This window comes from Cetorhinus maximus, chromosome 34 (assembly GCF_964194155.1).
Source record: "Cetorhinus maximus chromosome 34, sCetMax3.hap1.1, whole genome shotgun sequence".
NCBI classification, from domain to species: domain Eukaryota; kingdom Metazoa; phylum Chordata; class Chondrichthyes; order Lamniformes; family Cetorhinidae; genus Cetorhinus; species Cetorhinus maximus.
The window spans coordinates 4,528,609-4,588,208 of record NC_135912.1 but is presented as its reverse complement, the minus strand read 5'-3'; the positions used below and the strand labels follow the sequence as shown (position 1 = coordinate 4,588,208).

The 59,600-nt window shown below is 48.2% G+C and overlaps 1 protein-coding gene across 1 annotated transcript; it reads right to left on the bottom strand.

Annotated features, from left to right (window-relative positions):
* Window positions 1-27,253: 27,253 nt before the first annotated feature.
* Window positions 27,254-50,624, bottom strand: LOC144671711 (serine protease 1-like). The gene is made up of 6 exons (XM_078533725.1): window positions 50,474-50,624; window positions 48,356-48,439; window positions 37,459-37,645; window positions 34,065-34,321; window positions 32,664-32,797; window positions 27,254-27,634 (listed from the first exon to the last, which is right to left on the bottom strand). The coding sequence occupies exons 1-6, from the start codon at window positions 50,622-50,624 to the stop codon at window positions 27,254-27,256; spliced, it is 1,194 nt and encodes a 397-aa protein (XP_078389851.1).
* Between the last annotated feature and the right edge of the window lie 8,976 nt (window positions 50,625-59,600).

Genomic DNA, 59,600 nt, shown 5'->3' with positions numbered 1-59,600 from the left:
TTCTGGCCTACATGTGACTCCAGACAGCAATGTGGTTGACTCTTAAATACCTTCTGCAATAGATGCTGGCCTAGCCAATGAATAATTAAAACATTGGAAGATGAGCTAGTGGCAGTAATGTCACTGGGCTACTAATACCCTGGGGACATGGGTTCAAACCCTTTCGTTGCTGCTGGTGGAATTTAAATTCAATTAGTAAATCTGGGGTTGAAAGCTAGCTCTCAGTGATGGTGACCATGACAGTTATTGTTGATTGATGTAAAAAGCCATCTAGTTGACTAATGCCCCTTTAGGGATAGGAAATCTGCCCCCTTGACCTGGCCTGGCCGACATGTAACTCCAGATCCCCAGTCACCTGGTTGATTCTCAACTGCCCGCTGAAATGGACTTGCCCGCCACAGAGAGTTGAACCAGGTGGACTGCAGCGGCTCAAGAAGGCGGCTCACCACCGCCACCTTCTCGAGGGGGCGTTGAGAGATGGGCAACAAATGCTGGCCTTGCCCGTGATGCCCAAATCCTATTCAAGAATTAGAAAAAAACAAAACAAAGGATGGGCCTAGAGGAGGTGTGAATGGCAAACATCACCAGCATCTGAGAGAATGGGAGTGGCGGAAAGTTGCTGAATTCGATTATAGCGACGTGGTGGGAATTGCACTGATGCATCACGCTGCTCCCAGCCGGAGTGTGGAAAAACCCCCCTGGCTCTCTCGTAGGCATGAATACCACGCAAAGAAATGCAAGGCGGACTCGTAATACAGCAGGTTGGGACGATCCGGAACACGTCCACCAGAACAGTAACTTGCGAAAAGGAACTGGACAAACACTTGAAAGGGGGAGAATTTGCAGGGCTGTGGAGGAGGAGCAGGGTGGGAGTAGGGCTAACCAGATGGCTCCTTCAAAGGGCCGGCACAGGCGCGATGGGCCGAACAGCCTCCTTCTGCGTCCTATGATTCAAACGGCACAACAACCGGGGCCGGTTGGGTGCTGTGCATCGCGTCTTCTGTGGGTCAGCCGCAGAGCAGTGGTAAAATGAGGTGTCCCATCTCAGCAGTTTGAGTGCGGAACCCACCACCACAGGGATTAGCTGAGGCATAGATGCATTGAAGGGGAAGCACATGAGGGAGAAAGGAATAGGAGGAGATGCTGATTGGGTACGAGATGCATGTAAAATCGTGATCATACCTGTAAGTTTTTTTTACATTTCTGGTAACAACAATGCAGGCGAACAAATTAATGGTCATCAATTGTTTGAAGAATGGACTCACATCAAAGGACAAAGGCAAGATTCCTTTGGCGAAATTTGACCAGGATGAAAAACCTGTGACAAGGAGAAGGATTAAAATATTGAACTGATAGCGATTTATGATTCGGGAGCTTGCCCGCTGTGTCATATTTCACTTTCCGTCCCTTGGCCTTCCTTTAATAATCCTGCGTCACTAAGCGAAACAGTAAATGATCACTCGGGGCACAAACTGGGAAGAAAATCGGCTGAGTTGAAATAAAAATAAGCAGGAAAATGATAAATCGGCACATAAAGAATTTAAGTGGTTGCTTAAAGGAATAAATAGACTGAGAGGGGATTTTATATCAACAACAGCACGTTCCGTTTATATAGTGCCTTTAACATAATAAATTTCCCAAGGCACCGCACAGGGCCATTTTAAAGCAAAAATTTGACACCAAGCCATGTGAGATATCGGGTGACCAAAAGAGGAGTCTCTAAAGGAGGAGGAGAGACAGAGAGAGAGAGAGAGAGACAGAGGTGGAGAGGTTTAGAGAGGGGATTCCAGAGCTTAGGTCCCAGGAATGGCTGCCAATAGTGGAGCGATTAAAATCCGGGGAATGTGCAAAAGGATCGAATTGGTTGCCTGGCAGCACAGAACCTGAGCCTTGCTGAAGAAAGAGACTTGCTGTTGAAGCTTTTCGTCTTGCACTCATCAGGACAGATGCAAGAATGCCAAACTTCAGAGGGAGCAACAATTTCTATTGCATTCGAGAAAAGGCTGCTGGCTGGTTGGCAGGTCAGTTCTGATTGGGTGAGGCGTTGCCATGGAGAATGCACCAGGGAGCTATTGCTCCCCCATGCTTTGGTTTAATTCAAAAAAAGGCGCAATGCCTGGACGTGTTCCTTTTGCCTGCAGAGGACAAGTTCCTGTGTATGAACATGTATAGCTTCTAGCATGCGTAAGTGAGCCACATTGCCAGCCAGAATGATATCTTCAATTGGTTGTTAGTGTAACTATTAGCACACTTGGGATTGTTCAGCAAGTGCTGTCCAATTGCGGAATAACGACCAATGTTATGTCCAGTTCCATAATGTTCCCCATTACTTCACCGGTCAGTATACCTGTTGGGATTTGTATAGCTCCCCACGCTATAAGATTGTCCTTGTCAGCAATCTGATAAATAGGGCTGTATTGTTATTGAAAAGAAGATGGCCTGAAACTGCTTAAAATCCTATTGGAAAAGGGCAGGTCAGGTGCAGTCAATGGTTACCCCCTGCACGGAGCTAAAAATAGAGACTAATGCAGGAGAAAGTAGAAGCGCAGGAAGAGGAAATTAGTCAATTTGCAAGATTGTAGGCATCAATGGCTCATACGGAAGCATTTAAGGTTTTTGTAAAAAGGAACAGTCTCAAAACTAAGAGTTGGGTGGGGGGGCTGGTGGGGAGAGTGGTTGGGGGGAGAGGTGGTGTAATGTTACAGGAGTTGCAATAATTCAGAAAGGTAGAAGTTTTACTGGGATTTGTAATGAGAATCTTAGTATGTGCTTCTTTGTATACTTAAGTTGTAAGAATGTGGGTGGTGGGGAAGGGAGAAGTTATCCATTGGTAGGAAAAATAGAAAAGCAGAATGTTTTATATGTGGTGAGAAAGTGGGAAACGCTGGTGTTCAGAGGGACCTGGACATCCTCGTACACAAATCACAGAAAGGTAACAACATGCAGCCATAGCAAGCAATTAGGTAAGGCTGTGTAAGCCATTATTACAAATGTGGCTCATTTATACTTGCTAGAAGTGACATACATTCATATGCAGGGACCTGTTCTCTTCAAACAAAAGGAGCATTTTCAAGCTTTGCACCTTTTATCAATGACCCGGGAGCTTGGGGAGCCTATAGTTCCCATTGCTTTCTCCATGCCTCGGCCAATCAGAGTTGACTTGCCAACCAATCAGCACCCTTTTCTCCTGTAGCATAAATTGTCGTGCTCATTTGAAATTTGGCATTCTTGCGTTTGTCCTGATGAGAAAATGCTTCGGCAACATGTCTCTCTTTTCAGCACTATTCAAAGGGATTGGAGTATGAGAGTAAAGAAGCCTTGCTTTCGGTTGAAGGAGCGGGCACACTGAAGTCCACTTTCCGGGGAAAGTTTTGCTCTCCTTACATTAGAAAGTGTTTAGCGATTTCTGGGATGAGAGGAAAATTTGAGTAAACAGGCCCAGAATTTAGAAGAAAGGAGATGATTGAAACATAATCATTCAGGAGAGAGGGTGGCGTAGAGGTCATGTCACTGGACTAGTAATTCAGAGACCTCGGTTAATATTCTGGGGACATGGGTCCAAATCCCATCACAGCAGCTGCTGGAATTTAAAATCAGTTAACAAATCTAGAATTGAAAGCTAGTCTCAGTAACGGTAACCTTGAAACTCTCATCGATCGATTGATGTGAAAAAACCCATCTGGTTCACTAATGCCCTTTAGGGGAGGAAATCTGCCATCCTTTCCTGGTCTGGCCTACATGTGACTCCAGACCCACAGCAATGTGGTCGACTCTTAACTGTCCTTTAAAATGGCCTAGCAAGCCACTCAGTTCAAGGACAATTAGGGATGGGCAACAAATGCTGGGTTCTTCATGAAAGAATAAAAAAAAACCCGAAGAAGGTTAAGCGGGGTAAATACTGAGAAAATGTTTCCCCTCGCAGGAGAATCTAGAACATGGAGCTACAACCTCAGAATAAGGGGTCGACCATTGAGGACTGAGACGAGAAGAGATTCCTTCACTCAAAAGATTATGAGTCTTTGGAATTCTCCATCGCAGAGAGCTCAGTTGTTGAGCATATTCAAGGCCGAAGTGTGTAGATTGTGGGTGCCATGGGATTCAAGGGAGGAAGGATCAGTAACTAGAGGGCACAGATTTAAATTGATTGGCCAAACAATCAGGAAGAGCTGGTACAAACTTGGTAGGCCAAATAGCCTCCTCCTGTGCTATCTGGTATATTGGTTCGTGCAGGAAAATGGAATTGAGATAGAAGGACTTACTGAATGACAGAGCAGGCTCAAGGGGCCGAATGGCCCACTCCTGCTACTATATCTTATGTTCTTATGCCATTGCACTACTTTCCTTTGTCAAACAGAGAGGGAGTGGAGAGGAGGAATTCTAAAACTCCTGAATCCTGTGTACACATATATGTGTAGGATTAGGATTTGGTTTAATCTCACATGATTAAGTCTAGCTTTGTTTTAACTTGTGGGTCTGTACTGTAGCTAGAAATAATGAAATGGTTAAATTGTTCTGGTCCAGCAACTTAGCGACTAGTGCTGTTTGTTTTCTGCTGAGGTGCAGGATATAACTGGTCTATGCCTGTTGACTTGACTAAGCTGTGTCTGTACATTGATAAACAGGTACCAATAGAAATGGACCAATGGGCCTTAGCTGATAAACAAGTTAATATCTTCTGTTTTGTAGGGACTACCTCATTTGTAGGGAGCCTTGTTCACAATAACACTTCTGATGTCACAATGAATCATCTAGGACATCATGTATGGCTAGAGACTTATAAGGATCTTGAGCTGACTTTCATAATTTGTAGAGTGATGGTTATGTCTCTAACCCCAGAGGGGAAAACTAGATAATTGTGTTTGTTTCTCTGCATGACTGCTACTTAGACACTGAGTGCGTCAAGGCTTGGTCAAATACAATAAAATTGAGACCTTATTTGGTGTCAGATTCAAATTCTCTTACACAATTGCAAAGTCTTCATCACAGAACGCCTAAGATCAACGGTAACTTCATCTGAAGGGAAGTGAAATATAAATTGATGCATTTTTTGAAGCCAGGGACAGGGCAGGTTGGACGAATAACATTAAGTAGGCACCAAAAAGTGCTCACTCAACAGCACTAACAGCCCACATCGATACAGTGCCAAGTCCCAAGGCACTTCATAACAGTGTTTCCAAACAAAATTTGATATTGAATCAGATATGGAGATCTTAGGCGAGGCAAACAAAAGTTTTGTCCAAGAGGAATGCTTCTTAAAGAAGGACGGAGAGGTTTATGGAGGGGAGTTCCAGAGCTTAGGGCCCAGGCAACTGAAGGCAAGTCTGTCCGCCGATGGTGGATTAAGGAAGTGGGCATATGAATTGGCGGAATGCAGAACGATTGCCGGGCTGTGGGAAGCTGCAGGGATGAGAAGGGGTGAGATCATAGACGGCCTTGAACATGAAGTGCAAACTTTAAAACCAAGGTGTTTGTGGGCTGGGAACCAATGTCCTGACCTTAACCTTCAGTTGAAGATCTAGGATGTGGTAGATGAAGAGTCCAAATATAAACATTGGCTTGATGATAATGTGATACAATATACATTGCTTTGTTTCTTTATTGTATTCTTGATAATTTAAAGTTAAACAAAATTCTTCAAGTGATTTATCCTGTGTGAAATGTCTCCTACAATGCAAATAAATAAATTATGCTGTTATCCACAGTCAAGTGACGAATACAAGTTTATTTCTTCTAACAGATGGCAAGAGTTGCAAGGCATGTCAGAATTTAGCTCCAAAGCGCCACCTAATGACCAGAGCCTGCAGCTGCACTGTGACAGTTGACATAGCAAAATTCTATGGGAAACATTGACATAGCAATTTATAGCAGGAAATGGTGACCGAACAGCATGACCAAATATCATCACACTAGGAAATGGGCTTTGTCGGGCAGGGAGTGCAGGCCTCATACCAGATTTGTAATTATATAGAGGTACCACGCATACAAATAGTCGTTTGGTACTATACAACTTGAGTATTGCTGACAAAGACATTTTGTTGAGTGTAAAATGGAAACCTTGGACAAAATTTTTTTTTTTTCATCAATACTATGCATACTTTGTAAAACAATGTCATTTGCCAATAGGTGATGCATCTTACAATTAGTTTGAAAGGAGATATCAGACTTCCAAATACAAATGCACCACCCAGTGCTCCACTGACCCCTACAGACTCAGATGGAGGCCGTCAGATCCAATCTAAGTAGTCTGATTTCAGATGAAGGGCAATATGATGGATCGAGACACCTTGAAAACCAAAGTGGGGAAATATCCTAGCATTTCCAGTGCTGATTAGATGCCCGCACATGACTGTGATTGGCTGTGGTGCTTGTACAGTCAAATAGCCAGGTTTCAGTTGCCAGGCACAAAGAAAGGCTGTTTGGGCATGGGGGCTGAATGGGCAACTGGTGGTTGTCACACTGCAGCTCAGAAAAAGGCAGGAGAGGAAGAGGTCAGTGTTGGGGGTGTGTGAGGGAAACATTGGAAGGAATTCAGAGCTGAAGGTGTAGTAGGAGGGTCTGGTACTTAAAGGGTTAATGTGGGACAGAGCACAGTACCGCCCACACAGTGATGTTAGAAGGCACATGACACAGAACCAAGGTCAGTCTAGAGATGAACAGAGATGTGTAAAGACCTAGCTCCATACTGACACCCTCTAGTGTATATGACGATATAGTTATGAGTTGTTAACAAGGACTTGCTGTTAATATATTCAAGACTTTGAAGCCTACTTCATGGTGTTTGAAAAAGGGTTCTTCAGAAAGCATAGCTGCCAGTGGTACAGCAATGAAAATTGGGGATAAGCAAGGGGGCTAGAATTGGAGGAGTGCAGAGATTTGGAGGGTTGTAGGGCTGGAGGATTTTAGACCCAGAGCCCCTGAATAGGAACCTCCATCACCAGATTGACCAGGCACCACCCTTACTGGTCAGAATGAGGACGGAGACCAGGTCAAAAAACTCTAAATGGGGGAGTGCGCATCAAGGTGCTCTTCGGTGATAGGCAGCCTACCAACTCTTCCTCATCCAGCAAGTGTCTCGCTCATGGGATCTCCATCTGATCTCCTTGCTGCCTTGGCACCTACAGTTTCAATAGAGGCCTTTCCCCCACCGCTCGGAATGCTGGGATAGGACACCGTCCATTGTCACTGGTCGGCACATGAGCAAGCAGCTCAGTCCTGATGGGATGGGAAGGGAGAAAAATCAATGGATGGGGAAAAAAAGAAGCAAAAAGTGACAGGGAGCGATCAGGACAATAGGGAAACGGGGAATTTGTTAATGTCACCCAACCATTCCCTCTGCTTCTGGGTAGTGGGTGTCGCTTGGTAATGCAATGCTTCTGATTTCAGTATAACATCAAATTAGGTCAGCATTGTTTAGAGTAGGCACAGTGGTGTTAACACGGTTTGTCCACTATATACAATGGCATGGATCAAAAAGCAATATATTTCATAGAAGCAGGAAATCTTCCCATGGTAATTGCCCTTGTCAATTATTTGTCATTCCATCCAGGATCACATGGGCAATTTTACCTGAGCTGATTGAAGCTGCTCAAAAAAAACCACCCCCCCTCCCCCGCAAAACCTTGTTGGAAATCAGCACAGCTTTTCAAATTGCTCAGTAAGTGGGAGGCGAATGCTTGCTGAACTCACCAAAATAGCTGGCCTGCTTATTACGGGTTAAGTGGTGCCTTTGTAATTGCCGCCTGTGATGACGATGAATGGTTCAATTCATCTGCTATCCAATGATGAGTGGGTTGGTTTGAGTGGTAGCGACTGGGTGTGGCTTATGGCTGACAATCCCACGCCTGGGATACGGGCATGCATACATACGAGCATACGAATTCGGAGCAGGAGTAGGCCACTCCGTCCCTCGAGGCTGCTTCGCCATTCAATGAGATCGTGGCTGGTCTGATTGTAACCTCCACTCCACATTCCCGCCTACCCCCCCAATAACTTTCACCCCCTTGCTTATCAAGAATCTATCTAGCTCTGCCTTAAATATATTCAAAGACTCTGCTTCCACCGCCTTTTGAGGAAGAGAGTTCCAAAGGCTCACGACCCTCTGAGAGAAAAAGAACTTCTCCTCATCTCTGTCCAAAATGGGCAGCCCCCTTATTTTTGAACAGTGACCCCTAGTTCTAGATTCTCCCACAAGAGGAAACATCCTCTCCACATCTACCCTGTCAAGACATAGAAACATAAAAAATAGGAGCTGGAGTAGGTCATTCAGCCCTTCGAGCCTGCTCCATCATTCAATATGATCATAACTGATCCTCTAACCCCACATCATACTCCTGCTCTCTCCCCATACCCCTTGATACCTTTAGAGCCTAGAAATGTATCTATTTCCTTCTTAAATATATTCAGTAACTTGGCCTCCACAGCCCTCTGTGGTAGAGAATTCCACAGGTTCACCATCCTCTGAGTGAAGAAGTTTCCCCTCATCTCAGCCCAAATTGGTCTACCCAGTATCCTGAGGCTGTGACCCCTTGTTCTAGACCCCTCAGCCAGAGGAAACATCATCCCTGCATCCAGCCTGACCATTCCTGTCAGAATTTTATATGTTTTAATGAGATCCCCTCTCATTCTTCTAAACTCCAGTGAATACAGGCTTAGTCGGCCCAATCTCTCCTCATACCACAATCCTGTCATCCCAGGAATCAGTCTGGTGAACCTTTGCTACACTCCCTCTATGGCAAGTATATCCTTTCTTAGGTAAGGGGTCCAAAACTACACACAATACTCCAGGTGTGGTCTCTCCAAGGCCCTGTACAGCTGCAGTAAGACATCCTTGCTCCTGCACTCAAGTTCTCTCGCAATGAAGGCCAACATACCATTTGCCTTCTTAACTGCTTGCTGCACCTGCATGCTTGCTTTCAGTTTTTGGTGTACAAGGACACCCAGGTCCCTTTGCAAGTCAACATTTTCCAATCTATCACCATTTAAATAATACTCTGCGATTCTATTTTTCCTACCAAAGTGGATAACTTTACACTTATCCACGTTATATTGCATTTGCCATGTATTTGCCCACTCATTCAACTTGTCTAAATTGCCTTGAAGCCTCTTAAGACCTCCCTCACCACTTATATTCCTACCAAGTTTTGTGTCGTTAACAAACTTGGAAATATTACATTTGGTTCTCTCATCCAAATCATTGATATATATTATGAATAGCTGGGGTCTAAGCATTGATCCCTGCAGTACCCCACTAGCCACTGCCAGCCAATCTGAAAAAGACCCGTTTATTCCTACTCTCTGTTTCCTGTCTGCTAACCAATTCTCAATCCATGCCAATATATTACCCCAATCCCATGTGCTTTAATTTTACACACTAACCTCTGATGTGGGACTTTATCAACAGCTTTCTGAAAATCCAAATACAGCACATCCACTGGTTCACCCTTATCCATTCTGCTAGTTACATCCTCAAAAAACTCCAGTATGTTTATCAAACTTGATTTCCCTTTCATAAATCCATGTTGACGTTGACTAACCCCATTGATATTTTCTAAGTGTCCTGTTATCACATCCTTTATAATAAGCTGTAGCATTTTGCCTACTACTAATGTTAGGCAAACTGGTCTGTCGTTTGCTGTTTTCTCCCTCCCTCCTTTTTTAAACAGTGGGGTTACATTTTCCACCTTCCAATCTGCTGGGTCTGTTTCAGAATCTACAGAATTTTGGAAGATGACAACCAACACATCCACTATTTCCATGGTCACCTCCTGTAGATCATCAGGCCCTGGGGATTTATCGGCTTTCATTCCCATTAATTTCTCCAGCACTATTGTTTTAGTAATACCAATTTCCTTCAATTACCCCTTCTCAAATCACCTTCCCGTGGTTCCCTAGTATTTCTGGGAAGTTATTTGTATCTTCCTCCGTGAAGACAGAACTAAAGTAGTTGCTTAATAGCTCTGCCATTTGCTTGTTCTCTATTATAGATTCCCCTTGGACTGTAAGGGACCTACATTTGTCTTCACTAATCTTTTCCTTTTTATATACTCATAGAAGCTTTTACAGTCCGTTTTTATGTTCCTTGCAAGCTTACTCTCATACTCTATTTTTCCCCTCTTAATCAATCTCTTGGTCCTCCTTTGCTGAATTCTAAACTGTTCCCAATCCTTAGGCTTACTACTTTTTCTAGCAACTTTATATGACACCTCTTTGGATCTAATACTATCCTTAATTTCTTTTGTTCACCATGGTTGGGCCGCTTTTCCTGTTGTGCTTTTGCACCAGAAAGGAATGTATAACTGTTGCAATGCATACATTCATTCCTTAAATATTAGCCATTGCCTATCCACCTTTTAACGAAGTTCCCCAATCTACCATAGCCAACTTATGCCTCACACCTTCGTAGTTTCCTTTGTTTAGAGTTAGGACCCTAGTTTCAGATTGGACTACTTCACTTTCCATCCTAATGATCAATTCTATCACGTTATGATCACTGTTTCCTAAAGGACCACGTACAACATTATTAATTAACCCCTTCTCATTGCACAACACCAAACAATACCAAACCTAGGATAGCCTGTTTCTTAGTCGTTTCCTCGACTTACTGGTATAAAAAAAAACCCATCTTGTACACACTCCAGGGGCTGAAATTTTCGCTTGGCGGGCGGGCGCATGCCTGACACGCTTCAACGTGAAATGATGCGCGTTGGTGTTGGCCGAGCATGCCAACATCAATGCGCAGTTGCGCGATAGTTCGGTTGGCGGGCGCGTGCCGGAGTTGGCAGCACGCCCGCCGACAATTAAGAGGCCGGTTAAGGCCATTAAATAATCAATTAAATTAAAGTTTTCGCTGCCCATCCAACCTAGCGAAAAGGCCAAGCGGCCTTTGCATTTTTTTTGGAAACCTCATCCATGGGCGGGATGAGGTTTCCAAAAGCAAATAATAATGAACTAAAAGTTTTGAAATTGAATTAATAGCACGTCCCTGCTCATGTGACAGAGTCACACGAGGGGACGTGTTTCATTACATTTTTATTTTCTTAATTTCTTTTGTATCTCTTCATCTCCCCGAGGTAGCTCCGTGCCTCAGGTAGATTACGCAACGCTCACTTGCGCACATGCGTGAAGCGCGCTCTCGGCCCGCTCGCCCTCCCACCCACCCCCACCCCCACCCCGCCTCCCCCACACAGGCAGCGCTGCCGCTCACGTTTCAGAAATAGCGGTCTGATGCCGATCGCGGGCGGCGGGCAGATTCCCGATAGCCCCCACTCGCCTCTGCCGAGGACAAAATTCTGCCCCCAGGAATTCATCCACCACAGGATTGTTGCTAATTTGGTTTGCCCAGTCTATATGCAGATTAAAGTCGCCCTCAGGATCTCAAGGGTTTCAATCAAATCACCTCTTGCTCTTCCAAACTCCAGCGGATACAAGCCTAACCTGTCCAACCTCTCCTCATAAGACAACCGGCCCATTCCTGGTATTTAGTCTAGTAAACCTTCCCTGAACTGCTTCTAATGCATTTCCATCGTTCCTTAAATAAGGAGACCAATACAGTACAAACACTCCAGAGCTGTTGGTTCATTGTTGTCCCTATCTCTCAGGCTCAGGATAGGGGTTAATCTTGCTGTTAGAAAGCATTTAAAAAAAATTCGTGGGTTGTGGGCATCGCTGGCTAGGCCAGCATTTATTGCACATCCCTAATTGCCCTTGTTCAGAGGGCATTTAAGACTCAACCACATTGCTGTGGGTCTGGGGTCACATCCAGGCCAGGTAAGGATGGCAAATTTTCTTTTACAGCAATCAACAATGGTTTCATGGTCATCATTAGACTTTTAATTCCAAATTTTTATTGAATTCAAACTCCACCATCTTCTGTGGTGGGTTTTGAACCCAGGTCCCAAGAGAATTACCCTGGCTCTCTGGAAAATTAGCCCAGTGTCAATACCACTACACCATTGCCTCCCATAAACTATCCAGCAGTTTATGTGCAGGGAGAATGTGCAAGGCTTTTGGGAGAAGGTGGGAAATGAGCATCGCTCATTTAGAGGGCCAGTACAGACATGACGCAATGAAGGGCCTCCTTCTGTGCTCTAACTGTTCTGTGATTCTGTGAAATGCTGCTTCTTTATTTGTTTACCCATAAACTATCCAACAGTTTATGGGTAGACAAGGGGAGGTTGGTGGAAGGTCAAACCTAGGTTCTGTTATGGGATAAAACACATTCCTGAATGACGGGACAAATCTCAATTTTGCTGCCACTTTTTGATCTTCCTGGTTGCCTGAGTTAATCTCTATTCACCCTGCTCAAAATAAATAAAGAAGCAGCATTTCACAGAATCACAGAATGGTTACAGCAGAGAAGGAGGCTATTCATTCCATCATGTCTGTACTGGTTCTGAATGAGTGCCAGTGTCCTGCCTTCCCCTCCGTGGCCCTGCACATACTTCGTCTTCAGGTAATTATCTAATTCCCTCTTGAATGCCTCGATTGAATCTGCCTCCCCCACACTCTCAGGCAGCACATTCCAGATCCTAACCACTCGCTGAGTGAAAAAGTTTCTCCTCGTGTCTTCGTTGCTTCTTTTGCCCAATTCCCTTAAATCTGTGCCCTCTCTTCTCAATCCTTCCACCAATGGGAACAGTTTCTCCCTATCTACTCTGCCCAGACCTCTCATGATTTTGAACACTTCTATCAAATCTCCTCCCAGTCTTCTCTTTGCCAAGAGAAACAGTCCCAACTGTTTCTCCAATCTATCCATGTAACTGAAGTTCCTTATCACTGGAACCATTCTCATGAATAATTTCTGCACCCTGTCAAATGCCTTACATCTTTCCTAAAGTGTGGCACCCAGAACTGGACGCAATACTCTAGTTGGGGCCGAACCAGTGTTTTATACAGGTTTAACATAACTTCCTTGCTCTTGTACTTAGGCCCCTATGAATAATGCCTGGGATACTGTATGCTTTATTAACTCAAAGATAAAAACAGCTCCTCACACCCCGCTTCTTGTAAAGACTCCATCCCATTCTCTCAGTTCCTTCGCCTCCGTCGCATCTGTTCTGATGACGCTACCTTCAAAAACAGCTCCTCTGACATGTCCTCCTTCTTCCTTAACCGAGGTTTTCCATCCACGGTCGTTGACAGGGCCCTCAACCGTGTCCAGCCCATATCCCGCGCATCCTACCTCACGCCTTCTCCTCCTTCCCAGAAACATGATAGGGTCCCCCTTGTCCTTACTTATCACCCCACCAGCCTCCGCATTCAAAGGATCATCCTCCGCCATTTCCGCCAACTCCAGCATGATGCCACCACCAAACACATCTTCCCTTCACCCCCCCTGACGGCATTCCGTAGGGATCGTTCCCTCCGGGACACCCTGGTCCACTCCTCCATCACCCCCTACTCCTCAACCCCCACTTATGGCACCTCCCCATGCTCACGCAGAAGATGCAACACCTGCCCCTTCACTTCCTCTCTCCTCACCGTCCAAGGGCCCAAACACTCCTTTCAAGTGAAGCAGCATTTCACTTGCATTTCCCCTAACTTAGTTTACTGCATTCGTTGCTCCCAATGCGGTCTCCTCTACATTGGAGAGACCAAACGCAAACTGGGCGACCGTTTTGCGGAACACCTGCGGTCTGTCCGCAAGAAAGACCCAAACCTCCCTGTCGCTTGCCATTTTTAACACTCCACCCTGTTCTCTTGCCCACATGTCTGTCCTTGGCTTGCTGCATTGTTCCAGTGAAGCCCAACGCAAACTGGAGGAACAGCACCTCATCTTCCGACTAGGCACTTTACAGCCTTCCGGGCTGAATATTGAATTCAACAACTTTAGATCTTAAACTCCCCCTCCCCCCATCCCCACCCCGTTTCTTCCCCCCCCACCACCCCTGCTTTTTTTTCAATAATTTATATAGATTCTTCTTTCCCCACCTATTTCCATTATTTTTAAATCTAAAACTAAAACCTTGTTAGCCTTTCCACCCCACCCCCACTAGAGCTGTACTTTGAATATCCTGTCTTCCATTCTTAATTAGCACTTTTCTCAGACAAAACACCTCTTTGACCCTTTTGTCTGTGACATCTTTTGATTATCTGCTCATCTCCACAATCACCACACCCTCAATGTCTCTCTCTCCCCCCACCACCCCCCCCACCCACCTTAAACCAATTTATATTTCTCCCTTCTTCTAACTATGCTTCAGTTCTGCCGAAGGGCCATGAAGGCTTGAAACGTTAACTGATTTCTTCTCCGCCGATGCTGCCAGACCTGCTGAGTTTTTCCAGGTAATTCTGTTTTTGTTTTATGCTTTATTAACTGTTCTCTCAACCTTATATAGCGTGTTCCACAACCTCAGATGTTCCAAAGCACTTTAACACCAATGAGGTACTTCTGAGGTATAGTCAAGGTTGTAATGTGGGAAATCAATTTGCAGACAGCGAGCTCCTGGCCAGATATTCTTTCGCAATGTTGGTTGAGGGGACAATCTTGGTCAGGACACTGGGGGAAACTTCCCAGCTCTCCTTCGGAATGGGTCCATGGGATCTTTCACACCCGTGTGAGAGGTACATGAGCTCCTTTTGTGCTGTAAGCTTCTACAGACAGAAAGGAACGGGTTAAAAAAAATGACATCCTGCACTGAAACATGGTGAGATTGAGAAGCCTTCGCGTATGGGGCTAGTTGGTTATGGAGAGGTGAGTCTGCCTCTTTGTTACTATGGCAATAACTGAATCAAAGCTCCTTTGCTCTAGGTTTTATCTCAAGTGTTTAAGTGAACGAGGAGCAGAGAGCAACCTCCATTAGAGCCCATTGTCAGATACACTGAGAGCAGGGCATTGGATCAGCCATCCCATTGTCCAAGGTGGATTGACAACACCTGAGGCAGCCGTGTCACAGGACAAGGGCACGAACTAGGGCTTCTGCCCTAACCTGCGCCCCCCTCCAATCCCCAAATCTCTCAGAGCACCGCACCAGCCGACTGTGACACTAAGGCTCCCAGCAACAAGGTCTAGAGGTGCCAGCTAACAAGAGGGTACACCAGCCTAGAGGTGCCAACTGGGATATGACAAGGAGCGGGAGTGCTGCATTGCCAGGGGCACTGCTTTTCAGGTGAGTCATTAACCCGGGTCCCCAGGTGCCCTCTCGGATAGATGTAAAAGATCCCAGGAAGATTATTTTGGAGAAGAGCAGGGGAGTTCCCCCTGGTGTCCCCAGTCAGCATCATGTAAACAGATGACCTGGTCAATCGACAAAGTGCTGATTGTGAGGTCTTGTGTGGACAGATTGGCTGCTGCATTATAAGGGCCACGCACTTCAAAAAATGAGCTTCCTCAGCTGTGAAGCACTCAAGGATGTCCTGAGGCCCGTGAAAGGTGCTATATCAATGCAAATCCTTTTGTTTTTGTTCTAGCCGAAAGACAAGCAGGTCTTCCACACGTGAGACTTTTGAAGACCCAAGGGAGAATTTAAGGAGACGAATTCTTCTCCTCATTTGCTTGAAAATGTTGCCCCTTTCCTCTCTTCCTCCAGGCTTGATTCCTCAGCAGGTTGGAGTCCTGTGGGTGCAAGCGCCCGCCCCGGTTCATCAGCCCAATGACCATCCTTCATGGAAGAATTTGAGTCTTGAGTGCCAGCTATTTATTTGACCTTGTAGTGGGCTGGTAGGGAAGGGCAGAAGGAGTAGCATCAAGGATGACCCTTAATCCTCTTCCTCCCTATTGCCAACACACCCAAGCACAATAAATACATTGATAGATTGATAGATGGATGGATGGAGGATTAATGGATAGATGAATAGATAGATTTATAAATGGGTGGATAGAAGATCAATGGATAGATGGTAGATAGAGAGAAAGAGAGAGAGAGATAGACAGACAGACAAATAGAAAGATAGATGGATAGATAGATAGATAGATAGACAGACAGACAGACAGATAAATTAGACAGACAGACAAAGAGATATATAGATAGATAGACAGTCAGACAAACAGACTGAGAGATAGATAGACAGATAGACAGATAGATGAAAGATAGATAGACAGATAGATGATAGATAGATACATAGATACATAGATACATAGATAGATATATAATTAGACAGACAGAGAGAGAGATAGATAGATAGACAGACAGACAGACAGATAGATGATAGATACATAGATAGATAGATAGACAGACATACAGATAGATAGATAGATAGATAGATAGATAGATAGATAGATAGATAGATAGATAGATAGATAGATAGATAGATAGATAGATAGATAGATAGATAGATAGATAGATAGATAGATAGATAGATAGATAGATAGATTGGTGGATGATAGGGAGATAATTGGTTTATTAAGAAACCGTTAGGGTGACAGGTGCCGAATTGTGATGAAGATACAAATAAAACAAGAATTCACAATTCATAGCCTAGTTATAGATAAACCTTTAAAGAGAAATAGTAAAGGGTTTTCACAGCTATGAACATCTAAGTATACAAATAGTTACAATACATTGCAAAATGCAGGTCTCATTACTTTACAAAATAAAAATGGAATGTCTACTACTCTCCGCATTTTGCATTAAAGTAACAAAGCTACTCTGACGTACTCAAACAACTGAGCTCGTGTTCCCTTTGTGAAAGGCTCAGTCTGGGCTTTGCTAGAAAGGTCTTGAACCCCAGTTCCCACTGCCATTATCACTTGCCACAACCACACAAAAGTAAATGTGCGATGGAATTAAGGAGAAAAGACACCATTCCACAAAGAAATTATAGACTGAATAGATTACATGACAGCCAAATCCCCTACTTTACAAAACTCATAAGTAATATGGAGATGATTGACAATTTAATGAACTCAACCTGACAACATGTGATCTACTAAATAAGAAAAGGGATGATGGTGTAATATAAAAGGAGACAGTAAGGGGCAAGTAAAGAAAAGATGGGTTGGGAAGAGGCGTGAATGGTAACAGCAGCGATGAAGATTTAATGCAACTGGAAGCCTGGGGTCATGGACTGATTGGTAGATGTTCAACAAGGTGGACCCCACCCCCCAGTCTGTGTTTGGACTCCCCAGTGTAGAGGAGACCGCATTGCAAGCAGTGGCAGTAAGTTGGACAGAGTTATTTGGAACCAGGCGAGGGAGTCGTGTGCTCCTGATTTGTGCAGCTCGGTTGCCTAATGGATAATCTCGTTGAGTGTTGGCAAATTGATGCCTCTCAAAAATCACAGGAACCAAGCAAGGTTCAGGAAATTGCGAGGGAAATCAGTGCCCTGCTCCAAAGATTTGTACGTAAATGCCAAGGAGGAAGAGAATGCAATCCATCTGTAATAAAGGTGGTTCCAATCGATGCACGGATTAATGAGTTCCATTAGCACAAAATAACTAGTAATTTTACCCATTGCATTACACATCAAAAAAAGGGTCCGATTAGTGAAGTCCACATGATGGTGAAAATCACAGAGGTTGGAATCTAATTTGTCAAATTCGAGTCTTTTGTGGTGAAAGTCTACTTGTCTTATGAAGAAGCTGTGCTCCCTTTGATGTTTGTGCATTAAGGAGCATTGGCTATTAAGTGGGGCGAGAGGAGATAGAAGACTTGAAGCTCCCGGATGGTTACAGGGAAGAAGGAAAGTACTCTCTCTGGGTAACAGTTGACAATCTGAGGGCACTGGTCCTGAAGAACATAAGGACATAAGAAACAGGAGCACAATACTAGGCATTTTGGCCCCTCGAGCCTGCTCCGTCATGCAATAAGGTCATGACTGTGGCCTTAACTCCACTTTCCTGCCTGTGCCCCATGCCCTTGACCCCCTCGTCAATCAAAAATCTGTCTAACTCAGCCTTGAATATATTCAGTGACCCAGCCCCCACTGCTCTCTGTGGAAGAGAATTCCACAGGCTAACTTCTTCCTCATCTCCAGGACACGAAGGAGAACTCCCCTCCTATTCAAAATAGCTCCATGGGGTCCTTAACGTCCACCTGAGAGGGCAGACAGGGTTTGACATTGGTCTGAAAAGCGGTACCTCCAACAGTGCAGCAGCCCCCTCAGCACTGCACTGTGGCATGTCAGCTGGGTCTTAAATTGGAGACCCCTTATTTCGAAACTGTGCCCCATAGTTCTATACTCCCCCATGAAAGGAAATATCCTCTACTGTGTCAAGACCCCTCAGGATCTTATATGTTTCAATAAGATCACCTCTCATTCTTCTAAACTCCAATGAGTATAGGCCCAACCTGCTCAACCTTTCCTCATATGATGAACCCTCTCATCCCAGGAATCAGCCAAAGGAGCCTTCTCTGAACTTTTTGCAGCGCAAGTATTTCCTTCCTTAAGTAAAGTGGCCACAACTAACTGCACAGAGTAGTTTAGGTGTGGTCTCACCAATGCCCTGCACAGTTGTAGCAAGACTCCCCTACTTTTATACTCCATCCCCCTTGCAATAAAGGCCAACATTCCATTTGCCTTCTTAATTACTACTTGTACCTGTTGGCTGACTCTTTGTGATTCATGTACAAGGACACCCAGATCCCTCTGTACTGCAGCCTTCTGCAGAGTATCTCCATTTAAACAATAGGCTGCTTTTCTATTCTCCCTTCCTTATAAGGGTGTCAGGCATGCCTTAGTCAGTGACACACTTGTTATCTGTACCTAAGCGATGATAAGGGTGTCAGGTGTGGCTCAGTCAGTAACATGCTTGACTCTGGTCAGAGGAACAAGGTTCGACACTCAATCCAGCTGACACGCCACAGTGCAGTGCTGAGGGGGTGCTGCCCTGTTGGAGGTACCGCTTTTCAGACCAACGTCAAACCCTGTCTGCCCTCTCAGGTGGATGTTAAGGATCCCCTGGAACTGTTTTGAATAGAAGGGGAGTTCTCCTTCATGTCCCGGGCCAATATTTACCACTTGAGCAGCATGGCTCATACAGCTGAATAACCTGGTCTTTACTTCGTTGCTGTTTGTGGGAGCTTGCTGTGCACAAATTGGCTGCCACGATTCTGACATTATGACCGGGGATTTCAAACAAAGGAGCTCATTGGGTGTGAAGCCCTATATGACCAAGACTCACTGTGGAACAGATTCATGCACATTGATGCTCAGCCTTGACTTACAGCAGGCCATATCCAGCACAGTTTGGAGGTACATTGGCTTGGTAGAGGTGCACAAGATTATGACAGGTTTAGTTAAGGGGAGACAGTGGCATAGTGGTAACGTCACTGGGCTAGTAATCCAGAGGCCCAGGCTAGTGCGCTGGGGCCCTGGGCTCAAATCCCATGAGGGCAGCTGGTGGGGTATAAATTCCATTAATAAATTGGAATGTAAAGCTAATGCCTGTAATGGTGACCATGGCAACCATCATTGGGCTATCTGGTTCACAAATGCCCTTTAGGGAAGTAAATCTGCCATCCTTAACTGGTCTGTCCTACATGTGACCCCGCATTCACAACAATGTGATTGATTCTGAGATGGCCTATTAGGGCTGGGCACCAAGTGCCAGGCCTGCCTATGACACCCAGACACCCAAGACAAAATCCCTGCCTCTGAGCCAGAAGGTCCAGGTTTGAGTCTCACCTCAGGATAGATGGTCAAGGAAGGTGTGATCGTGACATGGACGAACAGGCTGGTGTATCAACTTGTAAATCCTTCCAACACACAACAATGGCAGGTGGTAAGAGTGGGAGAGATTCCTGGTCAGCCATGTGATGGACAGAATATCTGAGCCTCTCCTGTCACTTATCCATAGCTCCAGACTGCAACATGCAGGTAAAAGTGCATGTTGCCACAACAGCTCAGGCTCCTTGAATGAACTGTAACACACTGTTACTACAAAGACTGGGGTGGGCACAGATTTAAGGTATTGGGGTGGGGGAATGGGAAGATGAACTTATTAACGCAGCGAGTTGTAATGGCCTGGACTGGAAGATGAGACGATGAATGATTTCAACATTTTTTATTCATTCATGGGATGTGGGCGTCGCTGGTTGGGCCAGCATTTATTGCCCATCCCTAGTTGCCCCTTGAGAAGGTGGTGGTGAACTGCCTTCTTGAACCGCTGCAGTCCGTGCGGTGTAGGTACACCCACAGTGCTGTTAGGGAGGGAGTTCCAGGATTTTGACCCAGCGACAGTGAAGGAACGGCCGATATATTTCCAAGTCAGGATGGTGAGTGGCTTGGAGGGGATCTTTCAGGTGGTGGTTTTCCCATCTACCTGCTGCCCATGAATTTCTAGATGGCAGCGGTCATGGGTTTGGAAGGTGCTGTCTAAGGAGCCTTGGAGAGTTGCTGCAGTGCATCTTGTAGATAGTAGACACTGCTGATGTTGTTCGTCGGTGGTGGAGGGAGTGAATGTTTAAGGTGGTGGATGGGGTGTCAATCAAGCGGGGCTGATTTGTCCTAGATGGTGTCGAGCTTCTTGAGTGTTGTTGGAGCTGTGCTCATCCTATGAAATGGGGCGGGCGCTTTAGGGGAATAAACTTGCAGGACTACTGGGATAGAGCGGGGGAATGGGACTGACCGCAGTGCTCTACAGAGAGGCAACATGGACCCGATGGACTGAATGGCCTCCTTCCATGCTGTAAATGACTTTGCTTAGCTGCACTTGCTCAACCAATATCACCACCGCCCCCCCAACCCCCAACCTCCTCCCTCCAGCCTCGAATTACTGCCTTGAACATTTTTGCCCAGTTTGCACTGGGCTTCTGCATCTGAATCACTCTCATGAATTGAGAACAGCTCTCGGAGCCCGAGAAACACCAACGTGCTGGGGTAAGCGCCCCAAGGAGCTGGGGGTTTAAGGGGACAGGGGTTACTGGCCAGCACCTGCATTTTAACGGAGTGAGCCACTGGCTTAATGTCACGTTTCTCACCTCCGAGTCCGATTGAAAAATAGTTCATTAGCTGCGAAGCGCTTTTGAGTTGTCCTGTGGCCATGGAAGTCGCTATAGAAATGCAATTTCTTTCTTTCTGCCTTTCCCCAGCTGTCACATGCCACATGCTTGGTGCCCTTTGCCCCCCCCTAGAGCACCATGGGAATGATTTGCTACGTATATTTGTAAAGTTTGGTGTTCGGGGTGGAGAGTTTTTTTTTGAAACAGAGTTCTTTGTCCCGGACTCAAGAGTCAAGAGCGAGATGTTGAGGACAAATTCCTCATGTTCACTAAGGCATCAGAGGGTCATAGATTCAGCAGAAGGAGGCCATTCAGCCCATCGAGTCCATGCTGGCCCTCTGTAAAGCAATCCAGTCCTATTCCCCTCCTCGCTCTATTCCCGTACCCCAGCGAGCTTATTTCCCTCGAGTGCCCGTCCAATTTCCTTTTGAAGTCATTCATCGTCTCCGCTCCCACCACCCCCAGCCCGGGCAGCAAGTTCCGTCATTACCACTCGCCGTGTAAAATAGCTCTTCCCCACATCCTCACTGTGTCTCTCGCTTAAAACCTTATATCTATGTCCTTTAGACCTTGTACCACCCACAAACAGCTTTTCTTTGCCTGCCCTATTCCAGACCTGTCACAATCTTGTACTCCTTTATTAAAACTCCCCTCAACCTCCTTCACTCCAGGGAGAACAAGTCCAGCTTCTCCAGCCTAGCCTTGTTGCTAAACTCCCCCCATCCCTGGAACCATTCTGGTAAATCTCCTCTGCGCCTTGTCAGTGACTTGGAGATGATGCAGAAGAGTTTGACTGGAATGGTACCACAGACGAGAGAACTGGAGAGACTATGACGCTGGGGTTGTTCTCCTTCGGGTAGGAGGAGGTTCGGTAGAGCTGTTCAAGATCATGACGGGGTTTGAGAGCGTAAACAGGAAAAACTATTACCAGTGGTGGAAGGGTGGATAACCGAAGGACACTGATTCAAGGTGATTGGCAAACAAACCAGAGGCTACATTCTTTCACGCAGCGAGTTGTCGGGGTCTGGAACACGCTGCCTGAAAGGGTGGGTGGAAGTAGATTCACGAGGAACTTTCAAAAGGCAATTTGATAAATACTTGAAGGGAAAACATTTAAAACAAAGGCTCTGGGTTACACGAGCAAGGGAATAGGGCTAATTGTTAGCTCTATCTATGGAAATCATTGCCACAGAAGGCTGTGGAGGCCAGGTCATTGAGTGTATTTAAGACCGAGATAGATAGGCTCTTGGTTGGTAAGGGGATCAAAGGTTACGGGGAGAAGGCGGGAGAATGGGGTTGAGAAACTTATCAGCCATGATTGAATGGCGGAGCAGACTCGATGGGCCAAATGGCCTAATTTCTGCTCCTACGTCTTATGGTCTTATGGTCTATCCAAGGGCTAGCACAGGTGGGCTGAATGGCCTCCTTCTTTGTATCATTGTACGATCTGCAAACTGAAATGGAGCTCATTTGCGAAGCTGGGCTGAAAACCTCTGTAATTAAGTGATAATGGATTCCCAAGATGCTAATTCACTATTGGCTAGTTGAATCAAATTACTCTTAATGAATAAAGTGAAGAGCACCTCATTATGCCAAATCGTGTTGGTTATTAAAAAAAAACCTTTACTCGTTCGATTTAAAAACGATGAATCTCTTTTGAAAGCACTGGGTTGCTTTAAGGCTTCGATGAAAGCAAAATACTGCGATGCTGGAAATCTGAAACAAAATCAGAACGTGCTGGAAAAACTCAGCACCCGTGGAGAGAAAGACAGAGATAGCGTTTTGAGTCCGTGTGACTCTTGTTCAGAGCTGGAAGAAGAGTCATACGGGCTCGAAATGTTAACCCTGTTTCTCTCTCCACAGATGCTGTTAGACCTGCTGAGTTTTCCCAGCATTTCTTGTTTTAAGGCTTTATTTCTCAAAGCTTAACACGCTTTGGGGGAAAGTTCTTGAGACTTGATTGTAAAATTTGCAGCCTTCCTTTCAAATCCCACCATGCCCTCGTCCCCTCCCCATCTCTGTAACCTCCTGCGGCCTCACAACCCTCCGAGATCTCTGCACTCCTTCAATTCAGGCCTCTTGCCCACTGGCACCGCCCCCACCCTGATTTTAATTGCTGCATCTTCAGCTGCCTAAACGCGGGATTTTCCTCGCTAAACCTCCCATCGTTTTTTTTGTTTGTTCTTCCTATGGGATGTGGGCATCGCTGGCAGGGACAGCATTCTTTGCCCGTCCCTCATTGCTCTTGAACTGGAGTGTGCCTCGCTTGGTCATTCCAGAGGGCCAGTTAAGAGTCAACCACATTTGCTGTGGGGTCTGGAGTCACATGTAGGCCAGACCAAGTAAGGACGGCAGATTTCCCTCCCTCAAAGGATATTTAGTGAGCCAGATTTTAAAAAAAAAATAACAATCGATGACATGGTCGCCATTACCGAGGTCAGCTCACTCACTCACTTCTCCAGAACCGCCTCAATTCAGGGTCGCGGGGGGTCGGAGCCTATCCTGGCAGGCAATGGGCGCACCCCAGGGCAGGGTGCCAGTCCATCACAGGGCACACACTCACAAGGGGGGACAATTTAGATGGGCGGTGGAGGGAAACTGGCAGAAACCCACACGGGCACGGGGAGAACGTGCAAACTCCACACCGACAGACACCCGAGGTCAGAATCGAACCCGGGTCCCCAGAGCTGTGAGGCAGCAGCGTTAAACACCCCGATCAGCTTTCAATTCCAAATCTTTTCTTTTTATTAATTGAGTTTTGCTTAATGAATTGAACTCAAATTCCACCAGCTGCCATGGGTGGCAGGGTCCGAACCCATGTCCCCAGGATCTGGATTATTTGTCAAGTGACATAACTGCTACGCCACCAACTCCTCCTTTAGGATGAGCTAAAACCCAACTCTTTGATCCAGCCTTTAGCCACCATGTCCGAGTATCTCCCCAGATGGCTTGTCGTCAATTTTTTTTTATGATCATCGCTCCTGTGAAACCCTTTGGGATGCTTCACAACTCATAAAGGTGCTATGTAAGTCTAGGTTGTTGTTGTCAAAGGCCCAAGGCAGCTTCATAGAGGCCATTATGTGGAGCCGTGCACTGGGCAAAGCCAAAAGGAATGGTCAAAGACGTGAAGTATTGAAGCGGTGTTTGAAGCTGGGCTGAGATGACGCTATTGAGGTCGGGAGATGCAGAGTTGGGGAAGCTATGATCGGGCAGTGGGGAGGGAGTCAGGGGAGCAAACGTCATGGTCGATCGGAGGTGATGATGGTTGGGGAGTCAGGCAGCTGACCTTCAAGTGACCGGAGATGCGACCAAAGACTTTGGGCTGAATTCTACGGCCGTGTGGTGGCGGGGACGGGGCCATAAGATGCGGTGGGGACGGGGCCATAAGATGAGGCGGGGAAGGGGCCATAAGATGCGGCGGGGACGGGGCCATAAGACGCGGCGGGCCATTAGGAACATAGGAGCAGAGGCCTGAATTTTACGCTTGGCGCCTGCGCGCGCTGAGTTGGCAGGAGCGGGAGACGGACGTGGAACCCGCTCCCGGCCATGGGCGCGTTGCAAACTCGACTTCACGCGGGATGGCCAGTTAAGGTCCGCCCCAGCGTGAAACACGTCCTCCCAATGGTCGGGAAGGGCCGGGCGGGGGCAGGGTCAGGCGCCGTGTCCAATGGCGACCCAGCGGGCACTTTAAAACCGGAGGAGGCACCTCCCTGAAGGCTGCCAGGGGACAATCACTGGAGCCCACCCAGGAGACCATTGCACTCGAACAATGGCCTCAACAGCGGCTGAAGACGTCAGGCGGGAGGGCAAGTCGGGTGGGTACTTGATTCCCCCCACCCCCCATTTCTCGGACGAGTGCCTCACGGTCCTTCTGGAGGAGGCCGGTGCCAGGCGGGACACTCTAGCACCCAGGGGTGGCAGGAGGAGGAGGCCAACGCACCTGACCAAAAATGCCTGGGAGGTCAGCGGCCATGACGTTGTGCGGTGCCCATGGGTGCAGCGCCGCAAAAGGTTCAACCACCTGCTGCGCTTGGCAAGAGTGAGTACCGAGTTGGCACGGATCAGTGTGGAGAAGTGTTAAGGACTGGCTGTCTCCCGCTGTGCAGCTCAGGCATGTTAGAGTCTGAGCGTCAACTGTCTCTGACACCAGAGCTGGCCAGGGGGGAGCTGAGCCCTGGCTGCTTGGCCTGAGGGCCTTGTGGGTTGACGGCCACGACTCAGATGTGCCCTGCAAGGTGGGGGTGGGGGTTTTGCCAGACCGCAGTGGCGCTGCAGGTAGAGAGTGGACAAATCAATTATCCTCGGTCAGCCGGTCGTGGAGAGACTGGGGTGGTCTCTGGTGAAGGTAAGAGTGCAGTGCACAGGGGTGAGAGTGTCGGATTATGCAAACATTCTTGTTTTGGCTCATTGCTAATGGGAGCCTCAAACCTGGAGTCCCCATTGATCATTGAAAGACGATGGCACCATGATGCAGACCTCCATTGTCTCACCAGGGTGCCGGGCATGCACAGTGACAGTGTGATGACTTAAACTAATGACATGTCCTTGTTCTCCCCTAGAATCACCAGCTGGACCCCGAAGAGCCACCCTTGACATTAGAGGTCTTTAGATGCACCTGAACTAGGCACCAGCACAGATACCAGTGCCTTGGTGGGCATTAGATTGTTGGCTAGAATGTTGGGCACAGCAGTGAGGGCACTTCACACTGGCTTCGGAGGCAGAGAGTGCCCAGGGCACCAGCAGTTGGAGGACTACTGCTGAGTCAAAGGCAGATGATGAGCTTCTGTAGGCGCCCATTGGGTGGCATATGCTGGATGCCCAGCGGGATGTGCGGGAGGATCTGGCGGAGATCCATGAGGGTATGCGTGCCATGGCCTCTGTTGTGGGGCAGTCCAGACAGAGCACCACCACTGCGTTGACCCTCATGGCCGAGCGCACTGCCTCCTCCATTGAGGGAGTGGCGACTCTCATGGAGAGGCAGCTCCAGGAACAGAATGAGGTGTTCCTGGGGGTTGCGCTCGGACCTGCAAACCCTCGCACGGGCAATGACTGAAGCCCAGGACAGAGTCGAAGCTGTCCAATTCAAATAAGCAACCAGCTGCAAACTGTCTCCTAAACTCCTCAGTGCTCACAATGGCAATGCTGCTGACCCTTGTTATCCCGCCCTGGGATGGGGTTTTGTTAAAAGTGGGCTGCCCGCCTGCCCGTTTTGCCCGCGCGACGAGCACAAAAATCGCAACGTAAATGCCGGATCGAAATTTTAATCGGGACCTTTTCAGAGGCCTTAAGAGGCCCTTTAATTGTCGGCGGGACGCCCGCCTGCGCCCGCTGACCTGGAGATCGCTTGCGTGCGGGATGATGTCGCTACGCCCGCCTGGCGCCGTCTCGCGCTATTTCACGGGCCGTTCGGCCCTACCTGCCTGCCCACGAGACGTAAAATTCTGGCCATAGACACAGAGAAAATTCGGAGCAGGAGTCGGTCATTCAGGCCCATCGAGTCTGCTCCGCCATTCGATATGACTAGGAGGCCCATTGACTTTGGTGGGACCATAAAATCCTACCCAATCGGTCGCAGGTCAAGACAGGGACACTGGACAACTGGGTCTTGGGGCAGGAGTGAGAGCGAGAGAGACAATGGACTATTAGGATTGGGCATCTTGATGGGCAGGGACCGTGAAAGGTAACACTTATTTCCCATCTAATTGAGAGATGTCACGTGACAGCACATTTGATAACTGCGGAGTTTTCCTGGTGCAGCAGGGATTGAGGTTAAACTCTCTTATGGGTTTACACACAGCACAGATATCAAACCAGGCCCAGAGGTCAGAGACGTACAGCTCAGAAGGACGCCACTCGGCCCATCTAGTCCATGCTGGCTCTCTCTAGGTCGGTCCACTCAGTCCCATCCTCCTTGCTCTATCGCCGTGGCCCTGCAAGTTCACTTCTCAAAAATGCCCATTTAATTTTCTTTTGAAATCATTGATGATGCAGCAACAGATCCTCTCTAGTCATCAGGTTTCTACGTTTTATGAAGAATATCACATTATACCCACAATAAATATATTTATCTGCAATGTTTGCAGTATTCTCTGCTAAGCAGCTGATTCATCCTCTAAAGTTAAACTGGGATTGTGTCATTGTCTCCTGCCCTGGGAGTGTTTGATGGAGACAGTGTAGAGGGAGCTTTACACTGTATCTAACCCTGTGCTGTACCTGTCCTGGGAGTGTTTGATGGGGCAGTGTAAAGGGAGCTTTACTCTATATCTAACCCCATGCTGTACCTGTCCTGGGAGTGTTCGATGGGGCAGTGTAAAGGGAGCTTACACTTACATGTAACCCAGTCAGCTCATCATCCTTTGTAAATATTATTTAGTTTATTTATCAATCTCACTGAATAGGATTCTCCACGTAAAGGTAATGATTGAGAGAAATGCGTTGCCCAGGATGGTACTGGAGGTGCCGGATGGTTGAGGCACATCCTGGTCCGACAGTTGCTGGAAGGAGAATGGAAGTTCAGACGATGAGTTTCTGTTCTCCTGTTGACCCGATGACCCGGAAGTAGTGTCCCTGCTCGGGATGTAGGGCTTCTCGGTCTGTTCAGCCGTGGCTTCCAGCCACTCGATGTAGTTTGAAAGCAGGGTGTACACTCCGGGGCTGAGGGATTCGCCGCATCCGTTGCCCCAGCTCACAATCCCAATCTGGATCCAGGCCTCCGAGTTCATGCCCTCACACATCAGGGGACCCCCGCTGTCTCCCTGCAAGGGAAGCACATGTCGCTTGGAGTTTGCATTGTGGGAAACCTCGCAATCACATTGTCTTTGCATCCCCCGAAGCCACACTCCTTCCACCTCTACCGCTTCACCCATCTCTGCCCCCTTCTCCTCCCCTGAAGCTTAGCGTACAGGTACAGCAAGGAATTAGGAAGGCAATGGCTTTCATTGTAATGGGATTGGGGTACGGGAATAAGGAAGTCTTGCCGCAATTGTACAGGGCTTTCGCGAGACCACACCTGGAATACTGTGCGCAGTTTCAGTCTCCGTGTTTAAATAAGGATACACTTGCACTGGAGGTGGTACAGCGAATGTTCACTATAGATTGATCCCTGGGATGAGGGCCTTGTCCTCTGATTAGAGGCTGAGTAAATTGGGCTTATATTCCCTGGAGTGTAGAAGAATGAGAGGCGATCTCATTGAAACATACACGATTCTGAAGGGGTTTGGAAGGGGGCAAAATCCGAGAGATTGTTTCCCCTGGCTGGGGAATCTAGAACATGGGGGCACCGTCTCGTGATAGGTGGACGACCATTTAGGACTGAGATGAGGAGAAGTTTCTTCACTCAAAGGGTTGTGAATATTTGGAATTCCCTACCCCTAGAGGGTTGTGGATTCTCCATCGTCGAACACATTTAAGGTTGGGATGGACAGATGTTTAGTCTCTCAGGGGATCGAGGGATATGGGAAGCAGGTAAGAAAGGGAAGTTGAAGCCAAAGATCAGCACTGATCATATTGGCTGGCAGAACAGGCTCGATGGGATGAATGGACTCCCGTTCCTATCTCTTGTGTTCTTATGTTCTTTAGCATGATATGATCCTGGACCAGATGCCCACGTTTTTGACAAGATCTGGTCAGGGACCAATAACATTTTGTTTAAAGTAGACAAAGTTTTAGATTCAAGGCTCTTGCTAGGAGAATGAAGCCAATGTAATTCCAGGGCCTTTGACCAAACAAAAATAAAACTTTACTCCACAAGGTCAGAAAAATAAAACGATTTACAATATTTATCTTATTAACCCTGAACGTTAGAGTGTATGGGGTACGTGTGAATTCACAGGCAAACTGTGGTTGAACACAATAAATAGCAAATGCGACCAAGACAGATCCCACGGATTTCTCAGCAATCTACCCAGACATCAGTAAACACTGAGTCGATCAATCTCGCTGACACTCTGTCTCCCTCATGAGGGGCTCTAAACTTTCCATGTTTGAAGATCAGGCCTCCGAATTCCTTCGAAACTGCTCCGACTCGGACCGCCTCAATGACTGCACGCCTCCCAGGGTTTCAATCTCGCCTCCCGATGACCCCGTTCCCCTGGATTTCTGGGTCTGCACTCCAGCCTCTGCTCACCGGCGCAATTTCAGCTCTCTAATGGCCGGCTGGCTTCACTGAGCTGGCACGGCCCCTGGGTTTCACCGAGCTCCGATCTCCCCAGATACACCCACATATAAGTGGCTCCCAGGGCTTCTCCTGAGCCCCAACCCTTTCTAGCAAGGAGACAGCGACTGTCTGCCACCTTCTCAGCTCCCCGGGGCTTCTCCTGTGCCCTAACTGCACAGAGCCAGCTAACAGCAACGCTCTGGCTGTCTGGGCCTTGCTAACTGCAGCACCTTTTCAGTTTATAGCCTTTTCCCCTGATGCAGAACACTCACTCCACCGGAAAATACACAGATAAAACTGAAACCCTAGAACTTTCTTAAGCTCCACCCATCTCCGTGATGACATAGCCGTGTAGGATTCACTTTTAAACGTTTAATTGTGGCTCTAACTCCCAAAGTGAAACAACTCTTTTGTTTTTCTTTGCGAACAGTGTAGACCCCTCATCTCCAAATCTCTAGCTAAGTAAGCCCACTGACTGGTTTACAATCTGACCTTTCTAGCTGTTAACCCCTTAACAACATGGCCCCAACCCTTTAAGTGTAATAGTCTTTAAGCTGCTTTAGTTGCATTTATCCCATTTTCTGCAGTCAGGTTTTAATCTTCCCATAACTAAAAATTCTCCCTAAAATACTACATTAAACCATGAACCAGATATTTATAACAATCTCCTCTGCTCTAACCCATGTCTATGCCTTTGTTACCTCTAGACTGGACTATTCCAATTCCATCCAGGCTCAATAAACTTGAGCTCATCCAAATCTCTTCTGCCTGTATCCTGCCTTGCACCAGGCCCCATCTACATTGGCTCCCAGTCCGGCAATGCCTCCATTTTAAAGATCTCACCTTTGATTTCAAATACCTCCACAGCCTTGCCCCTTTTCCGATCTTTCTAATCTCCCCCAGCTCGACAACTCCGAAATATTAGCTCCTCCATTTCTGGTCCCTTGTGTACCCCTGACTTCCAATGCTCCTTGATGGGTGGCTGTGCCTTCAGCTGCCTGGGTCCTAAGCTCTGGAATTCCCTCCCTAAACCTCTCTCTCCTTCTTTAAGCCGCTCCTTAAAACCTACCGCTTTGACCAAGCACTCGGTCACCTGAGCTAACCTTGCCCCTTTGTCTCGCTGTCAGTTTTGGTTTGATAAGTCTCTGCACCTTGTCAAGCCCCTGAAGAACCTTATATGTTTCAGTAAGGTCACCTCTCATTCTTCAAAACTCCAATGAGTACAGGCCCAACCTACTCAACCTCTCCTCCTAAGAAAATCCTTCCATCCCCGGGATCAACCTAGTGAACCTTCTCTGGACTGCCTCCAATGCCAGTATATCTTTCCTGCTCTTCTCCTGATCTCTGCTGCTGGAGGGAGTGCGAGGGGCAGGAGGGTGGTGGTGGGTGTTTTTTACATTTGGCGGGGGTGGGGGCGGTGGGGGGGGTGGCGGATATATCTCCACAGGCACTTGATGGATCCTTCTTTACTAAGCTGTATAGTGCCAAGGTCAGACTGCAGTTTGAGGACTATGAACTGTGTCAGTTGCCAAGGTTTAAGCATCAAAGGAAATGCAGAGAAAAGACAAGAGTTTGATTCCTAATTGGGATATGTTTGATTGAGAAACGTTGAGGTACAAAGGGACCTGGGTGTCCTTGTACACCAGGCACTGAAAGCAAGCATGCAGGCGCAGCGATCAGTAAAGAAGGCAAATGATATGTTGGCTTCTGTTGCGGGCACTGCCACTCCAGGAGCAAGGATGTCTTACTGCAGCTGTACAGGAAGACCACACCTGGAGTATTGTTTTTGCAGCCTTATCTGAGGAAGGATATACTTGCCATAGAGGGAGTGCAGCGAAGGTTCACCAGACTGATTCCTGGGATGGCAGGATTGTCGTATGAGGAGGGATTGGGTCGACTGGGCCTGTAATCACTGGAGTCTAGAATATATCGGCCGTTCCTTCACTGTCGCTGGGTCAAAATCCTGGAGCTCCCTCCCTGACAGCACAGTGGGTGTACCTACACCACATGGACTGCAACGGTTCAGGAAGGCAGCTCACCACCACCTTCTCAAGGGGCAATTAGGGATGGGCAATAAATGCTGGGCCCGGCCAGCGACGCCCACATCCCACGAACGAATAAAAAAGGATGAGGCCATGTTCATTTGGATACCTTTCTGTGCCAGTCAAGAAGCCCAGTTAAACTCTGCTGGCCGTCCATCTAAAGCCTTGAGAGTTGGGACTCGATCAATTGTTAATGTCAAATTTGGGACTGAAAGATTTTTGCTAATCAAGTGTCGAGGGATATGGGGCAAAGATGGGGAAATGGATTTGGGTCGCAGATCAGCCATGATCTCATTGAATGGCAGAGCAGGTTCGAGGGGCTGAATGGCCTCCTCCTGTACCTGTGATAGGAATATAGGAACAGGAGTAGGCCATTCAGCCCATCAAGCCTGCTCCGCCATTCAGACAGATCATAGCTGACCATCTATCTCTACGGCATTTTTTCCATTATCCCCATGTCCCTTGGAGTCATTCGTATCCAGAAATCTATCGATCTCAGTCTTGAACGTGCCCAATGATTGAGCTCCCACAGCCCTCTGGGGTAGAGAATTCCAAGGATTCACCATCCTCAGAGTGAAGAAATTCCTACTCATCTCAGTCTTAAATGGCTTGCCCCTTATTCTGAGTCAGTGTCCCCTGGTTCTAGATTCACCAGCCAGAGGAAACATCCTATCCACATCTACCCTGTCACGCCCGGTAAGAATTTTGTACATTTCAATGGGATCACCTCTCAATCTTTGAAACTCCAGAGAACACGGGGCCAGTTCCCTCAATCTCTCCTTATCAGACATTCCCGCCATCCCAGGAAACAATTTAGGGGAGGTGGTGACATATTGTCACTGGACTGGTAATCCAGAGCCTCAGGATAATGCACTGGGGAGCTGGGTTCAAATCCCACCATGGTACAATGGCGGAATTTGAATTCAATTAAAAAAAATATCTGGAATTAAGTCGAATGATGACCATGAAACCATTGTCAATTGTCGTAAAAACTCATCTGTTCACTAATGCCCTTTAGGGAAGGAAATCTGCTGCCTGGTCTGGCCTACATGTGACTCCAGATCCACAATAATGTGGTTGAGTCTTAAATGTTCCCTGAGCAAGGGCAATAAATGCTGACCTCGCCAGCAAAGCCCACATCCTGTGAACAAATAAAAAAAAAAGTCTGGTGAACCTCCATTGTACCCCTTGATGTATATCCTTCCTTAGATAAGGAGGCCAAAACTGCACAAAATACTCCAGGTGCAGTCTCACCAAGGCTCTATACAATTTTAAAAAATTTATTCATGGGGCGTGGGCGTCGCTGGCTGGGCCCAGCATTTATTGCCCATCCCTAATTGCCCCCTTGAGAAGGGGGTGGTGAGCCGCCTTCTTGAGCCGCTGCAGCCCATGTGGTGTAGGTACACCCACAGTGCTGTTAGGGAGGGAGTTCCGGGATTTTGACCCAGCGACAGGGAAGACAGTGAAGCAAAGACATCTTTACTCCTGTACTCAAGTCCCCTCGCGATGGAGGCCACCTCACCACTTCACCCCAACGCTGTAACCACACCTCCCACCCACCGAACATCCCCGAAACACGGATGTTACCTGGCAGGCATCTCGACCTCCTTCCTCGTAGCCGGCGCACAGCATGTTGCTTGTGATGCCCGCCATCCATTTCCGGCAGCTGTGCCAGTCGATCAACTCCACTTCCACCTCTTGCAGGATGACTGGCCGCTTCTCTGAGGAAAGGGATCGGTCACAGGCTGACTGCATCGGTTCAAAACCCGAGGCGAGCGAACTCAGGGAGGGGGCAACGTGAAAGGAGGGGAGGAAGAGAAACGAGAGCGGGGGAGGAGGGGGGGGTGGATGAGGAAGGTGGGGGGTGGGGACGAGGGTGAGAGGGAAGAGAAAGGGGTGGAGGGGGGGAAGGAGAAACAGCAAGCAGGAGGACTGGGTGGGGGAAAGGGAAAGAGGGTGGAGTGGGAAGGGGATGGGGTATAACGAAGTTGGAGAAGAGAGAAAATGAGGAGGGGCGGAGGGGAAATGGGGAGGGGGAGGAGGAGGAACAAAGTGAGGGCATAGAACAAGGGAGACGATATAAACCCACGAGCCCCTCGATTAGATTCCAGTCTGTAACTCACTCCCGGGTATCTCCTATTCTATATATAAACCACCCCGAACCCCTCGATGAGATTCCAGTCTGTAACTCATTCCCGGGTATCTGTTATCCTATATATAAACCACCCCGAACCCCTCGATTAGATTCCAGTCTGTAACTCACTCCTGGGTATCTGTTATTCTATATATAAACCACCCCGAACCCCTCGATTAGATTCCAGTCTGTAACCTAGACTGTGGGTGAAATCTTGTGGACTGACGGGGGTCTTGGCTGCCGGCTGGAGTAACGGCGAGACCCCTACCTCACCTATTTTCAAGAAGGCCCACCAGGCCTTAAGAGGCCTGCAGCTCCTCTCTGCTCATTAGCGCCATCGGTAAGGTGGTACCCGCTGCCGACAATACACCACCTGAGGCCTTGGGTCCGGGAGGGACCAGGCCACAGGTGAGTGATGACGGGAGAGAGAGATCACGTGATGGGGGTGGGGTAGGGGGGTGGGGGGGGGGGTGGTCCTGGGTGAGGGGCATCAGCTTCAAGGGCAGGGGGTTAGCTTTCAGTGGGCACGCCCTTTCCAATGCCAGGTCCTTCGATTGGACACCAGGTGCCTTTGAATGAGGGGTACCTGCCCGCAAGTAAATATGCCAGGGTTTATTTGGCTGCCTGTATGGCGAGCGCACCCCCTGCCCACCACTACCAGCGGTGGCGAGATGAGGCCCTCAAGTGGACATTAATTGCCCACTTACGGGCTTCAATTGGCGGCCGGGCAGACTGGCCGACCATGGGCTCCACACCAGCCGCCATCGCGCCCGATTAAGTGCTCTCCGCTTCCAAACCCGCCATGGTTCCCTGAACCCGATACCTGTCTGTGATAGGTTGCACCAGTGCCTCACCATGTCGTGTTCGGCCCCAGCCAATGACGAAGCAGGGTGCCCAGGCCTTGATGTCAAAACTGTCGCTGAGAGGCAGAAGTACAGGCATCTGGTCGCCACCGAAGGCGATCGATGTCTTCAGCTGGAGCATGCCGATGTCGTTGTCAAAAGTCGAGCGGTTGTATTGTTCGTGGATAATGATCTTAGCCACCTGGTATCTCTGTGCGTTATGGTATCCCAGTTCTATTGCTCCAGACTCCACCGAGATTTGTTCAGCTCTGGGAGTAAACAACTCCATTAGTTTCTATCCTACCCACCACCCACCCCCCTTTCCCCTCCTCCAAGATAGCTCCAGCCTCTGGCTGAACTCCAATACATCAGTCAAGTGCCGCATCCTCAATTAAGAGCCCCAGAGGCCCAAATCTACACAGGCTCCGGCCTTCTATGGGAGCTACCATTGTCCATGTTAGTGGGGGTGGTGCTGGGGAGGGGCACGTGGAATCTCTCCCTGTCACAAACAATGCCAGTGATGTAGAGGGCCCAGGAAGTCTCCATGTCGGGACATCTGCTTCCTTTGTGCTAATGGACCCTTGTGTAAGTGTGAAGGCAACGAGGCTCAGTGAGATGAGATGTCCTAGTGGAAGAGCATAAGGGGGACCCCATGGAAAACTGATTGGGTCAAGGGCTGAGATAATGCAGGGTGTATATCTCCCTAAGGGAGGGGACTGGGAGACACCATTCAGTGTAGAGATAGCTGCCTGAGAGAGAGAGAGAGAGACAACAGTCAGTGTACAGATGTCTCCCTGAGAGAGAGGGACTGAGAGACACCAGTCAGTGTACAGGTATCTCCCTGAGAGAGAGAGGGGACTGAGAGACACTGGTCAGTGTACAGATGTCTCCCTGAGAGAGAGGGTCTGAGAGACACTGGTCAGTGTACAGATAGCTCCCTGAGAGAGAGGGGACTGAGAGACACCAGACAGTGTACAGATATCTCCCTGAGAGAGAGGGGACTGAGAGACACCAGACAATGTATAGATATCTCCCTGAGAGAGAGAGGGACTGAGAGACACTGGTCAGTGTACAGATATCTCCCTGAGAGAGCGAGACTGAGAGACACCAGTCAGTGTACAGATATCTCCCTGAGAGAGAGAGGACTGAGAGACACCAGTCAGTGTACAGATATCTCACTGAGAGAGAGGGTCTGAGAGACACCAGTCAGTGTACAGATATCTCCCTGAGAGAGAGGGTCTGAGAGACACTGGTCAGTGTACAGATATCTCCCTGAGAGAGAGGGTCTGAGAGACACTGGTCAGTGTACAGATATCTCCCTGAGAGAGAGGGTCTGAGAGACACTGGTCAGTGTACAGATATCTCCCTGAGAGAGAGAGGGGACTGAGAGACACTGGTCAGTGTACAGATATCTCCCTGAGATAGCGGGACTGAGAGACACCAGTCAGTGTACAGATATCTCCCTGAGAGAGAGAGAGGAGACTGAGAGACACCAGTCAGTGTACAGATATCTCCCTGAGAGAGAGGAGACTGAGAGACACTGGTCAGTGTACAGATATCTCCCTGAGAGAGAGGAGACTGAGAGACACTGGTCAGTGTACAGATATCTCTAAATGTAGCTGGATTCCTTCACTACTGGATTCTTAGGCAAAGAAAGTTATTCTTTAAAAACATTAGAATTGCGCTTGAAAATATAGCAAAGCTATATTTATCGGGGAGGTTACATCTTCCTGTCTCTCCTCACCCGAGTGTCCATGAACCACCTACCCAGTCATACAGGTGGAATTCAAATCAATATTTCTTTCAGAAATTTAAATAATGACACTCAGACGTGAACGTTATGTAAGTGTGGTGTTTTCAACTTTTGGATGCATTGGATAAAAATCAGTTAGAAAATGAAATATTAAAAAGTTAAGGTGAATTTTTTTTGTTGTTTAAAGGTTGCCTGTCTATTCATGGAAATTCCATAAATAAACAAACAGGTTCCAGCAGTGGGAGCGAAAGGTCCAGACCTACTGAAATACATCCACATATCCTGACAAACATTGAGATTTCCATGGATTGACATTGCAGTCTTTCCAAAAATGTCACGTTATATTCCACGTTTTGTTACACGAAAGTTTTAGAAATTTGTACATGTACATGACTATTCCAAAGCTGAAAACCAGCTAAACAGTATCAACGAATGTAATTTAAAGTAGCCCATTCGATCGTAATGATTATTGATTCTGTAAATTGTGCATAAAATCATCTGGTAACTGTTACAGGTGCAGACGCTATCACGTCATGTGAGCTATATTATAGTGTGCAGTTCATCTAGTATGTATCCTGTGAAAAGTGTAGCCAATGAGAATGTACAATCAGTATCATAATATTCCCCTTTTTCATGTAAGATTAATCTATAAATATAAATGCAGAATTTTTATTCATCTAATGTAGAAAATACATTTTTGAAACTTAATTTTGGTGTATGGATAGTGAATAGTCTCATCGGCCCAGACGGAGAGATACCAGTCAGTGTACAGATATCTCCCTGAGAGATACAGAGGACCGGGGACTGAGAGACACCAGTCAGTGTACAGATATCTCCCTGAGAGAGAGAGGGACTGAGAGACACCAGTCAGTGTACAGATATCTCCCTGAGAGAGAGGGGACTGAGAGACACCAGTCAGTGTACAGATATCTCCCTGAGAGATAGAGAGGACCGGGGACTGAGAGACACCAGTCAGTGTACAGATATCTCCCTGAGAGAGAGAGGGACTGAGAGACACCAGTCAGTGTACAGATATCTCCCTGAGAGAGAGGGGACTGAGAGACACCAGTCAGTGTACAGATATCTCCCTGAGAGAGAGAGGGGCAGAGAGACATCAGTTAGTGTACAGATATCTCCCTGAGAGAGAGAGGGGCAGAGAGACACCAGTCAGTGTACAGATATCTCCCAGAGAGAGAGAGGGGCAGAGAGATACTAGTCAGCGTACAGATGTCTCCCTGAGAGAGAGGGGACTGAGAGACATCAGGCAGTGTACAGATATATCCCTGAGAGAGAGGGGCAGAGAGACACCAGTCAGTGTACAGATATCTCCCTGAGAGAGAGGGGACTGAGAGACACCAGTCAGTGTACAGATATCTCCCTGAGAGACAGGGGGCTGAGAGACACCAGTCAGTGTTCAGATATCTCCTCGAGAGAGAGGGAACTGAGAGACACCAGTCAATGTACAGATATCTCCCTGAGAGAGAGAGGGAACTGAGAGACAGCAGTCAGTGTACAGATATCTCCCTGAGAGAGAGAGGGAGAGTGAGTGAGAGAGAGAGGATTGAGAGACACCAGTCAATGTACAGATATCTCCCTGAGAATCCTACTCGCAGGTATTTTTGATTTAAATCTTTGGTCCCACCTTGAGCTTACCTCGATCTTTGGACGCAGTGTGCTGCTGTTAATACCCACCACTGGCTGAGAATTGATCCTCCGCAGAAGTGAACCCCGCCTTTCCGGAGACTCACTTGCCAGGGCCAATCCCCTGGCTTGGTGTTGCTCCCTCCAATGATCTGGGACTCCAGGCGTTTCTGTCTGTACTGGGATCGACCTCTGCAGCCTAAAACCACACAAGCTTATTAAATACAACAACAACAGCAACTTATCCTTAGGCGGCGCCTCTAACATAGTGAAACATCCCAAGGGGCTTCAGAGGGGCAAATAAAACAAAATTCGACCGTGAGCCACAGGAGGAGATATTTTAGGTCGGGTGACCAAAAGCTTGGTCAAAGAGGGAGGTTTTAAGGAGCGTTGTAAAGGAGGAGAGAGCGATAGAGAGAAGGAGAGGTTTAGGGAGGGAATTCCAGGGCTTGGGGCCCAGGCAGCTGAAGGCACGGCCGCCAATGGTGTTGAGGTTAGAGTTAGGAACGGACGAGTGGTCAGAATTGGAGGAGCGCAGGGATCTCAGAGGGTTGTGGGGCTGGAGGAGATTACAGAGATAGGGAGGGGATGAGACCATGGACGGTTTTGAACACAAAGGTGAGAACAAGGATGAGGATGAGAATAAATTACCTAGACACAGGCTATTCGGCCCGTCTGGCCCATGTTGCTGTTTAGGCTCCATATAAGGCCCTTCCACCCCCTCTTCATCTTGCCCTATCACTGTACCCTTCTACTCCTTTCTCCCTCGTGTGTTTATCCAGCTTCCCCTTAAATATATCGACACTATTCACCTCAACCACTCCCCGTGGGAGCGAATTCCACATCCTCACTACTCCCTGGGTAAAGAGGTTTCTCCTGAATTCCTGACTGGGCTCACTAGTGACGATCTTAGCTGCGAGGAGGTCTTGTGGTGCAAGTGGGTTGTGTCATGGCCTCTAAGCCAGAAACTCCAGGTTCAAATCCCACTTCAGCACTTGGCCAAATGTGATGATGATTGACCTAAAAATCCTTCCGACACCTGCTGATGGCAAGTGGGTAAGAGCGGGAGAGATGCCTGGTCAGCCAAGAAGGTCGGAGCCTCTACTGTTGCTATCCACAGTTCTAGACTGCAATGTGCATGTTGCCGTAGCAACTCAGACTCTGGGGTGGGAGAATGGCTGCGGTGTGCCTGGCTGCTGGGGTGGATTTTGGGGCCTGCTTCCTTGTCCCTGTGTGGTGCTGTGCCTCGGACCTGCCTTCAGTTCTCGTTTCCTGATTAAATTCTCATTTCCTGCCTGTCCGTCCCTTTAAAAGCCGGGTCCACTCGGAGGTGGCCAGTTTAGTCGGGGTGGGGGTTGGGGTTGTGGTGTGGGAGAAAGGGGGCTCACTGGAGTTGGCCTCAGTGCCCTGAAGGTGCTCAGGGGGCTTTTCTTTTCTTTCTTTCATGGGGATGTGGGCCTCAGTGGCAAGGCCAGCATTTGTTGCCCATCCTTACAAGCTCTTGACCAGGTGGACGTGGAAAGGATGTTTCCTCTTGTGGGTGAGCCCAGAACTAGGGGGGCACAGTTTTCCAATTAGGGGTCACCCTTAGAGATGAGGAGAGATTTTTTTTCCTCTCAGAGGGATGTGCGACTTTGGAACTCTCTGCCTCAGAAGGCGGTGGGGGTGGGGGTCACTGAATATCTTTAAGGCGGAGGTAGACAGATTCTAGTTAGGCAAGGGGATCAAAAGTTATCGGGGTTAGATGGGAATGTGGAAATCGAAACACAAACAGGTCAGCCATGATCTTGTTGAATGGCGGAGCAGGCTCGAGGGGCCGAATGGCCTACTCCTGCTCCTATTTCACGTGTTCATAATTGCCCTTGAACTGAGTGGGCTTTGCTCGGCCATTTCAGAGGGACACAGTTAAGGGTCAACCACAATGCTGTGGGTCTGGAGTCACGTGTAGGCCGGACTGAGTAAGGACGGCAGGTTTCCTTCCCTCAAGGGCATTTGTGAACCAGATGGGTTTTTTACAACGGCCAAATGATAGTTTCACGGTCCCCGTGACTGAGACTAGCTTTATAATTCCAGATGTTTTATTAATTGAATTTAAATCCCACCAGCTGCCGTGGTGGGATTTGAACCCATGTTCCCAGAGTCTCAGCCTGGGGCCTCTGGATTTACAGGGAACTGCAGCAGTAGTTCAGGAAGGCAGCTCAACCCCCCACCACCTTCTCAAGGGGCAACTAGGGAGGGGCAATAAGGTGCTGGCCCAGCCAGCGGCGTCCACATGACACGAACGAACCAATAAAAAGTCCAGTGGCGTGAGCCATCTCCCCGGACGGAATCGGCCAGCGTCCTGATCCTTCTCATCCCACCCTTCGTGAGAAATTCCTTTCTTTCCCTTGGAGTGGGCGAGTGAGGTGGGGTGGGGTTGGGGGGGAGGGGGGAGGTGGGGGGGGTGGTGTGAGGGTGGGGGGCGCTCTCTCTGGGCAGGATTTTTCAGCCGACGTGCAGGCCTGGGCCTAACATGCCAACTCGTTAAGAGGACAATGGGATGACATCGGGCGTGTGTCCCGGCATCACCGCGCGATATTTCGTCCAGCGGGCGCGCGCCACGGCCCATTGCGGCCACGAAGAAAGTAATCGAAGCGCTTGTGAACTCTGACCGCCCGACCTTAAGGTTGGCGATCGGGAGAGAGGCCCAGGCGGCCTTAGCGTTTTTTTAGGGAACCTCATCCACGGGCGAGACGAGGTTTCCTGAAGCTTTTATTAAATAAATAAACGCATTTTCCTAAATATAAAAACACGCCCCATCTCGTGTGACAACAGCCACATATGAGGGGACGTGTTTGAATACATTTTTAAACCTTTCATTCACATCGATTCAGTCTCCCTGAGGCAGGTCTTCCGCGTGAACTGTGCGCCAGGCAGGCTCTCCCTCCTCCCCCCACCTCCCCCCGCCGCCCGGCACAGGTAGCGCCGAGCGCTACAGCCGCGTAAAATGGCGGCGTGGAGCCGATCGCGGGCAGAGGTTGTCTCTGCGCCCACCCCCTGCCCACTCCCTCCATAGGAAAAATTCTGCCCTCTTGAGTCCGGAGATTGTGGGCCCGAAGCCTCGAGCTTGCACAATCTTGGCTGACGCTCCCTCGGCGCCGGCGCTGAGGGAGTGCAGCGCTGTCAGAGGCGCTACCGTCCGTCTGCAAAGTGCCCCTGGGATGTCCTGAGGTTGCGAAAGGCCAGGGAAATGCACCCTTTCTCTTTCGGTGGTATTTTCAGTTTGATAATTAAGCACTTTAATTGGAGGGACCTTTCTGGAATCGGAAACAACACTGCCCCGCCTTATCTGGCTGGTCACTGCTTTGCGGGTCTGAGGTGCTTTTCGGGGGTCGATTGGCGAGGCTGCACAATTCAGAGGCGTCTCTCAGTTTCACGTTAAAACACAACCGGCCCGGGTTGTGTACCCCTCAGTGAGTTGGGCGTCTGGTTCCCTCTGCTGGACAAACTGAGAGCTGCCGCTGGGTCACACTGCAGGCTGCCCCACCGAATCTCATACAGCACAGGCGGAGGCCATTCAGCCTGTTATGCCTGTGCCGCCCCATTTGGTAAAGCTGTCGAATTAATCCCACTCTCGCAATGCTCTTTCTCCATAGCCCGGTAAAGTTAGTGCCTTCCAGTGTAGGGACGTAGGAACAAGAGGCCATTTAACACACAGTCACACACGCATGCACAAACACGCAAACACACACAGAAACACACGCAGATGCACACACACACATGCACACACACACACACACAGGTACGCCATCAAATTCCACCATCTGCTGTGGTGGGATTTGAACCCAGGTCCCCAGAGCATTACCCTGGATTTCTGGTCCAGCAACAATATCACTACATCATCGCCTCCCCATGTATTTGGTGTTATTGGAAATTATTTTTTTTAAATAGAGGTTTAGTCTGTGGTTGTGTCTGCGTTTGTCTTAATTGGATTAAAGCCAGCTGGCCTGGGTGCTTTGATGTAAAACAAAAATAAAAATACCTGGAAAAACTCAGCAGGTCTGACAGCATCTGTGGAGAGGAGCACAGTTAACGTTTCGAGTCTGTATGACTCTTCAACAGAACTAAGGAAAAATAGAAAAGAGGTGAAATATAAGCTGGTTTAAGGGGGGGTGGGACAAGTAAAGCTGGATAGAGGGCCAGTGATAGGTGGAGATAGCCAAAAGATGTCATAGACAAAAGGACAAAGAGGTGTTGAAGGTGGTGATATTATCTAAAGAATGAGCTAATAGCTGACATTAAGGGTAGAAAGCAGGACAAGCAAGGTACAGATAGCACTAATGGGGGTGGGGGGAAGGGATTGAAATAGGCTAAAAGGTAGAGATAAAACAATGGATGGGAATACATTTAAAAATAATGGAAATAGGTGGGAAAAGAAAAATCTATATAAATTATTGGAAAAAAGGGGGATCGGAAAGGGGATGGGGATGGAGGAGAGAGTTCATGATCTAAAATTATTGAACTCAATATTCAGTCCGGAAGGCTGTAACGTGCCTAGTCGGAAGATGAGGTGCTGTTCCTCCAGTTTGCATTGAGCTTCACTGGAACATTGCAGCAGGCCAAGGACGGACATGTGGGCATGAGAGCAGGGAGGAGTGTTGAAATGGCAAGCGACAGGGAGGTCTGGGTCATGCTTGCGGACAGACCGAAGGTGTTCTGCAAAGCGGTCACCCAGTCTGTATTTGGTCTCTCCAATGTAGAGGAAACCACATGGGGAGCAGCGAATGCAGTAGACTAAGTTAGGGGAAGTGCAAGTGAAATGCTGCTTCACTTGAAAGGAGTGTTTGGGCCCTTGGACGGTGAGGAGAGGGGAAGTGAAGGGGCAGGTGTTGCACCATCTGCGGTTGCATGGGAAGGTGCCGTGGGAGGGGGTTGAGGTGTAGGGGGTGATGGAGGAGTGGACTGGGGTGTCCCGGAGGGAACGATCCCTGCAGAATGCCGCCGGGGGAGTGAAGGGAAGATGTGTTTGGTGGTGGCATCATGCTGGAGTTGGCGGAAATGGCGGAGGATGATCCTTTGAATGCGGAGGCTGGTGGGGTGATAAATGAGGACAAGGGGGACCCTATCATGGTTCTGGGAGGGAGAGGAAGGTGTGATGGCGGATGTGCAGGAGATGGGCCGGACACGGTTGAGTGCCCTGTCAACGACCGTGGGTGGGAAACCTCGGTTAAGGAAGAAGGAGGACATGTCAGAGGAACTGTTTTTGAAAGTGGCATCATCAGAACAGATGCAACATTCCTTAGATAATATCACCACCTTCAACACCTCTTTGTTCTTTTGTCTATGACATCTTTTGGCTATCTCCACCTATCACTGGCCCTCTATCCAGCTCTACTTGTCCCACCCCCCTCAACCAGCTTATATTTCACCTCTTTTCTATTTTTCCTTAGTTCTGTTGAAGAGTCATACGGACTCGAAACGTTAACTGTGTTCCTCTCCGCAGATGCTGTCAGACCTGCTGAGTTTTTCCAGGTATTTTTATTTTTGTTTTGGATTTCCAGCATCTGCAGTTTTTGGCTTTTATCTTAGTGCTTTGATGTATAGTGGTTTTGAGATGTAAACAGTAAGGTAGAGGGTACATTTGCATTTTGTTGAATAGAGCATTCAAGACTGGGGGTGAAATCTTGCACCTAGCTAGAAGACACCAAGCAACGTTTATATTACCATTAAAATTGCTCCTATGAAAGGAGTTCAAAGGGCCTGGTGATACAATGAGAATTTGCATTCAGAAGGGAAGGCTGGGTATAACCTGAGAGGAGTTTGTGTGTGTAGGCCAGAGGCGTGTAAGATCTAAGCAGCTGTAAGCCTACAACTGTCTGCAAAGGAACCAAATTGAAAGGAACCTCATTTTGAATTCACAAGGTAAAAATGCTTTGCCTGGTGTCTGGTTAAGTTTATTGGTTAATGTTGCCTTAGTGGAGATTAATTTGGGAATTTGTTAAAAGTTACGATGGTAGTAATTTGTAACCATGTGTATGTGTTTAATTTGTTGTAGCTTAATAAAATGTTTCATTTAGTTTGATATAAAAGCGTCTCGAGAACTGGTGGTCTTATTCCTGAATTTAGAGCTGCAACTCAAAACATACCAATTAAAATTATAGGTTATGACAGTTGTCTCCCTCCGGAGTTTTAAATAACTCAGCCTTTACCAACTGCTGTGGTCATCACACTGTAAAGGAAAAAGTATGTCTGGCCTGACTGAGGGAGTCTGGCCTCTTTCCCTGACAGTCTAATGCGTTTTCTTTAGCCACGCTATGGACACATTGTCCTGCCCCAGAGTGGACAGCTTTGCACATGCCAGGGCGAGAGATGCCCCTTTATTTAAGGCAGCATTCTTGGCCACATCTCCCCCTGGTGCCCAGGATGTCCCCTGTTCTCCTGTTTTGGGGCAACGATTTCCCCTGGAAGAGAGGGATAAAACTGAGCACTCACAGGACATCAGGTGACTGCGAGGTGCGGCCAAGGCTTTAGGCGCCCCAGACACGGGGCGAGCTTTGCCCGCAAGGCCCACTCGCTCCGCCCGGAGCGCCACGCGGCTGCGCTCCAGCCTTGCCGAAGGGTTGGGTAGAGAAAGCTTTCCCGCGGGAATCCTGCTGCAGCCTCCTCCACCTCACCCCTCTGCGTGGGCGCTCGGGAACATAGCCCAGCGCAATACCAGGAAATAAAAAAGGGAGGCTTGCATTAAATAGCGCCCTCCCCAGCCTCAGGGAGGCCCAAGGTACTGCACGGTCATATTTCCCTTTCTTTGGAAGCCTTGATGCCATGAATGGGGGAGGTGGGGGGGTGGGAAACGACGCAGCAACCAATTTGTGCACAGCAGGATCCCACGCACATCGACGTGATAAACGGCCAGGCCGTCCTGCTTTTCGGTGATCGAGAGATTGATCCTGTGCCAGGAGACCGGCGGAGAGTTCCCTACTTCTTCCTTGTAACAGCCTTTGACCTCTACACCCAGTACGGAGGTGGGGGTGGGGTGGGGGAGAAGCCTCAGTTTCATATCTCATCTGCCAGATGGCTCCCTCAGTAACCGCTGGGCCCTTTTAATAAGTCAAAAGGAGGGTTGGCGGACAGTCAGAGCTATGAATAATAGAGACTTGCTCTTCTTTTAAACGTTTCTGTTAATAAAGCTTCAAAGGTTGATGCTTAATTGCCACCCCACAGTTTCCAAGCCTTGGTTTATCTTCCCCTTCAAAGACATCGCTCTAGGGAGTCATCGGTGGGGGAGGGGGGCATAAATAGTAGGACTGCTGCAATTAAAAGACTAGCGAATTAATTAAAGGGGAAGAGTCTTCTACTGGGAGCTGATGGGGTAGAGGGAGAGAAATTATTGCCACAAGTTGGGGGAACCAGGACCAAAGGGGTAGGGTCTAAAAATTAGACTCAGACTCAGGAGCGAAATTCAGAGGCTCATTAATGGGGCACAGTGGTAATCTTAGTGGACTAGTAATCGAGAGATCCAGGCTAGGTGGGGTATGGGTTTAAATCCCACCATGGCAGCTGTGAATCTTAAACTCAGTTAATAAATTTCTGGGTCTTAAGTTCAATTAAGAAATTGAAAGTTCATCCTCAGTAATTGTAGCCATGACACTACCATCAATTGCTGTTAAAACCTCATCTGGTTCACTAATGCCTCTTAGGGAAGGAAATCTGTCTTCCTTACCCAGTCTAGCCTACACGTGACTCCAGACCCACAGCAATATGGCTGTCTCTGAACAGCCTGCCTCTGAAATAGCCTGCCAAGCCACTCAGTTCAAGGGCGATGAAGGATGGGCAAGAATTGCTGACCTTGCCTGTGATGCCCACATCCAATGAAAGAACACAAAGGGTAGAAGTCTGGAACTCTTTTCTCAAAACAGCAATTGATGCTGGGTCAATTCATTTTAAATTTGAGATTGATAGCCAAAGGCATTAATGGATATGAGGCAAAGGCAGGGATATGGAGTTAGGCCTCCAACAAGCCATGTTGAATGGTGGAACAGGCTTGAGGGGCTGAATGGTCTCCCCCGTTCCTATTACTACACATGTCTTTCCGTATCGTGTCTGTGTGTATATCTACTTGTGAATGCCCCGGCACACGTACATGTCCGTCAGTATATGTCTGTACAGTCAGTTTTAGGTTAAGCTGCCGCTTGAGGGAGGAATGTTGGCCGGGGCTGTGGAAGAAACTCTTCTCCCGTTCTTTAAAAAATTAACGTAGCTTGGGGGAACAGCAAAAGAGGCGCTTTGGGATGGGGCGGGGAGCGGGAGGGATCCGGGGCTGGATTTTATGTGTCCCCGCCGGGTGTGTTTTTGGTGGGCTGGGAGGGGGCATGTAAAGTAGGCCAGGTGGCGAGCTCACCTCCTTCCCACTTGCCCCCCTAAGCTGACCCCCATCATTTGCCAGGTAGGCAGGCACTCAAATGAGCCACAAACACCATATGTAAATGAATAATTAAGGGCCATGTAGGCTTGTTAACAAGACTATTGACCTGAATGATACCCACACCATAATATGTTGGCATGGATAGTCGGGTGGGTGAGGGCAGGCCATTTTTGAAGGCTTACTTGAGAAAGGATGGGAAGGAAGGGGGGCATCCCACTTGTGGGGGTGCCCTGCATGCACTGGGGGCACCCCCTCCCCCCACTGAGACGTCACCACCGCCCCCCCCCCCCCCCAAACCAACACCCCTCCCCGATCCGCCTGCTCGACAGAACCTGCCCCCCACCCTCCGCCCAACACCCCCCAGCCCAATTCTTCCCCCCTCCAACCCCGGGCTCTGGGATTCCTCCCCCCACAACTAAAGCCCCGGGATTCACCCTCTCGGGGCAGCCAGGATCGTCCTTGGCCTTCTTCCCCCCGCGGTGCCCACTACTCAGCCGGCCCTGGTGCTGCTGGGATCGATGGAGCTGCCGGCCAATCGGATTGGCGGACGGCTCCCGAGGGCGGGGCTTCCACCCGAGGGAGGGGCAGAGGTCTCACTGTTCACCGATCTAGCCCACCCACAGCATGTTATAGCTGTGGGGCGGCCTGGTACGTAGAGAGTCGGCTTTCTGTTGACTTTACTTCCGCTGTGGTGGGGTCGAGGGGTATGGGGGTGCGCGGTGATTTGGGTTCTGGGGAAGCCTAACGCCCAATGCTCCTGGGCACATCTTTTGCTGCTTTACTAAACACATTACCATCCACTTTGGCATTTGTACCCTGAAACCTTTTGTCATTTAAGCTCTCCTGCCCTCCAACCTATCACAGATATTTCCCATTGCTCTATTCCTGCCCTTCCTCCCCTTTTCGTTTGCACTAAAGCTGTCACATTCCCATCTTTCTTGAGTATTGAGAAAGGGTTGACAACCCTGAAACGCTAACTCTGTTTCTCTCTCTCTCCGCAGAGGCTGCCCGAGTGTTTCCAGCATTTTCCGTTTTTATTTCAGATTTCCGACACCTTGACATTGGATGGTATTACCATCGCTGAATCCCCCACTATCAACGTCCTGGGGGGTTACCATTGACCAGAAGCTGAACTGGACCGGCCATATAAATACAATGGCCACAAGAGCAGGTCAGAGGCTGGGAATTCTGCGGTGAGCAACTCACCTCCTGACTCCCCAAAGCCTGTCCACTATCTACAAGGCATAAGTCAGGAGTGTGATGGAATACTCCCCACTTGCCTGGATGAGTGCAGCTCCCACAACACTCAAGAAGCTCGACACCATCCAGGACAAAGCAGCCCCGCTTGATTGGCATCCCATCCACCACCTTAAAATTCACTCCCTCTGCCACCAACGCACAAGAGCAGCAGTGTTTACCATCTACAAGATGCACTGCAGGAACTCACCAAGGCTCCTTAGGCAGCACTTTCCAAACCCACGACCACTGCCATCTAGAAGGACAAGGTCAGCAGACACATGGGACCACCTGCAAGTTCCCCTCCAAGTCACTCACCATCCTGACTTGGAAATATATCGGCCGTTCCTTCACTGTCTCTGAGTCAAACTCCCTCCCTAACAGCACTGTGGATGTACATACACCACAGGGACTGCAGCAGTTCAAGAGGGCAGCTCACCACCACCTTCTCAAGGGGTAATTAGGGATGGGCAATAAATGCTGGCCCAGCCAGCGAAGCCCCACATCCCGTGAATGAATTAAAAAAAAACACCTGTTTCGACCGTACTATGGAGAGAGTCAGTCAGCTCCCTCAGAGGGAGGAGGAAGGGGAGGAGGATGGGGAGGAGGAAGGGATTATGAGATGTGCGAAGATCAAGAACTTCACAATCACTGTTTGAAACAGTCCAGAAACATTTAACAGAAGCCTCGGAACCGAAACAGAAAAATATGGACATAATTGAGTCCATGGTTGTGTACCTGTGAGTATATGTGCACTTCGCATCGGTGTGTGTTTCTGTGTGTGTATGTGACTGTGTGTGTTTATCTCTACAGGGATATTCAAGAAACCAATTAACATCAAACAGTTCGAGTTTATTCTCATAAGTGACAAGATCTCTATAGGCCAAAGAAAATCAGTCCATGGATGAATGAAGAGTGAGGGACAACATAAAACTAAAACCAGAAACTTGAACAGAAACTGAACTGGACTAGCCATATAAATGGTTGTGGCTACTGGAGCAGGTCAGAGGCTGGGAATCCTGCGGAGAGTAACTCACCTCCTGACTCCCCAAAGCCTGTCCACCATCTACAAGGCACAAGTAAGGGGTTTGATGGAATGCTCTCCACGTGCCTGGATGAGTGCAGCTCCCACAACACTCAAGAAGCTCGACACCATCCAGGACAAAGCAGCCCGCTTGACTGGCACCACATCCACAAAGATTCACTCCCTCCACCACCGATACACAGTAGCAGCAGTGTGTACCATCTACAAGAGGCACTGCAGAAACTCACCAAGGTTCCTTAGGCAGCACCTTCCAAATCCACGACCACTACCATCTAGAAGGACAGGGCAGCAGATGATGGGGACACCACCACCTGGAAGTTCCCCTCCAAATCACTCACCATCCTGACTTGGAAATATGTTGGCCATTCCTTCAGTGTCACTAGGTCAAAACATTGGAACCCCCTCCCCTCCCCCTCTCCCCTCCCCTAACAGCACTGTGGGTGTACCTACGCCACATGGACTGCAGCGGTTCAAGAAGGCAGCTCACCACCACCTTCTCAAGGGCAATTAGGGATGGGCAATAAATGCTGGGCCCAGCCAGCGAAGACCATATCCCGTAAATGAATTAAAAAAAGAATTGCATGAGAAGCAGTTCAGAGAAGGGTCACTTGACTGATTTCAGGGATGACTGGGTTATCTTATGAAGAAAGGTTGAGCAGGTTGCACCTATACCCATTGGAATTTCGAAGAACGAGAGGTGATCTGATTGAAACATATAAGATCCTGAGGGGATTTGACAGGGTGAAAACTCCTCTTCTGGAGGGCTCTAGAACTAGGGGATACCTTTTAAAAATTAAGATGAGGAGAATTTCTTTCTCTTAGACAGTCGCTAGTCTGTGGAATTCTCTTCCCCAGAGAGCAATGGAGGCTGGGTCGTTGAATAGATTCAAGGCTGAGCCAGACTCTTGATAGAGAGGGAAGTCAAGGGTTATGGGGTGGGGGGAGAGGTGGTGCAGGCAGGAAAGTGGAGTTCAGACCACAACCAGATCAGCCATGATCTTATAGAATAGCAGAGCAGGCTCAAGGGGCCGAATGGTCTGCTCCTTATCCTAATTCTCGCCATCTTGTGAAAGTAAGTTATTGCCCTGGTTAGCAATTTGGCTGAGTCATGGAGACAGAGCGCAAGGGAATAATTAGTGTGGTACCACAATTCAGACACTGCGATCTAGACAACCCAGCTCAGGCAACCCACCTCAGACACCGCGCTCTAAATTCCACACTCCAGACATTACAGGACCAATCATACCAGATTGGGGAATCAGTCACCCACTAGGGTAGACAGTGGCGTTGTGGTATTTCCATTGGGCTGGTGTAATGCTCTGGGGACGTGGGTTTGAATCCCATCATAGAAATCTGGAATTGAAGCCTGATGATGACCATGAAGTGATTGTCATAAAAACCCATTTGGTTCACTAATCCTCAGTAGGGAGGGAAATCTGCCATCCTTACCTGGTCTGGCCTCCAGACCCACAGCAAATGTGGTTGACTCTTAAATGCCGGACCAGGGTAATTAGGGATGGGCAATAAATGTTGGCCTAGTCAGTAATTAAAAAAATAATGGGCAGGTATTCCAATTGGCAGGATGTGACTGGTGGTGTCCCACAAGAATTTGTGATGGGGCAGCATCTACTCACTGTATTTATGAACACAAATCAAAATTGATTGGTGGCATTCTAGGCAGTGTAGTTTAAAGCGCAAAAGTTCAGAGATATCAGTGAATGGGACAAATTGTGGCCAAGGGATTTCAACGTGGACAAATGTAAGGTCATCCACTCTGGGCCTAAATGGCGAAAAGCTACAAGCGAAAAGCTACAAACTGTGGATGAGTACGAGCGCAGGTGAAGGACCTGCTCCTGAGAGGACACTGCAATTGCTGAGAATGCACTGCAAACAATGCAGATGAAAATTGTCGAGCTGTAAGGCAGGCGTGTTTCACAGCCACGCAACAAGGTGCTGAGAATGCAGACCTCATCAGCTCGTATCTTGGTCCAAAGAGTCAACTGTCTGTCTCTCTGTTATTCTGGGCGTCCGCCTGTATGTCTGTCATTGTGTGTGTCTCTCTCTGTCACTGTGTGTGTCTCTCTCTGTTACTTTGTATATGTGTCTGTGTCTCTCTCTAATACAATGTATGTGTCGTTCTCTCTCTAATACAATATGTGTCTGTCTCTGTTATTCTGTGTCCACATGTATGTCTGTCTTTCTGTATGTGTCTCTCTGTCTCTCACTGTGTGCATATGTGTCGCGCTCTCTGTTACTCTAGATACCTCCCTCTGTTACAGTATGTGTGTGTGTCTCTATTGCTATAATACTGATCACCTCTGCCCCCATTCAATCAGCACACTCACCCGCTGGGATGCGCTCAATGCAGAGTAGTATGAGCAGGATGTAGAAAGGGAGCATCTCTCTGGTGATTAATGTTCTGTGAGGAACAGCATTGTCAGTTTGCGGAGGGGGAAGAACCAGGACACCTGCGGAACAAGACGGGATGCAAACCATAACTCGAAGAAGGCCCTGATATCCAGGATGGAGAATTACTCTGGAGGAGCCATCCCAGAGAGTCAGTCACTGTGATATTACCTCCAACACTGCACACCAGTCCCACAGTGATTACTCCATAATCACCAGCCACTGCTCACATCACAGTCATTGTCTCACCAATCAGCATGCATTGGACACAGTATAACTACATCTGATAGGTCAATGAAAATCTTGTCCATTGCATCCATCACAATAGGCCGTGCCAGAACAAACAATGGCTATTTAGAATATTAGATCTACACTGCATCTTTTGGATCAGTTACTCCATTGGTTCCTGCATGAATGGAGAGGTTTGGATACATTATAGTGAAGTAATAACGCAAAAAATATCAAACAATGGGACAGATCTTGGCTCAAGAGGTTCGAACATGTACATCTTGTATTAATATTCTAACCCATTTCAAAACCTCTGATCCACAAATTGCTGTCTCTCACTGGGGTACAATGTCTCTCACTAGGGTACAATGTATCTCGCTGGAGTTCAATGTCTCTCACTGGGGTACAATGTGTCTCATTGGGGTATACTGACTCTCACTGAGGCATACTGACTCTCACTGAGGTGTACTGACTCTCACTAGGGTACAATTTCTCTCATTAGGGTGCAATGTATCTTGCTGGGGTACACTGACTCTCACTGGGGTATACTGACTCTCACTGAGGTACAGTGTCTTTCACTGGGGTAGAATGTCTCTCATTGGATACAATGTCTCTCACTGGGGTATACTGACTCTCACTGGGTACAATGTCTCTCGCTGGGGTACAATGTCTCTCACTGGGGTACAATTTCCCTCACTAGGATATACTAACCTTCACTGGGGTATACTGACTCTCACTGGGGTACAATACTCTCACTGGGGATACAATGTCTGTCACTGGGGTATACTAACTCTCACTGGACTTTACTGACTCTCACTGGGGTACAATGTCTCTCATTGGGATACAATGCCTCTCACTGGGGTATACTGACTCTCACTGGTTTACAATGTTTCTAACTGGGGATACAATGTCTTTCACTGGCCTATACTGACTCTCACTGGGATACAATGTCTCACTGGGGTACACTAACTCTCACTGGGGTATACTGACTCTCACTGGGATACAATGTCTCTCACTGGGGTATACTATCACTAGACTTTCCTGACTCTCACTGGGGTACAATGTCTCTCACTAGGGTACAATGTATCTCGCTGGAGTTCAATGTTTCTCACTGGGGTACAATGTGTCTCATTGGGGTATACTGACTCTCACTGGGGTATACAGACTCTCACTGAGGCATACTGACTCCCACTGGATTACAATGTCCCTCAATAGGGTATACCGACTCTCACTGGGGTACAATGTCTCTCACTGGGTGTACAATGTCTCTCATCGGGTACAATATCTCACTGGGGTATACTGGCTGTCACTGGGATACAATGTCTCTCATTGCGATACAATGTATCTCGCTGGGGTATACTGAATCTCACTCGGGTGTACTAACTCTCACAAGGGTACAATGTCTCTCACTGGGGTACAATGTATCTCGCTGGGGTATACTAACTCTCACTGGGGTATACTGACTCTCAGTGGGATACAATGCCTCTCATTGGGATACAATGTCTCTCACTGGGGTACAATGCCTCCCACTGGCGTATACTGACTCTCACTGGGGTGTACTGACTCTCACTGGGATACAATGTCTCTCACTGGGGTACACTAACTCTCACTGAGGTATACTAACTCTCACTGGACTTTACTGACTCTCACTGGGGTACAATGTCTGTCACTAGGGTGCAATGTATCTTGCTGGAGTTCAATGTTTCTCACTGGGGTACAATGTGTCTCATTGGGGTATACTGACTCTCACTGGGGTATACTGACTCTCACTGAGGTATACTGACTCTCACTGAGGTACAATGTCTCTCACTGGGGTACAATTTCTCTCATTAGGATGCAATATATCTCGCTGGGGTACACTGACTCTCACTGGGGTATACTGACTCTCGCTGGGGCATACTGACTCTCACTGGGGTACAATGTCTCTCACTGGGGTATACTGACTCTCACTGGGGTATACTGACTCTCACTGAGGTACAATGTCTCTCTTTGAGATACAATGTATCTCGCTGGGGTATACTGACTCTCACTGGGGTACAATGTCTCTCACTGGGGTACCATGTCTCTCATTGGGTACAATATCTCCCTGGGGTATATTGACTCTCACTGGGATATACTGACTCTCACTGGGGTACAATGTCTCTCACTGGGGTATACTGACTCTCACTGGGGTATACTGACTTTCACAGGAATAGAATGTCTCTCACTGGCAAATGCTGACTCTCACTGGGGTACAATATCCCTCAATGGGGTATACCGACTCTCACTGGGGTACAATGTCTCTCTCTGGGGGTACAATGTCTCTCATCGGGTACAATATCTCACTGGGGTATACTGGCTGTCACTGGGATACAATGTCTCTCATTGCGATACAATGTATCTCGCTGGGGTATACTAACTCTCACTGGGGTATACTGACTCTCACTGGGGTACAATGTCTCTCACTGGGGTACAATACCTCTTACTGGTGTATACTGACTCTCACTGGTGTATACTGACTCTCACTGTGATACAATGTCTCTCACTGGGGTACACTAACCCTCACTGGGGTATACTGACTCTCAGTGGGATACAATGTCTCTCATTGGGGTATACTAACTCTCACTGGACTTTACTGACTCTCACTGGGGTACAATGTCTCTCACTGGGGTATACTGACTCTCACTGGTTTACAATGTTTCTAACTGGGGATACAATGTCTTTCACTGGTCTATACAGACTCTCACTGGGGTATACTGACTCTCACAGGGATACAATGTCTCTCACTGGGGTACACTAACTCTCACTGGGGTACAATGCCTTTCATTGGGATACAATGTCTCTCACTGGGGTATACTGGCGCTCACTGGGGTACAATGTCTCTCACTGGGCTACACTAACTCTCACTGGTTTATACTGACTCTCACTGGGGCACAATGTCTCTCACTGGGGTATACTGGCTCTCACTGGGGTATACAGACTCTCACTGGGGTACAATGTCTCTCACTGGGCTACACTAACTCTCACTGGTTTATACTGACTCTCACTGGGGTACAATGTCTCTCACTGGGGTATACTGACTCTCACTGGTTTACAATGTTTCTAACTGGGGATACAATGTCTTTCACTGGTATATACTGACTCTCACTGGGGTATACTGACTCTCACAGGGATACAATGTCTCTCACTGGGGTACACTAACTCTCACTGGGCTATACTGACTGTCACTGGGATACAATGTCTCTCCCTGGGGTATACTCTCACTGGACTTTCCTGACTCTCACTGGGGTACAATGTCTCTCACTAGGGTACAATGTAACTCGCTGGAGTTCAATGTTTCTCACTGGGGTACAATGTGTCTCACTGGGGTATACTGACTCTCACTGGGGTATACTGACTCTCACTGAGGCATACTGACTCTCACTGGGGAACAATGTCCCTCAATGGGGTATACCGACTCTCACTGGGGTACAATGTCTCTCACTGGGTGTACAATGTCTCTCATCGGGTACAATATCTCACTGGGGTATACTGACTCTCACTGGGATACAATGCCTCTCATTGGGATACAATGTCTCTCACTGGGGTATACTGGCGCTCACTGGGGTACAATGTCTCTCACTGGGCTACACTAACTCTCACTGGTTTATACCGACTCTCACTGGGGCACAATGTCTCTCACTGGGGTATACTGACTCTCACTGGGGTATACAGACTCTCACTGGGGTACAATGTCTCTCACTGGGGTATACTGACTCCCACTGAAGTACAATGTCTCTCGCTGGGGTACAATGTATCTCGCTGGGGTATACTGACTCTCACTGGGGTACAATGCCTTTCATTGGGATACAATGTCTCTCACTGGGGTATACTGGAGCTCACTGGGGTACAATGTCTCTCACTGGGCTACACTAACTCTCACTGGTTTATACTGACTCTCACTGGGGCACAATGTCTCTCACTGGGGTATACTGGCTCTCACTGGGGTATACAGACTCTCACTGGGGTACAATGTCTCTCACTGGGGCAGACTGACTCCCACTGAGGTACAATGTCTCTCGCTGGGGTACAATGTATCTCGCTGGGGTATACTGATTCTCACTGGGGTACAATGCCTTTCATTGGGATACAATGTCTCTCACTGGGGTATACTGAGTCTCACTGGTGTACAATGTCTCTCACTGGGGTATACTGACTCCCACTGAGGTACAATGTCTCTCGCTGGGGTACAATGTATCTCGCTGGGGTATACTGACTCTCACTGGGGTACAATGCCTTTCATTGGGATACAATGTCTCTCACTGGGGTATACTGAGTCTCACTGGTGTACAATGTCTCTCATTGGGGTATACTGACTCCCACTGAGGTACAATGTCTCTCGCTGGGGTACAATATATCTCGCTGGGGTATACTAACTCTCACTGGGATATAATGTCTCTCACTGGGCTACACTAACTCTCACTGGGGTAACTGACTCTCACTGGGGCACAACGTCTCTCACTGGGGTATACTAACTCTCACTGGGGTATACAGACTCTCACTGTGGTACAATGTCTCTCACTGGGGTATACTGACTCCCACTGAGGTACAATGTCTCTCGCTGGGGTACAATGTATCTCGCTGGGGTATACTGACTCTCCCTGGAGTATACTGACTCTCACTGGGGTATACTGACTCTCACTGAGGTACAATGTCTCTCACTGGGGTATACTAACTCACACTGGGGTATACTGACTCTCACTGAGGCACAATGTCTCTCACTGGGGTATACTAACTGTCACGGGGTATACTGACTCTCACTGGGGTACAATGTCTCTCATTGGGTACAATGTCTCTCACTGGGGTATACTGACTCTCACTGGGGTATACGGACTCTCACTGGGATACAATGTCTCTCACTGTGGTATACTAACTCTCACTGGGGTATATTGACTCTCACTGAGGCACAATTTCTCTCACTGGGGTATACTAACTCTCACTGGGGTATACTGACTCTCACTGGGATACAATGTCTCTCATTGGGGTATACTAACTCTCACTGGACTTTACTGACTCTCACTGGGGTACAATGTCTCTCACTGGGGTATACTGACTCTCACTGGGGTACAATGTTTCTAACTGGGGATACAATGTCTTTCACTGGTATATACTGACTCTCACTGGGGTATACTGACTCTCACAGGGATACAATGTCTCTCACTGGGGTACACTAACTCTCACTGTGGTATACTGACTGTCACTGGGATACAATGTCTCTCACTGGGGTATACTCTCACTGGACTTTCCTGACTCTCACTGGGGTACAATGTCCCTCACTAGGGTACAATGTATCTCGCTGGAGTTCAATGTTTCTCACTGGGGTACAATGTGTCTCACTGAGGTATACTGACTCTCACTGGGGTATACCGACTCTCACTGGGGTACAATGCCTCTCATTGGGATACAATGTCTCTCACTGGGGTATACTGGCGCTCACTGGGGTACAATGTCTCTCACTGGGGTACAATGCCTCCCACTGGTGTATACTGACTCTCACTGGGGTATACTGACTCTCACTGGGATACAATGTCTCTCACTGGGGTACACTAACTCTCACTGGGGTATACTGACTCTCACTGGGGTACAATGCCTCTCATTGGGATACAATGTCTCTCACTGGGGTATACTGGCGCTCACTGGGGTACAATGTCTCTCAGTGGGGTACAATGCCTCCCACTGGCGTATACTGACTCTCACTGGGGTATACTGACTCCCACTGGGGTACAATGTCTCTCACTGGGGTACAATGTATCTCACTGGGGTATACTAACTCTCACTGGGGTATACTTACTCTCACTGGGGTATACTGACTCTCACTGGGATATAATGTCTCTCACTGGGCTACACTAACTCTAACTGGGGTATACTGACTCTCACTGGGGCACAACGTCTCTCACTGGGGTATACTAACACTCACTGGGGTATACAGACTCTCACTGGGGTACAATGTCTCTCACTGGGGTATACTGAATCTCACTGGGATATAATGTCTCTAACTGGGCTACACTAACTCTCACTGGTTTATACTGACTCTCACTGGGGCACAATGTCTCTCACTGGGGTATACTGGCTCTCACTGAGGTACAATGTCTCTTGCTGGGGTACAATGTATCTCGCTGGGGTATACTGACTCTCACTGGGGTACAATGCCTTTCATTGGGATACAATGTCTCTCACTGGGGTATACTGAGTCTCACTGGGGTACAATGTCTCTCGCTGGGGTACAATGTATCTCGCTGGGGTATTCTAACTCTCACTGGGGTATACTTACTCTCACTGGGGTATACTGACTCTCACTGGGATATAATGTCTCTCACTGGGCTACACTAACTCTCACTGGGGTATACTGACTCTCACTGGGGCACAACGTCTCTCACTGGGGTATACTAACTCTCACTGGGGTATACAGACTTTCACTGTGGTACAATGTCTCTCACTGGGGTATACTGACTCCCACTGAGGTACAATGTCTCTCACTGGGATACAATGTCTCTCACTGTGGTATACTAACTCTCACTGGGGTATATTGACTCTCACTGAGGCACAATTTCTCTCATTGGGGTATACTAACTCTCACTGGGGTATACTAACTCTCACTGGGATACAATGTCTCTCACTGGGGTATACTAACTCTCACTGGGGTACAATGCATCTCGCTAGGGTATACTGAGTCTATCTGGGGTACAATGCCTCTCATTGAGATACAATGTCTCTCACTGGGGTATACTGACTCTCACTGAGGTACAATGTCTCTCACTGGGGTATACTAACTCTCACGGCGGTATACTGACTTTCACTGGGGTACAATGTCTCTCACTGGGGTATACTGACTCTCACTGGGGTACAATGTATCTCGCTGGGGTATACTGACTCTCACTGGGGTACAATGCCTCTAATTGGCATACAATGTCTCTCACTGGGGTATACTGACTCTCACTGGGGTACAATGTCTCTCACTGGGGTACAAGGCCTCCCACTGGCATATATTGACTCTCACTGGGGTATACTGACTCTCACTGGTGTACAATGTCCCTCACTGGGGATACAATGTCTCTCACTTTGGTATACTGACTCTCACTGGGGTATACGGACTCTCACTGGGGTACAATGCCTCTCATTGGGATACAATGTCTCTCACTGGGGTATACTGACTCTCACTGGGGTACAATGTCTCTCACTGGGGTACAATGCCTCCCACTGGCATATACTGACTCTCACTGGGATATACTGACTCTCACTGGTGTACAATGTCCCTCACTGGGGATACAATGTCTCTCACTTTGGTATACTGACTCTCACTGGGGTATACTAACTCTCACTGGGGTATACTGACTCTCACTGAGGTACAATGTCTCTCACTGGGGTACAATGTATCTCGCTGGGGTATACTAACTCTCACTGGGGTACAATGCCTCTCATTGGGATACAATGTCTGTCACAGGGGTATACTGACTTTCAATGGGCCCAATGTCTCTCACTGGGGTATACTGACTTTCACTGAGGCACAATGTCTCTCACTGGGGTATACTAACTCTCACTGCGGTATACTGACTCTCACTGGGGTACAATGTCTCTTACTGCGGTATACTGACTCTCACTGGGGTACAATGTATCTCACTAGGGTATACTGATTCTCACTGGGGTACAATGCCTCTCATTGGGATACAATGTCTCTCACTGGGGTATACTGACTCTCATTGGGGTACAATGTCACTCACTGGGGTATACTGACTCTCACTGAGGTACAATGTCTCTCACTGGGGTATACTAACTCTCACAGCGGTATACTGACTCTCACTGGGGTAGAATGTCTCTCACTGGGGTATACTGATTCTCACTGGGGTAGAATGTATCTCGCTGGGGTATACTGACTCTCACTGGGGTACAATGCCTCTCATTGGGATACAATGTCTCTCACTGGGGTATACTGACTCTCACTGGGGTACAATGTCTCTCACTGGGGTACAATGCCTTCCACTGGCATATACTGACTATCACTGGGGTATACTGACTCTCACTGGTGTACAATGTCCCTCACTGGGGATACAATGTCTCTCACTGGGGTATACTGACTCTCACCGAGGCATACTGACTCTCACTGGGGTACAATGTCCCTCAATGGGGTATACCGACTCTCACTGGGGTACAATGTCTCTCACTGGGGGTACAATGTCTCTCATCGGATACAATATCTCACTGGGGTATACTCACTCTCACTGGGATACAATGCCTCTCATTGGGATACAATGTCTCTCACAGGGGTATACTGGTGCTCACTGGGGTACAATGTCTCTCACTGGGGTACAATGCCTCCCACTGGCGTATACTGACTCTCACTGGGGTATACTGACTCTCACTGGGGTACAATGTCTCTCACTGGGGTATACTGACTCTCACTGGGATATAATGTCTCTCACTGGGCTACACTAACTCTCACTGGTTTATACTGACTCTCACTGGGGCACAATGTCTCTCAGTGGGGTATACTGACTTTCACTGGGGTACAATGCCTCTCATTGGGATACAATGTCTCTCACTGGGGTATACTGACTCTCACTGGTGTACAATGTCCCTCACTGGGGATACAATGTCTCTCACTGGGGTATACTGACTCTCACTGGGGTATACGGACTCTCACTGGGATACAATGTCTCTCACTGTGGTATACTAACTCTCACTGGGATATATTGACTCTCACTGAGGCACAATTTCTCTCACTGGGGTATACTAACTCTCACTGGGGTATACTGACTCTCACTGGGATACAATGTCTCTCACTGGGGTATACCAACTCTCACTGGGGTACAATGTATCTCGCTA

Coding starts and splice junctions, on each gene's coding strand:
- LOC144671711 (XM_078533725.1), bottom strand. CDS start 50,624: ATGGTTTGCATCCCGTCTTGTTCCGCAGGTGTCCTGGTTCTTCCCCCT. Junction 37,646..48,355: donor GTGCTGCCTAAGGAACCTTG/GTGAGTTTCTGC, acceptor GTGTGGTTTTAG/GCTGCAGAGGTCGATCCCAG. Junction 32,798..34,064: donor CTGGGGCCGAACACGACATG/GTGAGGCACTGG, acceptor CCCTTTCCTCAG/AGAAGCGGCCAGTCATCCTG.